A 72089-nucleotide genomic window follows, 5' to 3' on the forward strand; every position below is an offset into this window, starting at 1 on the left:
AATCGGGTCGGGTCGAACCTGGATTTTCCGGGTCGGGTTTTCGTGTCGTGTCAAATATTGACACCCCTAATACTTATCATATAATTTTAAATATTTTCTTTTTTATTTATAATAAAATTTATATCAAATATGATTTTATTCTTATAAATTAACTTCTCTACATCAATCAAAATAAGAGGGGTAATATGGTTCCTTATGGAGAGACACCGTATTATTGTTCAAGTGACATGGAAGGTATTAGCTGGCATACTATCTTCAATAATTAGAGATATTGGAGTGCACGCATTTAGTTGACACAATAGGCCTCTGACGTGGCTGATAAGACGACGTGTCATTTACAAAATTAATTTGATTAATTAAAAGATAACGATGGATTAGACTATTAAAATGTCCAAAATTTTATGGCTGTGAGAGATAGAGATGCCGTTGCAAGTTGTTCTCCTTCACCAAATTTTTTTTTTCTATTATTAGAAGTGACACTAATTAATAATCTTTTTTAATGTTTTAAAATTTTAATCATCTAAATTTTAAAAACTAAGGCCAATAATTGACGAGTGGTGATTTGCCAATTTTTTTTATTTTCCATATAAATTTATACTAAGAAAAGAAGTATGCCAGCTATATATCATAGATGTGATCAAAATTAAAGATATATTTGAGATATTTTTTGTGTAGCTTTGATTTTCAAGCAGAACAATAATTTCATTTAGGCTTAGACTTTATTTGGGACGACTTTCTTATAAATTTTAAAGCAATTTTCTAGTATAAATATTAAAATATTTGTGCTAAAAGACTGTTTTAAGAAGCAATAAGAAAGAAATCTCAAACGAAGCCTTAGTTTGGAACGTCTTTCTTATTGCTTCTTATAGCAGCTTTCTAGTACAAAAATTTTAAATTTTTGCTAGAAAGCTGCTTTAAGAAGTAGTAAGAAAGCCGTCACAAATGAAGCTTTATCCACTACTTTTTCATTGTTAAAAAAATGTGGTAAAAAACTATTTTTTGCAATCATAGTAGCAAAGTTGTTTTCATCAAAATAGTTTTACAATCAGCTTTATAAATTTCATCAGCCATATCAAATAAATCGTAAATTTAATATTGATAAGATTTAGATTATTTTTAAGGCAATTGATGTTTTTTGTAAAGAAGAATGGGAAGGTTTTATAGAAAAAATAGTTTTTTTGAAAATTGATGTAAGTATCATAAATGTATTCTTTTAAAAAAATTGGACAAAAGTATTTGTATAGATTTCATATATTTGCATTTCTCATTGCTAAAAGAAATCTTCTAACATAATTTTTTTAAAAAAAAAAGTAACGAGAAAGTAATAAAAAAATACTGGTCAAATAGAAAGTTGTCCCAGTTGGATTCTAAAAATTTCGAGTAGAACGAGTTATGATATGATCTCCAATAAAATTTTTAAATTAGATCAAAATTTTTATATTTGACAAAAAAAGATGGGGAGGATATGAAGAGCTATCTTTGATTATGAGTCAATACTTCATATATAAGTAAAATATGTTATATTCAAGTTAGAAATTTTATATTTCAAATTGAAATTTATGTTTAAATAAGTTAAATTATATCTAATAAAAATATATTTCTTTAAAAAAAGAGTTTCTCATGTTCTTTTTATAAAATTAATTAATTATGATTTTTTTATTTTATTTTAATATAAATTTATAAGAGGAGCGTACGATTTCTCAATTTTTTCAGTAGGATTTAGCGAGGCCAAAGAATCTCTGCCATCCATCAACTATATATACTATATGTGAAACAAAGCCCTACATGGGGTCCTAGTTGGGTACGCATTGAGATCCATGCTTTACTCGAATGGGCTTCACCCACGCACGTCCACCCATGGTGACTTTCGGGATACTTACTCACCTATACCCACCCATTTTTCATGCTTTTTGAATACAGTCTACCACAAACTAATGGCTTTGAGGCTTGTTGTCATTTGCTCTGATTGCAAGCTTTCAAGCTGCATATCAGAATTTATCGTAATCGCAGCGTGGTTAAGTGTTGCACACTACGTAGAGATGATTGCAATAATATAAGATATATAGTGATTGACAATGTAAATCAATTTATACCCTGATGTTGAGTACCCACCCATACCTACCCATAAGATCATGGGCATACCCATAGGTGGATGTGGGAACGAATACCCAATGCAGGGCTCCCATGTGAAATGGTATTTTGTCCTATATCTCTTATTTCTTTGGCTGAAGTCCTAATGAGGATTTTTTTTTTTTCATTTCTCAGTATCTGTTAGTTTTTGTTAATAAAAATCTTAGAAATTATTATCAATATCTTAAATTAAATTTCAAAAAATTTCTATGACTGACAGATCAGTATGATCCTTCTATGTTCTTTGCTTAGGAAAAGTAGAGGAGAGAGAGAGAGAAATCATTAGAATATTATATTTTTAAATTATACTCTTTTTATAATTTAATTTTAAAAATATAGAAATAAAATTCATTAATAAATTTAAACCTTTTAAATTATTGACTTAATATATTCGCCTCTTTTTAAATTTTTAAATCACTAAAATAAAAGAAAATGTAATTTTAAAATATAGCTAAGGAATAGTGGTCATTTTATGTGTGCTGAAAACAATATTTTTTGGACATCAATTTCAAAGAGTGATAGTAAAATTCGAAGAAATTATTAATGTCGTAAAATTTTCAAGCTAATTTATGCTCTCTTAAGTTGTTAATTTATATGGCTTTTGATCAAAAAATTATTTAATAAATTTATCTAATTTGTAATTATTTTTTTTATTTTTTTCTCAATGGCTCTTCAATTTGCAAGAAAAAAATTCAGAGTCAAATGAATGCAATATAAAAGAAAATTTGGATGTTTGATTGGCTAAAAAATGAATGCAGTATAAAATTTTAATGAATTTATTTTTCACTCCATAATTAGTTTTTAATGTATTGTAAACTTGTCAATTTTTACCGAATTTCTTTTTCGCCGCAAGCTGGCCTCATTTTTTCCTTATGTCATCCACCACCATTAGCTGTCCTTCTCCACTCGTTGGTGACTGATTTTGCCACCATCGCCCCCACCTTACCATAATTGTTGTTGACCACCATCATCGTTGCCCACTACTGCCCACAATCAGCCACCATCATCACTATCACAACTGCACATCGCCACCAACCATTGCCGCCAACCACCATTCTTCTTACTTCAAAAAAAAAATTGCACTCATTTAAATAGCTTCAAGCTTTGTATTTTTTTTTCAACAAACTAAACTGTCTTTTAATAAAACATAATATTCATATATTATTAGTTGTATATGAATAAAATGTATAATTGTTGATCACATTAATATCAAGAGTAACTTTAATGTTCAATTAAAGTGACTTTATAAAATAATCAACTGTGTGATGAAATTTCTTTCTTTCTTTTTTTGTACTAAACCCTAAACTAGCAAGTCAGCTGCTGCCTTTATGTTTTAATTTATAAATATTTATATGGTGTACGCTTTTTAGTGTAACTATAAGCTTATGAAAAAAAAATCATAAAAATTGTCATTGGTACTTTTCTTTCAATTTTTTTATGACAAATATAATAAATAAATAAACTCATGACAACGAAATTATTAATTATTAAATTTCGTGGAATCTTAACTTTGCTTCAAATCTGATTGGAATCTAGCCCAGTTTAAATATTGTATAGAAGCAGATGTGAACTTTTTTTTTTTTTTGGGACATTTAGGCCATTTAAGGCAAACTCATACACACAACGCATACACAGAGACTCGAACCTTAGACCTCTTAGTTGGAAGCCTTAGATCTCAACCAATAGGCCAAGGAGAGTTGTGTGCAGATGTGAACCTTTGAAGCTTTGCTTGTGAATCGGGAAGGTACATCATGGTAAACAAATAAGGTAAATACCTGCTCTATAGATTAGTAAAGACCTCGAAGTAGTGACTTAGACATGCAGACTCTTATTTGGGATTAATTATTTTATGCGGACGTCATTAGGAGGCAAATTAAAGCACACTATGTCATCTCCTTGATGTGTACCCACTATGTACCAAGTGACGTGGCGCGCTCTGATTTGCCTCCGAACAGAGCTACGTCTACTGTCCGCACAGAATATATATAAACGGTCACGCCATCAATTTATAACTTTGGTACATTTATTTTCTGATATGTTTACAAAAATTTTATTTGATCTCATTAAATTTTAATATATTATTTTATATTAAAATTTATAAAAATTAAAATTAGGACATTTGAATTAGTATGTTAGCAAATTTATAGTCATAATGTCTTGAAAAGACAAACCCAAATACATCTAAGGTAGTCATATTTGAGCCCAAATGAATCTAATTCAATCACTTGAAGTACATTTGAAAACTTTAAAATATGAATTGAATGTCTGATTGCCAAATCTTGTATGCTAATTGTTAAATTGAGTGGTTCAATGAGACAAATCCATTGGGTCAAATGTCATTTGATTTTAAGTTATCTAAGGCACTTAAATGTCAAATAAATAATCAATGATTAAAAAGTTCAATATAAGTTGTTTGATGGAGTGTTACATAAATTGGTTGAATTCCTAATGTGCTTCCAAAATATTATAAAAAGACTTATATTTTTCATATGAATGGGTCCAAAGTTTAGATTGAAAAGCTTTTATAGGTTTGGAGAACTATAGAGCTCTACTTGATCCCACTAGCCACCATTGTCATATGATTAGTGTCATCGGACCACCTCCGCTCCAATGTCGTCATCTAATTATCAATGTGCGGATGCTATAGTTTATTTCCTATCATCTAGCAACCATTGTCTGATTGCTGTCAACTGACCACCATCGTGTGATCGCCATCATCCCTCCATTGTCGTCCGACCACCATTACTCGATTGACATTGTATGACTGTCATCACCATCAATCCATTATTTTTTTTCATAATCTTTTCTACAACTAAAAGAGACTAAGCAAGTTCTCCCAATAAATATTCCATCATAATAATATGTTGTGATATCCCAAATTCAAAGAGGGAGGTCCCAAGAGGATTAAGAATGGTCATTGTGGTTGAGTCCCAAACAAGGAGTATCTCTTAGGTGGCTCCTTGAATAGTAGAATTAAAAGAAGAAATGGAGATGAGAATGGAATTAAATCTCACGTTAAAAGAGGGAGAAATTTTAGTAGATTATATAAATAAGAAATTAGGGCAAATATATGAGGTGCCTTTGATGCAATAGGTGGAGTTCTAATGTTAACATCACAATTAAGACTGCTTATGATGAAGCATACCTTGGGAGGATGATCTCTTGAAAAGTTATATCAAGAAAAATAAGTACTTGAGGTTTAGTATGGTATAAAATAAGTTAGGTCAAAATGGATAATATTTCACAATGTTGTTGGGATATGTTGTTAAAGTTTGTATCATACATGTATCTCCTATAACACTATGTGTGATTCAAGGACAAAACAATTATGCCATCCTGTTAGAATATTTTTGGGAGGAAGATGAGCTTCTTGCAAGAGAGAGGGCAGTAGCTAACAGGAAATATAATTTTCTTTATTCAATGGGCTTACTAGAGGTGCAACTTTGCATTTGCCTATACATCTTACTTATAAAAATTTATATAGATATGATGTCCTGTGGATCAACTTAAACTAAATCCTGGACCAACACCAAAACATCTCAATCCAAAAAGAGTTGTCTAAAATGGATAGTGAGTGACTAGTGAGGCTAAGGCTGAAATAAATAGTTGGTTCTAGCAGACTAGCAAGCTTTCAGGATGTCATACTATTAAGAGAAAAGGAAGGGAAGGAATGAACCAAATTCTAAATTGAACGTGGAGAAAACATTATTGGAGAATATATATAATTATACTAAATATGTGAGGCAATTTTTTTGTAGAATATGTAGAATTTTAGTAAAAGAGTTTATAGTTAAGCATATTATGATAAAGTATTTTTGGGAAGGGTACTTTCCTAAAAATGTGTGTAGAAGTGCACTTGCACGCATGCAACTTTATTGATTATAAACTAGGATTAAGTCCAAGGAGGAGAATGAGATATTATGTCTTCAAGCAAATTCAAATCCCCTGGCAAGCAGTGAAAGACTTAAGTGTTGGCTCATGTAAATTAGTGTGGGTAGCATGTTAGCCTATTAGGTCGACCGGGGTTTACACTGGCCTAAGGACAGTGCTTCCACGTCACAAAAAAAAAAACTTCCTTTTTATTGATTAGGGGTTAAAAAAATAATTGATTGGCCCTTTAGAGAGACAACCATGCATCAAATGAGGAGTATACTAATTTAAAAGAGAGAAACAGTGAATTTTTTTGTGGTTAGTGATCAAGTTAAAAAATTATAAAATAATCTCATAACATGTCCCATTCATAATTTGCATAAATTGGCATTTCTTCCGAAGAATAATGACCCCTATGTGTTGGTATTTATCAATTTCAATAATATAGAATGTACTATACAAAGAATTATTAAAAAAAAATTGTCTTAGATTATGAAGCTTTTTTCTAATTTACCTTGGTTCAAATTTATAAATAGAGCCATGGGGGTTGCTGTTGAGAGAAGAGAGGAAGAGAGAGCTCATTATAATTTCCTGTTATTCTCCAATTTAGTGAAATCATCATCATCTTCCCATGTACGTACGCATCTTCGTCGAACCACGTAAATCACCCTTTGTTGTGTAATTTTAATTCCGCTATGATTGTTTACACAACACTTACTCCGTTGATGAGTACTCTAGAGAGGTAGTGGAGATTTTTAACAAACACAATCCAATCAAGAATATGACTTGTAGGTCCCTTAGGTGAATTCAATTTCAAAGTATCGTGGTTTGAGGTACGATCAAGATTTATCTATTTGGTTAAATTTATTATTTTCAAATTTTGACAACTAAGGGGAAGTAGGCAACTAAAGGCCTCGGGTTCAAACTTGTATGATGATCCAGTTGACTTGAATCAAATGAATACGAGAATACATGTTTATTATTATTATTAAAGATTGTCTTTAATTACACTAATATTAGTAAAGATAATTAAATTTTATTAGTTTGTTTCCCCATTTTTTAATTTATTTCAATAATTTTATTTTGAACAAGCTCATATTGACAAGGGTATTAACTAAGAAAAAGTTGGCACTAATCATAACTCAAATTAACATTTTTTTTTAATATTATCATATTACCATTTTTCTTACCAATCATTTTCTTTAAATATATTCATCACATTCATTCTTGAATTCCTAATCATAGCATAAATATTCTAATTAAATTTATCCTTAAGTTAATATACTATTAGCTTTTACTTTAGCCATTTATATTAGATGGTGAGTCAAAGATACTAAAATTGCACCACATACATCAATGTCAAATCCATTGTTGATCCAAAAGCATAGGTGTACATTTGAGGGCTAAACACTCAGTACTTTGACGCCAACATTTTTTTATTCATTCAATGTGGAAGTAAACTTATCATTTTATTTGCCTTAGAAGTCTCTTTGATCTGAGAGTTCTCCTCATCGCTCACCATTCCCTCTCAAATGAAAGCTTTATCAACCCTCATGCACTAAGAGCCCAATCAAACATGTCAAGACAATGTTCGAGTCACCGTCTCTTAAATTTTGTTCAACGGTGGCGGAAAGGTGATCAAGATTTAAGGGAGGCATAAGCCACATGATTCATCAAATTTCAGTCAAGCCATTGATTCTGATACTATTAAATAGGAAGTGAATTAAAAGAGAAAAAAAGTTGAGCTATATGCCTCGATCGATAATCATCTAAGTTTTCACATGCTTTCACAATTTAAGCTTTACATTTGCTCAGATGGAACACAAACATATCTTAGGCTTCGTTTTTGGGACAGCTTTCATAATGCTTCCTAAAACAACTTTCTGGTATACAATTTTCTAATTCAAGAAATTTTTGTACTAGAAAGCTATTTTAGAAAGCAACAAAAAAACTGTCACAGACGAAGCCTTAATTAAAAACAATATAAATTTTGTCTTCTATGCCTCTATCATTATTTGTTGAATTAATAGGTGATCATTAACTTTGGAGGACAAGTTAAACCCAACCTCTTCATAGTTTTGAGCTTCTCCTATTATCTCTTCTTAAAGATAAGTTTATCATATTTTCTTGTAAATAAATTATATATATATAACAATACTTGCAAGTCCCATGACCTAATAAAGTAGAAAAAAATCATTTTTTATGTATTTTAATGAGATTCGGCATCATCAAGAAGAAAACAAATCTTTAATTAAAACACCTAAATGTCAATTGTTGATATATATAATATATAAAGGAAGACTAATTGAATTATCACAAGAAGATAAAAAAAGAGGTTAACGTTTAAGGAGATAAACATCTAAAGGCTCATCATTTGATGGCTTATAAAATAGGAAATATAAGATAAAAAAATATTTGATTTTTAATTTATTTTTAACGATAAGAAAATTATCACATGGAGTTTTTATAAATATTGTGAAATTAAAAATAAAAAATATTATCTAATTACATTCATCTAAATAAATATATTTTATCATTTCCCTAAAGACGCCCAACAGCTACCAACACCTGGATAGCGACAGCAATGCCACAATGCATGCACTACAGGTGATTTGGATGATTAGTACTGTAATCTACTAAGTGAAGGAACCATGACAAGGACTGAATAAGAAGTCAAATTCTTAGTTCATTACAGTAGGGATGCAGATGTCCTTGATGATTCAATTATGTTTGCTTGCAGGTAGGAGCTATATTTTAAGAAATAATAAATTTTACATATATATTTCCTTATTTAGCTGGATATATATAATTTGTAAATTCCATGCATGTTCTATATCCAAAATTTCTCAGATATAATTATTTTTATATGCAAAAAGTGAAAATAAAAATATCATTCTTTTAGAAAATAATTTTTATCTACAAATAACAAAGAAACACTAAAAATAGAGTTGGCATTAATCATTTTAAGAGATAAATTGTAAAAAAAAAATTAAGAGATAAATTGTGAGTGTTCTACTATTGTTGGGGGCCTTCTGCTTCGTTGTTGGTCGGTGATGGTGACTTTTGAGGATGTGGCTGGCTTACGTTTGGTTGGAATGTGATGTTGGGCTTTGCAGTTGTATCGTTCTTTTGTGGGCAATGATGTAGTGTCTTTTTGTTCACCACATGGACAACCGTGACTTATTGACAACCATTGGTGGCGCTTTAGCTTGTCTTTCTTCTTTTGTGGATTGTTGCTTGTTTCCTCCTCCGGAAGGTACGAGTCTGGCGTCTGGGTAGTGGCAGGGAGCTTTTGGCAATTTCTAAGCCCCGCTAGCTAGCTTCTTCGCCTTCATTACTGTTTGCTTTCTCTTTATTTCTAACTTTGATCGTGTAATCCTACTTTGTTTTTGTTTTGCTTGGTTGTATCATTCTTTATTTGATTAAATAAAATTTGTATATTATGTTAAAAAAAATTAAGAGATAAATTGTTCGCTTTGACAATAAGAATTTGAACTATATTTCGCCAAAAAAATAATGTACGTTATAATCCGATTTTGTGCACCTTTAAAAGAGAAGTTGGTTTCGCCCGCCCCAAGCCATCCTAAAATTTATATTATATAACTGTTGAAGTAACTTTTACTTGGGATGGCCTTCTATTTTGAAAGGAAATATATATATATCAAGTGGTGCTTAAAAAGTCCCTTATAATGTGAAACGTTGACGATCATAGCTTTATTTAAGTGATGTAAATGTTTGGCATATATGAAGCAATGATAGCATACACTAAACATTGTATATATTTTCATTACATCATTTTATATTAAACAATAAACTTATTGCTGTGTTTAGTGGACCAAAAAAAAAACCAAAAGATTTCAGTCTCTTTCAGCAGGCATAAGGCTTGTAATTATATATTAGTTACTGGCGTAGTTATCTACTGCAGCGCAGTTCGAAACTAATTAATTCATTTGGTGTCGTTTGCTAACAACTAACAAGTTTATTATTCATCAGTTGATGGAGTTTTCTACTATTGAATTTGCTTTTGATATTAAGTGATGCAAATCAAATTTTTTTAGTCACTTTCGTCAGGCATCAAACATGATAATATATTAGTTACCAAGCAGAATTCTATGGCAGTGCAGTTCTTAATTAGATTATTTGGTGTAAGTTATTGTAGGAATCTTTCCTTATATAATGTGGCAGAGATTAGGAAAGGTTTTTGGCTACTTATTGTATTGATTAGGAGCCCTGATTACTGTCAAAATTGGGAAATTTAGGCTTCGTTTGAGACTGTTTTATTTCTGCTTCTTAAAGTAGCTTTCTAGTACAAAAATTAAAAATTTGTTTAAAAATTCACTTTAAGAAGCAGTAAGAAAGCTGTTCCAAAATGAAGCCTTCATTTTGGATGGCTTTTTTATTGTTTATTAAATCGGCTTTTTAGTACAAAACATTTAATTTTTTAACTAAAAAATCACTTTAAGAAGTAGTAAGAAAGTTGACCTAAACGAAGTCTTATATTGCATTGATTGGGAGATCTAATTGGCAATTGACATGTTCTTTTTTTTTTAATCTATAATTGGAGACTTACGGGCTTAACCTAAATTACAAATAAGTGCAGTATTCATTAGTTGATGAAATTGATGTGGCCTTTAAAATTTTCTTCATACCATCGTTGTATAATTCTTCATGCTGCTGGGTAGTTTCATTTTGCAGTAGTTAACTAATTATCTCCACTTTTTTTCCCTTTTAGTGAAATGGCCATTTTTGTAATTTTTCAACCGTACGCGCTAGCAAGTTTAATAAGTGGTTTTTGTTTTAAGAAAGATTTTCAGCCATATTGTTTGCTCCACATTATTGATAGAATATGTATTGTTAAATAAATATGGATTACTTGTTCAAAATTTTAGATTTCATTCAATAATATCGTGTTGTATTATTTTTGGTAAAGAATTATACAGTCGATATATGGGTGTCAAAATCGGATTTCAGGTCAGGTTTGGGTCGAATTCGAAACTGACATGGGTTCAAACAGTTTGACCATAATCCGACACGATTATATAAATGGATCGGAAGTTCATACCATAACCTAACCCGTCGGGTTACCGGGTTGACGCGACTCGACACGGCTGGATGGCGACGGCAGGTGGTGGACGGTGGAAGGCGGGACTCGCATCGACGGTGGGAAGGCCGGACAGTCAACGCAACGTCGGACGGCGAGGCCAGTGGGCATTTTACGAAACCCGCATGCAGCTCAGACTCAACGTGTGGGCAGAGTCTGACGTGATGTGCGGGTAGACGCTAGGTTAACCAAACAGCTCGTTTCAAATGAGTTTCCGAGTCAATTCTTCAGGTTTCTGTGTCAACTCGAGCCCGATCCATTTTTTCAATCGTGTCAGATCTAGAAACCCAAACCTGGCCTGTTTTCGAAACGGGTTGACCTTAACTCGAAATTTCGGGTCAAGTTTTTGGTTCATGTCAAATATTGACATCCCTAAGTCGACATAAGTTAGAGTAATTTGACATATTGTATATTGTAAGCACACTATGTCATTTTTCCTAGTCTCATTAAAACTACACTACTTCGAAGGTAAATGGCAGACCTCTTAAGATAATGCTTTCATCTTCCCTGATTATATTTGACTCGCTACATAAATATTGAACATTTTCGACAACTATTCCATCAAAAATTTGTAGATCTTTGAAAGCGTCCAAGAAATTTGACGAAAAAAGCTTCAAATCAGTGGATTTGAGGCTTTTTTTTAGGGTGGACAAAATAGAATTGCAAAATACATAATTTTATGTATGAAATAGGAAAAAAATCTTAAACTTTGGACAATTGTGTTTATTAAAACTGAACAAAATAGTTAAAATATTTATTCTTAAAAAAAAATTAAGTTGAGCATCGTGAGTTCTTCTTGGTTCCACCCCTGCAATAAATTAGGGGCGGAAGAAAAAACATTCAATTTTGGCGTGAGTGGAAGAAGAGAAAAATGCCGCTATGATATATAGATATTTCGCGTTTATCAGCGGATATGTCTATTGGATATAAATAAAAATTTCGGTTGACAAATTTGCCGGCAAAACCTCTATCAAAAGAACTTTTATTTGGTCCGGTGAACGTACGTAGAGCTACGTTCGGCCGGCACTAAGATCGCAGGCACAAAACGAGAAAATACCGAGCAAATACCGAGCAATACCAACAATAACGAGAAATACCATTATGTGAAGACAAAATACCGAGTCGGTATTTTTTTGGGATTACTCGGTATTGCTCGGTATTTCTCTATATTGATCTTCACAGAGTGATATTTCTCGTTATTACCAAAGAATACCTAGCAATACCGTCCAAATACCGAGCAAAAACCGAGTAACAATCCTCTGACAGAACGTAGAGCTACGTCCGATTAGAGGACGTAATAAAAGTTCCTATCAAAAATGGTGTTAATTCCGTCAAATTAAGTTGCCGACTATTTTGATTTCGTCAAAAAAACTATTTTTTTCTTGTAGTTGCTTCATGATTAGCTATAATTTTTCTCTTCAGGGATAAGCCTGAACTCTCTTTTTTTTTTTAATCAAGCCGTTATATGGTCACCTACTGACATTATTAAGCAGTCTTTCTCTTAAGTTTGAAGACTAATATTTATGTGATATGTATTTAAGAAAATCACTGTTTACCGAAGAGCTGTTGAATCAATTTACAGAAAAAAAAATATAGTGAAGAAGCAGAGGATAACTGAAAGCAAAATGTGAGAGTAATACTAAGGGCATCTCCAACCAAAATCTCATTTTTCACTCTAAATGTCGTGAAACTAAAAAAATGCCATGATTCATCTCCAATGGAACGTCAGTTTACCTAACTGTCGTTCGCGCGTTTTTTCGGCAAGTTCGGTAGAGACAAAAAAATGGCGGAGATGCAGTGCAACACCAATATTCGCAGCATTCGCGTTGCACTGTTCATCCGCGATGAAATGGCGTAAGAATTGCCGCTTGGTTGGAGCGACGGAAGAACGGCAAACTGTTATTTGCCATTCCATTGGAGATGCTCTAAGGATATATAATTTCACATTCTCATGGAATTCTCTCCAGTACACTAAACATGTATTTATATAACTAAATGCTAAAGCCATAATTTATGACTCATTCCAGGAGAGTAAGGATCTCCCTGGTGATAAAACTTCCATGCACAATGAATATGTAATAAAGGTTTCGTTTGGGACGGTTTTTTTACTGTTTATTGAAGCGAAGTGGCTTTCTAGTACAAAAAAATTAAATTTTGTGTGAAAAATCTTTTCAAGAAACAGTAAAAAAACTGTCCCAAACGAAACCAAAATCGCAAACTAAAATTGATTTAAGAAATGAAAGTGAGAAAAATATGTAGAACTCTTCTCTAATTTATTACAGAAAAAGCAACCACTAAAAGCCAAGTCAAATAAAATTTGACTTTCTCTCATTTTAAATAGCACACCTGACCTAAAAGGCTACTTCCATTCAAATTTAAATATAATTTTACACCTCCATGATCAAATATGACCAAGCCCAAATGTTCCACCAGTAAAATTATAGCCCAAATTCAAATCTTAGTGGATGCTCTCCTGACCTAAAAGGCTACTTCCATTCAAATTTAAATACAATTATCCCAGCATAATCATGCTTGTCTGTGAAGCCACCAAGTCCAAAGCTTGCAACCATCAAAGTGCTTGATTCGAAGTAGTCACATCATGAGTTGACAATCACTTAGGGGTGTAAATAAGTTGAGTCGAAGAGTGGCATTATCGAGCTGAGCTTTTTTAGCTCATACTGAGCTCGACTCATTTATAAGTTTTTGAGCTCGAGCTTGTTTAAGAAGCTCGAGCTTGGATCGAATATGGAGCTGGATTTTCTAATTTTAAAATTTAAATTTTGTGTTGGATATGACACCATTGGCAATGATTGAAATCCTGTTATGGAGATTTATGAGAATGATATTATTAGGCATTAATTTTCAGCGCTATTTTAACTATGCATTTATTTTCAGCGCTTACAAACTATAACAAACATGTGGATCATAAGATATTTCAGCCCCCCTTGTGGGCCCATCAAACTAATTATTCTATAGGTTAGGAGGATTATGAAAATTAAGATTAATGAATGGAATTTGAATTCAAAATAGGAAGGGAATTAATTAAGGCAAGAGAGACCTTTTAAGGCTAAATTTGGCGGAACTATGCGGGCCAGGTGGTTCGGGTTCGGGCCAGCGTCGGGCAAAGCGGACCATGGGCGGGCCCAGGCGAGCTGCAGAGCGGGCTGGCAGTGCACGAAGCCAGGCGGATCGTGGTGCGGGCCAGCGGGCCACTCGCGCGGTTCTGCGTCCACCAACGTCGGCGATGGCGGCCGGTCGGTCGGTTCGACTGCCTACGCGATTCCTGGTCCAATTTTCTTTCCGTAAAGGCCAAATCGTACGTTTTGGGGGTCCTCGGGACTGTTTTTCGATGTCCCGAACTCAATTTTGGCCCTTTTTAAAACCATTTGAGGCTCATACATTCAAGATCAGATTTCAAATCAATTGAAAAATTCACCAAAGTTTGTAACACATATTTTCGAAATCCTGGAGCTTCGACGTCCAAAAATAAGTGAGCAACTGATATATTATAAAAAAAATCATCTTGATCGGGCACGAATCTCGATGCAAAATCATGCCAGAAACTTTAAAAATTAAATCCATAATCACATGAACTCTGATTTTAGCGAACTTATAGTCAAATCAAGTGTCTCGAAAATATGAACCTAACAACACCAAATTCGACTCAATCCGAGCCCAAGTGTGTCCAAATCAAACACCCGAAGCGCTATTGAGAATTTTGAACCACAATTTGAGTCACGAAACGGTTTCTAAATATGACATGCTTATATTCGAATTGAGTGGCTGAATGGGACAAATCCAACAAGCCCAAGATCGTTGAATTCCAACATCATTAAGATCTTCAAATGTATAACAAATGGTACATGATCAAGGGATTCAATATCGACCATCCATCTGAATCACTCCACCTTTTCCCTTGATCCTCCTCCTATTTATAGGACATGCCATCCTCAAAAAACTATAAATAACCTATCATTTCTCTTGAGAGGGAATCCAAGCAAGAATAAGAGACGGATTTTTGCCCGACGCCCCAATGACGTCGAAATTCTACGGAAGTGACGCCGGAATTCTGCCTGACGTTCAAGTAATGCCGTAAGTCGGCTCAATTTCCAAGTAACGTCGGAATTCTAAGTGACTCTAAATTTAGCTTGAATAAACAACTTGTTTGTAATTGGATTTCAATCCGGAAGTGAAGCATTGTAATTTGATCGTCCTAAATTTTAAGGACGAGTCAGTTTCTTGTACCTCAAGCAAACACTAGTGGAATTATTTCAACTGGGTGTGGCTCCGTGGTTTTTCCATTTTCTAGGTTTTCCACGTAAAAATCATAGTGTTCTTTCATCTTCTGTTTGTGTGTTGAATATCCGTGTAACGCTGAGACGAAAATTTTATATCTCTATCGCCGCGTATATTCTAGCCTGCAACATTTATATATATATAATATTTGACAATAAAAAATTGAATGAATTAGCATAGATTATTTTTTTTAATACTTAAAAAATTTAATAAAATAAAGAAATTATTGCATAATGAGCTTAAAATGCGAATTAAAAACAATCAGTTATTACTACACATTTCTCAATATTAAAATCCCCGATTCCAATTTCACACGGCTTGACTCGATACAGCTATTTGCTGTCGCTGGTTCCTTCCAGTTTACTGGTGGTAACAATATGGGCGGTGATGGGATCTTCTGAAACCCCATTTAGGGTTTAACAAACTCGGGAACTTTGGGGCGGAGAGGGATATGAGCGGGCCTTGGGCGCCGGACTTTTTCTGGAGGGAGGCGCAGCGCCTAGGCTACGTTGCGAGATCGGCATTTAAGGTTTTTCTTGTTTTAATTGCTGTTATTTTTTAATGATTTGATGAGCTCCTTAGATTGTCAGCATCAATGTTATTGCTGTACAGCTTCTTCAGATGCAGAAGCAGTTCAAGTTAATAGGCGCCGGGGCTTCTGTTCTTGATCTTGGATGTGCTCCTGGAGCTTGGCTTCAGGTAACTTTAGGGGATGTTTGGCTGTAAGTAGGATTTATAAAATCCCGTAAATCTGGATTCTGAGACCAGTTAAATGTTGGAAAATTATTTGCCTACTTATTAGACAATTTATATAATTGTGAGATTGACAACTAAAACATCAACTAAGAAATCTTCTCCTTACACTGCAAACAACATTACTGCCGCTCATCAAGGATACATAATAAAATTATGTTCTAACATAAAATGCATTTTAACATGATGAATACATAAATCAAAGCTTTCTATAAGAAGATGGCATATAAAAATTTCACTAAATAAGTTTCTAGGGAATGCAAGGTGCATCATGTGATAAAAAGCTTCCAAGTTTTGAAAGTTCTGCAACTTCTGAAATCCATATAAGGATGGAATTTCTAGGATAACGCAATGCAGATACCCAACTCTTCTAGTAATCAAATATGGAAACTAGGGATTTGGGCTATTCACCATTTTAATAAATTTATTTTATGCAACGCAGTATTATACAATTCTTATTACAACATGCATGCAAGCTAAGGGAACTTTGATCCATCAAAGAAGATAATAGTTTGATATAAGTATGCGAATGAAGATAACCATCAGAGCCCTACACATGGTCCTGGTCGAGTACCCATTGGGTATCCACGCTCTATGCGGGTTGGCTTCACCCACCCACCCCCACTCATAATATTTTTCAAGATGACGTACCCATCCATACCCATGCATTGCTCGACCTTAGACGTAAAAGAAATCCTGCAGAGAATTGAAAGGTAGAAGACAATAACAGAATAAAAGTATTTTCTAATTCCCCAAATGCTTGTAATACAAAATACATGATTTTATATAATAGTGAAGGGGACAAGTTGTTAGAGAGCAGCACAATATGTTATATGAAGCTTGCATTGCATTGGACTAAAGTGTTAACAAGCCACACAAGTCAACATTCGATCGGTAGAACAATAGATCGTTCACGTGAGCGGGCTTTAGATTGCTGCGCTTCTTAGTCAGTGTGTTGCTGACGTCTGAAAAGTTGTTCTCAGACATGGCGCTGGAGGCCATAATGCACAGAATTGAGCGTGTGAGAGTGCCATGATCGAGAATGTCTTGACGCCCACGAGCCCCACCACCTCAGGACGTCAAACTCCTCGTCCTTGTCGCTGCACATCTTCTGTTCTTGCGGGTTGACCCTATGCGCCATGTAGGCCGTGAACTCTAGGCTGGCTCTGACTTTCAAGCTTCTAGGGGCAATGGTGGCGGCCATCTCATGCTCGTCATCATCTCCAGGCAAGTCATCATAAATTGAGTAGGAGGCGGTGGTGTCTATCCGTGCCTTCTTAGCCGGCAGTGGCCTTATGCCATCGTCATCTTCATCGATGACAGAGTTAAAGCCATGGATGTACTTGATCATATATGCCTTCAACTTCTCCTTGGCCATGTCAATCTGTTCAGCATTGATACACCACCCACACAAACATGTCTTCATGATCGGGTCAAGCATTGTCGCAACAACATGGATGGGCTGGAGCACGAACTTCTCCTCGAAGATGGGCTGGATGATCTCCTTGAGGGAGATGATTGGATCAGATCTTTCTTCGTCTTGACTCTGTGTGGATCGTTCGGGTCCATGATGTCGGCACGAACCAGCTTCATATGTAAGCTGTAGACGATGGCGCCAAAACACGGCCTTGTGCAACGTTGGGCGCTTGAACACCTCCAGCGCCAGCGTCACATGTAGGAACATCTCAGGGAATACAATGAACTCGTTCAAAAGATCTTGTTGGATGGCGCCCAGCTTGTGAATCACATTCTTCTCTTGTAGAACGATTACGATCTCATCCAACATGTCAAGGATGCTATGTAGGCACCGTACCAGCAAGTTCCAACTGGTGACATTCTCCTGTTTGAGTGTTTTGGTCAGCTTGCTTTGCAGGTTCGAGCCCTTGAAGTACTCGACGAGTTTCTTGCACGAATCTATCATCTCGAACAAGTCGGCCATGTATGGACTGTGATGGTATTGATAGAATGGTTTGCTTTGAACGCCGTGCATCATCGTGGTTGTCTTGTTGATGAAGGTTGTTAGCACGCTTGCGAGCTTGTGGTTTAGACAGGGCAACCAGGAGAACTCGGACGGTATGCCATTCTGCTCGATAATGTTTGAGCCACTATCGGAGCCAACAGTGATCTGATTGAAGTAATTGTCAAGCAACTCAAACATTCCCAGGCCTTCCTTGAACTCGTTCAACAACATGATCATCGTGTGGCTGGCCTCACGCAACGGCTTCACGTGCATCGTGCCGCATTCAGGATGAAGATATTGTCAATGTAATGGATTATAATTATGAGACCTTGATCGTGTCTGTTCACATGTCGATTGTACACACAACACCAACACCTGATTCAAAGTGCTCCTTGAGAACAACGGTGAGCCTCTCGTGACCTGACTGGGCACGGCTTGTGACATGGCGACGGACCGTGACCGAATGGGCAAGCAGATCCTCGACGAGAATGTGGTCGGAGCTAGCAATGCCAATATCTAGCACTTTTTGGATCATTTCCTTGAAGCCAAACCCGGACAAAGGCTTCGAATGGCGCATGTCCTTCGTTTAGAAGCTGGTCACAACCACCATCATCTTGTATTTCTCCTTCATCGTGGGCACGTGCTTCTTAAAGAACTGCTTGGCGGCTCCGACCTCAGATCGTTGCACGACGCATTTGTGCAAACCCATCGTTTTGGTTCCGATGGTCTTCTTGCAGGCCTTGCATGCATCTAGCTCGAGTAAGATGGAAGTGGTATCGCTGTGGTGGCAAACGATGCCAAATCTGGTCCAGACATCCGACGTCCCTGTGACATTATCAGTGATAGAAAATTTGACATTGTTTTTGTTGCTCTTAAGCTCGCGCTCGATCGCCTCTTGAGTAGGCAATGCCATCTTCAATTCTTCATTCTTCCTGCACTCTTGGTTGCGTGAAATTATTACTAAAGTATTAAGATACGAAAGTACATAACTCTTTTTTAAGATACAAAAGTACATATCTCACACTAATCGAGAATGTATCATCATATCTTCACATGCAAGGCTATTAATTCTTTTAGAATAGTCTGTATGCATTTTTCACTTTTAAACTAATCTTTATGCATTTTTCAATCTTCACTCTTTTTGAATGCAGTAAGTTTATCCTCCATATTGAGTACCCACCCATACCCACCCATAAGTCTATGAGTATACTCATACCCACCCATATCCATTGGGTATAGGTTGGTACGTGGGTGGGTGTGGGTATGGGTGCCAAATGCAGGGCTCCGATAACCACCCCTTTTGAGAAAAATACAATCAATGTCGGAGCAATGATTTTTTTTTTCCTTGTGGGGGCACAAATTATTAGTTTGAAAACTACCCTCAACTTTTTTTAGCTAGGCTTGGGACCGACATTTACAGTTTTAAAAATAACTTTTATGTTAGAATTGTTATTACAAAAGATAAATTATGTAATAAAAAAACTTACATTCAATGTTATATGCCATTCATATTCTTCTTATATTTGACATCTATAGTTTCTCCGTTCGAGTCTTTATATTTTGAAATCGTTGTATAATCACTCATTTTCAATGCTATTAATAATATCTTTTCATTATAAGTAATCAATCAATAATTCATCCAAGTATCTCACGATTGCACAAACCATTCTTTATAATCTTCATAGAGGAGAATGCTCGTTTGATCGTTGTTGTAGTAATTGACAATGTTAGAACAAGCTTTATAAGTAAGAACACCAAATGATAAGCATAATTTTTCTTAGTATTTATCATTTTTTGTGCAAGTTCTCCAGTTCCTCTTAAATTGTTTAATGTATCATTAGATCTCATATCAATGATAAAAGTCTCAAGTTAGCTATCTAATATAACAAGATCTATATTTAAAAAATCCGATAGATAAAATTTAGCCATATATATCAATCTTTGTTTATCAAATGCTGAATATGAATTGCATGGATTGAATCATGGCACACACATAAACAACTAAGTTTTTATCTCATCAAATGTATTGTTGAACTCTTGAAATTGTATATCTATGACTGAATAAAATAACTCAATTTTGTAATGATGTTCATTTGTGAGTGCTTGAGAATGACGCATCAACCTTCCTCACATTACAAAATTATCAGTTATATTTGGAACGATTTAATTATTCTTCTCACAAAATACACTGACTTTCGCTTACAAAGTATTCCATCCATCTTCCCTCATATTTTGTAGCTTTTGCTTCAAAACTTTTACCAAAGTCATGACATTTAAGATATCTTGAGCCTTTCTTTATAAAACCTGAGATAACTCATTCAATAATTTATTTGATTTTGATTAGAAGGATTTGTAATCGCAAATCTAATGTTTTGCTCTTGATTCATTAGATCTTCACATTTTCTCCACGCAATATTATGAACACTATTTACATATCCAATATGAACTTTAAATCTTTTTTTTTTTCAATTTCAAATCCTCTTCGTGTCAAAGCTATCACCACCTGCTTGCTCTCCAACATCTGGCTTATAAAGATAATAAAATAAGTAATAAGAAACTTCTTTAGTTATACTGTACTCTAACAATGCCTTGTAGTTATTAAACCACGTAGGATTAAACCTACACAATTTATTTTCAATTCGTGTGAGCGGGAATTTATGGTCGTGAGGCTGACGAGGTCCTCTTAGTAAGTTCTTTTCATTGTATCCTTATCATTTGGATGATAATGAGAGATTTTTTTTCTTAATCCAAGGTCAACAGGTAAATCATCCAAATTTGTTTCTACACAAAGATGTTTGAATTGTGCATTAGTATCATCAGAATTTGGGTCATGTTCAACCACTTCAACTTTTTTTTGAACTCTCGCTCCATAACTATAAAATAAATAAAAAAAAATTATAACTATATATAACTAATTAAAAAGAAAGGCTTGGAGATTTATATAAAATAATAATATATTTAAAAAATAAATTAAAATCAAATTACTAATATTTTAACTTACTTGAATCAAAGATTGCGATCCACCACTCGGTAACGTACAAAATTGTAGTTTATTGGATTCCCGTTCTTAAAATTCCTGTCAAACATTCCATTTCTCTTCTTTCAACAACTATTATCTGCTAGTTTCTTAACTATGAAAAAAAAAAATCCAGATTACATCTTGTTTCACTTGCTTCACATGTTTGTCAAGTCTTTTTCCTTATATATTGTGTTTATCAAGTTGTTATCAGAGTACTAAATGTGGAAGAATCCTAATGTATAATGTTTGAAATTTTTTTTTTATACCTGTATAATACTACGTTATTCAGAATAAAACTTTTTTTATTTAAAAAAAAAAGAAAAAAATTGCTTTTTAACTTTTAAAAATATGTACACATTGTACATATTATACTCTATATCAAAAAAATTTTAATACCTCATTTTTTGCATATCAATAGAATATAATTATTAAACAGTAATTTGTTAAATTATTATTCTCTTTACTAAGAAATATACAATGAAGTAGAGAATTAGAAAGAGATACATGAGGGGAGAGAGAGAGAGTAGGATAAAGAGAGAACTCACGCAGATGCAGTAGATGACAGGCTCGATGAGGGAGAATAGTGAGAGAGGGAGAGAGAGGGCATACGGGGAGGAGAGAGGATTTATGCCATAGATGAGGTAGAACAACGAGAGACGAGGTTTGTATGTATCATGTTAGGATTATATATATAATGATGAGATATTAAAAAAAATTTCTTACAGAGAGCATTGGGGGCACGGACCCCCATTGAGCCTCTGCCGGTGCATACAACTTTTGAGGCAAGATTTTAAAAGTCTGATTCCATTAGCATAGATTGAATCCTATTGACGGTCAACCTATGTCTACATTTATTCAAAGATAAAAGGATATGATTTATCAATTAATTAATTAATTATAAAAAAATAAAATATCGTTGCACCCATTTTCTTTATTTATTACGAAAAATGTGAGATAATTGATCAAGTTAAGCGATACCATGTCTCATTGCATGAGATGGTAGTACTACATTATTGCAAGCCATATTAAGAATAAAATTACTATTGATTAAGTAATAAAGTTAAAATCTTACACACGTATCCCACATGCATGTTGCAATTTCATGTCATAGAACCTCTCTTTGAATTCTCGCCTCAACTTGGGTCTTAATTATTGTCTTCTATTTCACCCAACTCACATTCATGTCGCATCTTAGATTTGAGTCATGTTGAAAACTTGTAATGTAAATAACTATGTTCTCAACCAATAAATGTGTAGTACTGTACAAATAAATATGCTTTTTTGTCTGAATAGTTTGAAGAACTTGTCACGTGTAAATTGACTCTTGAAATATTTTTTTTTTCAAATATCTAAGGTCCTCTACAATATTTTGAATTTTTGGGCATTCTGTGATTTAGCAATTCTTATGCTTCTATGTATTTGCAAGATTTATCTCCATGATTCACACGTGTGATATTGAAATCCTTAAAAGGATGGAATAAGCTCATTGGTGTTTGAATAGCTAGAGTCCACCAAGTTATGGTCTTGGTGTTTCTCTTGGCCCTTCTTCAACTTCACATCTAAGCACCTTCAATTCTGCTGCAATACCTTGCAATCTAGAAGCTAAATATACGAATTGAAGATTGATGAGAACATGACCATTACATTTTGAAAAATGAATTGCTTTCTGTTATAATGTCTATTTTTGCTTTTATTTACCAACCAAGACATGGACATTTGTAGTTTGTACCTCCTATGACTTTGATAACTTCTTTAAAAATGGATGGAATTGAGGGTTGTTCTGTATGCAAAGATGACATGCAACTTCATTTGGTGGCAACACGATGAATTCATTTGTTAAAAACACAATCCCATGTAATTCATGATTAAAGTATTGGCACAACATTCCTAAGGAATATTCGAAAAAAATTTATGCAATTGTCGATAACAATGTTCTTGAGCAACTCCCTGAAAAATCCCCAAGTATTATGTTACAAGCATACTTTTGGTGTCATTATCAAACTGTGACTAACTAGCATGCCTCAAAGTATTACAAATTCTTTTGATAGTATTATCAAACTGTGAATAACTAGCATACCTCACAGCTTCACTGTTTCTCTACATTGCGGCATTTGATTGGGATGGTAGATCGTTAGTTTTTCTTTTTTCTTTTTAATGAATTAAGGATGTATTCATTGAATCTTTTTTCTTTTTAAATTTTCTTTGGCTTGGTGTGTAGGAAAAGGTTAAGAAGTTTTTTTTTTTGGAAAATGCATATGGTGACAACGTTGGCATTGGCTGTATTCAGGTGGCTTGTCGAAGCTTGGGTCCTTTGGAGAAGGGTGGGGCAGTTGTGGGGATTGACCTGAAGGTGAGCTCTATTTATATTTGTGTGGTATATGAGGCTGGTGAGAAGAGGCAATAGAAATTAACGAAATATTAATTGGTGGTAAGATGATTAAGTTTACCAGTGATTTCGTTTTCTATTTTATGTGGTTCAGTGATATTAAATGCAGTGCAGAAGGTGCATATTCCATCTCATCATTGTGATTCAAGAGTAAAAACCATTTGTGCTGATGTTATGAATCTGCGGAAGGATCAAGCAAGGGCTTTTTCTCCCCAGGTTTGATTTTTGTCCTGTACAACAACAACATCAAGCCTTTATCCCACTACGTGGGGTCGGCAAATTGAATTTTGTGTTTGTAATTTTTATTCCCAATAACATTATGAGTATTTCAGATCGTATTGAATTTTGAAATTTGTTTTCTATAAACATTTTTTATTTTATTAAAAACAAAACAAAATATAAATTTTTATTGTCAATTAGTCTAACCTTTTAAAGTTTGCTCAAGAAGTTATTTACCCAATTATCAGTTGTGGATGTCCAAAATTTTCTCATTTTTCTTTACTGATGATGTTTATCATTGTTTTCTCAATTCCTTTCTTTGCATAACATATTGTGGATTGGTGACGTTTATCACTGTTTTCTCAATTCCTTGTCATAACATAGTGTGGATTCTTCATTGAAATTATATGCATGAGCTCTAAATTCTTTTGAGGCTCACAAGCGTGGAATAAGAGTTCTTGTCAGGGCTCATAATTTAATAGGTTTGTTGAATTTTGGTAACTTGATATTAATGTTTCTCAAAATTAGCTTGGATTCATGTCGGGTAGGTCTACTATGAAAGTTATACATTCGTTGAGAGGTTTGATGGAGAAGTATAGAGAGAGTACGGAGGATCCACATATGATATTTATTGATTTGGAGAAAGCATATGATAAAGTTCTAAAGAAGTGCTATGGAGAGATCTAGAAAAGTAAGGAGTTAATAATGCTTATATTCAAGTCATTAAGGATATGTATATAGGAGCTATTATTTTCGTTCAAACACAAGGTTGTTTGACCAAGTATTTTCTTATTTTAGTTGGATTTCATCCAGGATCAACTTTAAGCCCATATTTTTTTGCCTTAGTCATGGATGTTCTTACTAGACATTTATAAGAGGATGTATGCCCTGATGTATGCTTTTCGTTGGTGATATTTTTCTTGTTGAAAAGGCTATAGAGGAAGTTGAAGTAAACTTAAATTATGGAGATCAACCTTAGAGTCTAAAGGTTTTCATTTGGGTAGATCTAAAATCAAATATCTAGCAGAGGTTTTGTAGACTCAAATACATGGAGTACATGTTTTTGTTATCTTGGGTCTATTGTTCAAAATGATATTTAAATAGAAGGGCATATTATTAGTTGAATTCAAGTTGGATGGTTGATTTGGAGGAATGCACCAGGCTTGTTGTGTGATAGAAAAGTACCCGTCAAATTTAAGAGAAAATTTTATAAGATGGTGATGAGACCTGCAATGCTTTATGACGCATAATGTTTGTCATTAAAAAAAAGCATAAAATTATGTTAAGTATTGCTCAGGTGGATGAATGGCTTTTCACTTAGGGACAAAATGCAAAACGAGTATATTCGTGAAAAGGTTGGAGTAGCTCCTGTGGCAGATAAGGATAAAAAGAGTTGCCTTAGATGTTTTGGTCACATAGAATGTCGGTCTTCCGATGACCCAGTTAGAAGTGTAAATGCATTAGATTTGACCTATGTTAAGAAAGGTTGAGTTAGACTTACAAAGACTTGGTTAGGAAGTGTTAGAAATGATATTTTTAATTAGATTTAAATGAGGATTTGACTCTTAATGAGACACCATAGAGAAAAAAAGATTCATATAGTTGGGATAAGGGCTTGGTGTTATTGTTGTTGTTGAAGATCCCTACTTTGCCTTTTATTGGGCAATTCCAAACTAATGGCTCACCTCCATACTTACCACTTCAATAATGCAGATTTATCTCTCCATTTGGATTAAATGGGACTTATGCTTCATTTTCACTTAATTCTTATACAACCAAAGTTTATGCATGGCTTGATTGACTTCTCAGACTCCAAAAAATTTCTACTCATTCTTGTTTATGTTGCCCATGCTTCTCATGGAAAGTTGATTCTTTGCGATTCTCTTGTGAGCATCTCTAGCTATGTTGATTTGACCTGGATTGTTATGGGAGAATTCAACTATGTTAGTTCTGCCGAGGATAAGTTAGGAGGGAATGCTCTTCCAAACGACATGATGGATTTCAATGATTTATCTTCCAAGTTGTACTTCTAGATCCCTTTTCCAGTTCCTCTCGTACTCTTGGTTTAATAACCAACTTAATTTCCCATATTAGAGAAAAGATTGATAAAGCCTTTCAATGACAGGCTCTTGGTTCACTTCTCTAAATCTTACTACATTATGTCTCTTCTTTTTCCTTTGATCATTCTGATCATACTATCCACAAAGGGTCTTTTTCATCTTTTAAACATAAATTTATTTCAAGATTTTTTTATTTTTTCTAATGATTTTAAGGATATTATCATGAATGCCTGGGGGGATTTTTCTTATGTTAATCCCAATCTTGTTACGCGAAAAAAGCTTTTAAGGTTACCCTTAAACTCATACCTTGAAATGATGCTAACCAGCTTTCTAATTCTTCTACATTCTATAGAGACATGTTATTTTCACTGGAAGATAAACTCCTTGATCCCTAAGCTAAAATGATCCAAGAAACTCATGCTATTAGATGTGAAAGCAAATTAATTTCTCAATGTGCTAAGGCTGCCGAGCAGTCCATGGGTAAGTAAGGATGAGTAGGCCCTTATTTATCCGAGAATTAAAGGCAAATTCAACTATAACCTCATTAAGAAAAGTTTGATCCTTTTGGCGCTTTTTATTTCCCCCAGAACATCACGACTGAAGCCATTCAACCCTTTTCAACTATTTTTAATCATATTTTTATGCATTCTTCATCATTTTTTCGACTTGAATTGTATTGTTGGTTCTACTTTATCTAGAGCAAACAAGTATATTGCCACTGCTCTCTTTTCTGAGTTGGACATGAAGGAAACTTTGTCAGCACTGGGAAGGATACATTCCCGGGACTTGATGACCATACCTCTAAAGTCATGTTTACCTGGGGCATTTTAGGCCATCAATTGATCCTTGCAGTGAGATTCTAATACGCCTTGGAGTCAAATTCAGCAAGCAGCAACAGAAAAAAAAAAAAAAACAGTAGATTTAGGAAGAACAATTGGCTGATTTTGATTAATAACTCAGCAAAAAACAAAAGATGCAAGTGATCTATAATTAGAGAGGTAGATTCTCTCTCCCAATCAATCTAGACGCCGCTAGGAAGCCCTTATAGAAAACTGCCGCAGAAAAACTCAATCAAAATGTAACCCTAATACAAAATAATAATCCCTATATAAGCCCCTACTCTTCCCTCCAAAACAGCCCTAAAAGATCACTTTTGCCTGAATTAATTCTCTCCCTACTTTGAATTTGAATTCCCTTCATTAATTCCTTCCTTATTCCTCCTCTAGCATATGGAATAATTGTTTTACTGGACCCCACAAAGGGGCCCGAAATCCCTGTTGATCCCCTTGTAGCTAGTCCGGCCCTTTGTTGCTGGGCTGGCTGCAGGACTGGTCCTGCTGGATTGGCCGTAACAGATTCTTCTTTGAAACCTATATGCTCACTAACATGATTAAAGGACCACGTTATTGTTCTATTACCCAAACATTTTCATGCTAATTTCCTTTTTAACTTCAGACTTATCTCACTTTGCTACACCTTTAATAAAGTGATTGTTAAGCTACTTGCAAATAGAATTAAACTGGTTCTTTCACACCTCAGTCATTCGGCTAAAGCAGCTTTTATAAGAAACAGGGACATTTTTTATAATATCATTCAAGTTTTTGAAGTTCTTTGGGTTTTCAGTGTCTATTCCACCCTTAATCATTTTTGTTTTAACATTGATCTTTAATTAACTTTTTGTTGCGTTAACTAAGACCCCTAGCAACCAAATTTGTTTTACAAAGGCATAGCACATATTTTGCTAAATAGATTGAGGTGTACATTACATTTGTTCGGGGGTAGCTCTATGGTTATTTTCAATTTTTAATGGTCTGAGATAAGTGTGCCTCTGATGCTCATTCCTCTTCTATTTTGTCACGGACTCTTTTTGTTGCCTTATTGAAATTCTTATGTCAAGAGAGAATTTCAATTGATCACTGTGGACAAACTTATATTAGTTATATTATGTATGCTGAAAACTTGTTAGTCTTTGGCTGTGCTGATCATTGTTAATGCTCTCTAGGAATATTTAGCTTCATTTGTTAAGAATTTTTGCTTCTATCTGCAAACACAGGTAATCTTAGATTTGGTTTTTGGCTGAGGCTCTTTGCTTTGATAATATTAAAGCTATTCCCATTTATCCTGATAGGAATAATATCGTTTGGAATGCGAAAGGGTTTTCCTTGCTTTATGCCAATAAAGCAATAAGTTTTCATTCTCTTGATATTCACTGGACTAAATTTATGTTGCATAAATATAATTCTCTTTTAGATATTCTATTTACATGTGGATGGTTTGTCTAATGGTTTTAAAATTGTAGATATTCTCCTTGGTAAAAGGCTTTAAATTAATAGTACGTGTCCTTTGTCGTGTGAACTGTAAGACGCATTCTCACCTCTTTTTTTGTCCTTACTCTATGTTGCTCATTAAAGGTATACTCTCTTGCGGTTTTTTCTTAAATTCTTTGGAGGCATCTTTGATGATGTTATTTTATTTTTAGTTCATTTGACTACGTGCATGATATCACCAAAAAAATTATATCTTAATTTCTCTTTTGCTTTCTCTCTCTCTCTTAAGAGGTAAGGATCAAAGTGATCCCCTAACTCTTTAGGGAGAATTAAAATAATCTATGAGATTATGACTATTTAAAAGTCTCATTAAAAAGAAATTTGTGCTAGAGTTTTCAAGTGTTCCTTTCTTAGTTGCCTATATGTATCTTGTAGAAATACGTCGTTATTATACTTTTAATATATTGAGAATCTTTTCATTTCATTGACCCAAAAAAAAAAAAAAAGCTTATAGAATTTGTGCTATTTTACAGGGAATGGGGTTTTCTGTTATACTCTCAGATATGTGTCCCATTGTTTCTGGAATCACAACAAAAGATGCCGCTCTGTCGTGTGAACTCGGTAAAAGAGCACTCTCTTTGGCTATCGGCAACTCATCTTGCAAAAATACTTCAGAGTTCCTCGACAGTTTTGAAGATGATACAAGTGAGAATGGTGTTCTTCGACGCGGTGGTAATGTTGTAATTAAGCTTCTGGAGAGTAAAGACACAGAAGGTAATTAATGTGGTTTATCCGTTATGAAGAAATGCGAAATGTTATAGGTGCTTCATAATATCTTATTAATAGAAGAATATAACATCAATTTCAAATTAATATATATCCTCGTTCACCATTAACCTTGTCCAAAGGGCTTTCTTTGTTGCTCATACAATTTGTCAAAACAATTCAAACACACTTTAGATTATTCCTTCCAATAATTACAGATGTATTTGAATTCAGTTTTAGAATTGTTGTGAGAAAATAGAATTTTGAAGGTGGTTGTGAGTTTTATAAATTTTTTTCATTTGAAGAAATTGAATATCAAAGTTTTTGTAGTCACATACTAATAGATTTTGTTATTAAAGTTTTTTTTTGTTATAGAAATTTCTAAAAACTGATAAGAAAGCCAAATATAAAATATTACTAGGCAATTGCAGAAAAACAAAATTGTGAAAATGTTGCCCAAAGAACTCTTGGTATTCTGTTTCCTGAACTGCATTCCTTTGGAGAAAGGAAAAAAAAACAAAGAAATTTTCCCGAACTTATCTACCTCTTTGGGAAAAATTATTGTGTCCGGACAGCTACCAAGCGGTACCGACCGGTGCCAGTACCGTTATCCGTACCGACTAGTACCGGTACCATTATCGGTGCCGAGCTCGGTACTGAGTGCTGTACCGAGCTCGGTACCGAGCTCCTAGTGATGTGGCACATTTTTATTGGTCTCTCGACACGTTCGGTGTCCGGACACAATAATCTCCCCCTATTTGGAAATAGAAGAAAACATCTACTATTAGTCATTAATAAGTAAATGTCAGGGAAGGTCTTACACATCAATCAAATTGCTTTGTAGATAAACCTTCTTGTTTTTGGTTGATGATGTGATTGCAGCATTTGCGAAATTTTGCAAGCAAAGATTCAGAAATGTATCATGGTTAAGGCCCAAGGCTACAAGATCTTCCTCAAAGGAGATTTATCTGATTTGCCAGGGCTTGCGGTAGCATGGACTTCCACTTCAGAAATTAGCAGAGTTTAATCCTTTGTCCCCACTATAAAATGCTGCTGCGTGGCTGATTTTTCCTCTACAGATTTTAGTTGCTGCAAGTTCAGTCAAGGTAAACAAAAATATTGGCTTTTCAACAAGTGCATTCATTCGACCAACTTTCATTTGACCATATAAAACATATTGTACATATGCTGCCTTTTAAGCAAATTTTCTTCATTTTGTTTGCATGTATTGTCTGTTTGTCCTTTAACTCAATAACTTTGTTAAGTTAAGTACACATTTCAAAATAGATGATTGTAGATATAGATCAACTTATACTCCTACAAATATCATAAAATTATAAAGGTTCGTTTGAGAATATCTTTATTTTGTTAAAATAAATATTTGCTTAGGGCCTTTTAAGATTACTTTTTTTTTTTTCAATTGTTTTATTTATTTTTTTTATTAAAGTAAAAATATGTTTAGTAGCTTAAATAAGTATTAGTTTTTATTTTTATTTAATATTGTATGATCTGTTAGTAGCCGTTGTGGATTATGTGTGGACATCAAATGCCGCCTGGAGATCAACTAGAATTCGCCACGTCAGTCCTTCACCTGGTACCGCGGCTCGGTATCGTTGACGTGGCGCATTCTTGTTGATGTCCGGACGGCGTTCGGCCTCCGCACAAAATAATTCTCCAGTTGTTGGTTGTGGTGAACAGTTGGTGTGTGGTGGCTAGTATGCTTTTTATTTAAAAAAAAATTGAAGTATTAGAAAAGTATTTAAAAGTTTTGTTGAGTATTTTCAAATATAGTTTGATTTGTTTTAAAAAACTGTAAATCAAATATACATTTTTAACGAAAAATTTGATTTTATTTTTTCAACAATATTTGAAATTAGAGAATTATGCTTCTCGTTCTATTTTTTAGGGAAACATGCATAAAAATTTTATTCATATTAAAATATTATGAGAGAAGACATTCATCTTTTTCCGCTTCAGCTTTCTTCATTCATCGTCATTGTCATTGTACATTCATTTGAGTTTCTTTGCACAGGAGACAGCATGTGGTGAAGCTGGAGATTTTTTTCATTAATTGGTGACTTGATCATAGGTAAGTTTTCATCTTGTAGTTCGTATTAGCTTATTTTGTTGGAGATGTAATACAAAGCTAGGTAATTATCAAAGTGTGTATTTTGATATGTTAAAATGTATTCGCCAACTATGTTTTACTCTTGTTCAATTGAATATAGTTCATGTTATCAAAGATTAAGGTTCATTAACCGGGATTGCTATGTTCGCGTATTGCTAGATATTACTTGGTATTGCTAGGTATTGGTCAATTTTGCTCTGCAATAACGTGAAATATCATTATGTGAAGACCAATACTAAGCAATACCGAACAATACCCAGAGCGATATTTTTCATTATTGCCAAGTAATACCGAGCAATACCTAGCAATACTCCGGTCCAGGTCAAGTCGTCGGGCCGCGCAGTAAAGAGTAAGAGCACGTGGCGACATGTTATTGGTGTCTGAACGTAGAGTTACGTCAGGACACCTGACCTAATAATTGTTCGTGAATAAGGTACAATTGTACGATCAATATTTGAGCATGTTCAAATATGATTTGATTAGTTTCTCTATCTATGTTTGAAGAATAATAAAGTTGTATAGTGATGAATTATTTTTATAGGTAAATCAAACATAAATATCCTTATATTGTATGGAGTAGAATGGAAAGAAGATATGTAAGCTGGTTGGATATGCATAAAAAAATAAATCAAAGCATTGAGCTAAAGAGAAATATTTTCTTTAATGTGTTTTATTTATCTTATATATAAAATGGTAGATTTTGATATAAAATAATTCAGTCTAAAATTGAAGGTAACGTACTATTTTGGTGAAGCACCATTAATTCCTCAAACTGTGCTGCTTATAGAGGATGATATTTATTTTTTATTAGATGAGATTTCATTATTCATTAAACACGAGACTACTATATGTGAATTATATGTGTTTAGCAACTATTTGTGAGTAAAGATGAATTGAAGTAGACGTTACATATAAAAAAAGAGCTTCAAATTTAAGATGAAAAAAAAAATCAGATAAAAAACTATGATGCATTTGTTGCTATTTAGAGACATGCTCATGGAGCTTATGAGCAAGAAGTGACAAATTTAAGTACCTTCAAGATAACAAGTCTTACTTTAGAAACACTCGTATGTTGGATGTATGTTCTTAAGATCATTCATAAGCTCAATCATGACTCATTGGATATATGATCAAAGATAAGATCGTAGCCTCTAATTATAACATGAAGCTAAAGTTGATCATATTATGCACGAGGATAGATCGCGACATTGTTTTATGTTATAAGAAGACGTATATGTGTCGTGCAAGTTATTGTTAGCAAACGTTACACGTCAGATATGTTGCGTCCATCTTATTTACACCTTTGCATAGTATTCTTCTATTTATACTTGTTTTTGTTTCTTCTCTTGAACAATATAGAATATACATTTCTCTTCTTCTTCCTCCTGTGTCTTATCCAGCTGCACACCTTTCATGATATAAAGAGCCAATCATGAGAGATCAAGAATCAGCCGCCTCCCTCCCTCCCTCTTCTTCTACTCTATTCGAATCTACCTCCAACCTCTCCATACCAGCATCTCTCAAATTCTTCGTCTCAAAATAAAAAATCTTGTACCTAAACCCCCCACCTCCAAAAGCTACGCGATTTGGCGCATCCAACTCCTTCAACACTTCTCGGCAAATGGATTTGCCGGGCACCTTACAGGTGCTACTCCCATGCCCGCCAACATTGCAATGCTTGAATACATATGTGAGAGGGTTCCCGAAGCTTCTTTTTAGAAGCTACCATCTTAGTAGTAATCATAACGAGTATAATGACGTGGCTTGCTGCTATTGCATCACCAAAAAAAAAAAAAAAAAAAAAAAAAAAAAAAAAAAAAAAAAAAAAACTGTGGAGTTTTGAAGAGGGAGGAACACCATTCTAAAAGCAAGTACAATGAAGATAAATTAAAATTGTTATATTTTGGTTTCAATTTGTTCATATTATATGAACCTCAAAATGAATTATTTTTTTACTTAAGAATAATGTGCTATTGGCATATTTTTTATATAAATTATAGTGTTCTGCAAGATAGATTAAAATTGTTATATTTTGGTTTCAATTTGTTCATATTATATGAACCTCAAAATGAATTATTTTTTTACTTAAGAATAATGTGCTATTGGCATATTTTTTTATATAAATTATAGTGTTGTGCAAGATAGATAGTTTTGGCACTGAAGTAGAGTGTTCTTGATGATAACATTATTAAATATTAAGAGTTTAGCATTCTTTGAAATAATCTTGTCTCTTTGGGTACTTCTAATGAGGCCGAGTGTTCTTTCTTAATTAGGAGATGCTAAAGCCTTTAAAATTCATAATAGTGCATTGGTTGTCATGAAGGGGAACATAATGTATGGATTTACGACGGAGAACTTTGTGCGTTTAGGTTTTGTTTGAGACAATTAACCAATTAGGAGTGAGCTTCGCATAGAACTTCATGCACTTCATAGATAAGATAAACAATTCTGTTTGCGAATAATCTATTGGTGACATTCCGCATTCTTACAGCTATTTTATATTAAGTCAAGGTCTACATCAACATTCCCTTGGAGGGTCTTCTGGTAATCAGGGAATGCTTTTTGCTGCTAGGGAATTTGCGGTTTATTTGGGACACTATGATGGTTACTGTCCTTTTGCCTTGCGGCAACCGGTGTTCCTTCAGGATGCTAGAGATCCTGTGGCTGTTGGAGGATTTTCTTCTTTCTCCCAGATTTGGATATGGTGTATTTTGGTGTAGACCTTATTTTCCCGAGTCCTATCTTTTTTAATACTTCCTTTTTGTTCTTGGGGGTATAGGGGTTTTACTTGTATTTACTTTCACTGGTTTTGTGATTTGTATTTTTACTTGATTCAATATATGGGCTTTGCCCCAATTTTTCTCCCAAAAAAAAAAAAATGATATTATTTTATACATAATTTAATACTACAACCTGAGATATACCTTAATAAAATACTCGCATAATGCTTGGTTGGCTTTTAAGAGAGAAGCAGGGAGCAAATAATTGTGCCGATCAAAATCATCGTAGTCTATACTCTGTAATGCACTTACTTTTAGAATATTTTCTCATTAAAAGTGACAAAATTATAAGAACCAAGAATATAAACTATTAATATTAGTTTACTGCTCTAGAAGATTCATAGGTTTACTTGTAATTAATCCATCTTATGTTTTCACTGTGCTCTATATAAAGAGCTGCAGACTTACTGTAAAGGCAGGATAATGAAATACAATTCTCTTGTTTTACATTCTTCTCTAAGAAATGCATTACATAATGCATCGCTCAAAAACAACTCAATGACGATATACCTGTCTGAGATCAAAGCTATCGTCGATCAAATATCGGCGGCAAAGTCTACAGTCGACCCCGAAGACGTTATTCATCATATCCTAAATGGGTTACCGCCAATGTATCAATTGTTCAAAACAACGATCCGTGCCACAAGCTCACCATTGACTCTAGATCAAATATACCCTCTCTTGCTGAGCGAAGAAATCAACCTCACGGCGGATGCTACTCGGTTTGCCTCCAATCCTGATAACACCATGGCTCTGTTTAATAACAGAGGAAAAGGCCTTCGCCCAAGAGGCAAGAATTCCTACGTTCCCTCGTCGTCCTCAAGAACTCAACAAAACGATCAAAACAATACCTCGTTTGCACCAAGAACCAGTCAGAACTCACAAATCTACTGCCAAATTTGCTACAAAAAGGGCCATTCCGCTCAAACATGCTGGCACCGTCTCAATGCTCAGTATGTTCCGCCCAGCAAACCGGGCAATACGGCTCTAGTAGTAAATCGGATACACAGGACACCACATGGTTCTTGGACTCGGATGCATCTTCGCATCTTACAAATTCTATGGACAATATGTCTATAGCAAATCCTTACCCTGGAACGGACAACGTCACTGTTGGGGACGGCAATTCTGTGCCCATAGCTCATACAGGGTCTGGAATTCTACCGACCCCCAAACGTAAGCTGCATTTGTCACAAATATTTCATACTCCCTCTCTCAAGTTTAACTTACTTTCTATCTCTCAATTAACAAGAGATAACAATATATCTATTACTTTTAATCCCTCCGGTTTTATGTTGAAGGACTTAGCGACGCAACAAATTTTGCTTCAAGGACCATGTAAAAATGGTCAAGTATAAATTTTTAAATTTTTAATTGTTTAATAAATGTAAATTATACTTTTTTATAACAACAAAAAACTTTTATCACACTTTATAGAGTCAGCGATATGATTTTTTTTTCCTATAATGTCCTATTTAGAATTAAATTTTCTTTTAAATTTAATAAAATTTATTTTTAATACTTTCTAATCAAATCTTTTTAGTTCTATCTCAATCTCTTTTAAAATATTAATTTTTTTTTAGGTCTATCTCTATCTTTTTAAATATAGGTTGAATCTACTACATCTATTCTCCTAACATGATTATTAGAAGGCTGATGTTTAATAAAATTTGCTTTGTTATTGAATAAAAATATTTATGCAATTTTATTTTAAATAATTTAATCTGGGTCACTAACTATGGCCTTGAAACTAGACCAGCTACATTAGGGACATTTACAATAATCTCTCATATGGGATGTGGATCCCAAAACTTTGACTTCATATTATTCTTTTGAATCATCCATTCTAGGCCTAGATTAGTTTTACCCGTTAGAAAATTTGAATCGGTAAAATAAGTGTTTTACATCTTAGCATTGTCCAAAAATTTAGCATGCACAGGCAATAGTAGTAAGATAAAAAAAATTTATATGAAAAACCTGAAAAGGAAAAAAAATCACATAATCATCCATTCTAGGATCTGAAGTTCAATTCGATTGTATTAAGTGATACATAAATTCTCCTTTCCTTATTGTTGAAGAAGAGCATAATTAAACAAACATATGATTTTTTATGAGGAAGATTATATAAATCAAATATCTATAGAGTGATAGTTAACACCGAACAACGAGACTTGGTTTTCACAATAGAGATTATAGAAAGTATGTGTCCATTGACAAATTACTATACTCAACAACAAGGTTAAAACTTATCAATATTATGGAGATGATATCGGTTTATGATGCTAATCGTTAGTGGCAATAATAGATATCAACAATACTAGCTGGTGATAGTCGTTGGCTGGAAAATACAATAAAGCCCTTTCTAATTCTCTTTCTTATTTCTCCTCCTCTCATGTGAAGAGTGGAGCTCTATTTATAGGTTTTTTGAGATTAGCATTTTTGTAATTTGAACCACGACTTAAAACAGTCAAGCGTACGACCAATATTATTTTTTTTTTATTTTTTTTTTTCAAAACATAATACTATATTAAAACGAACAACGGTTACAAAAGCTAAAAGAAGGGAAGAAAAACTCAAAAAGAAAAAACCTCTCAAAATAAAAGAAAAGCCCCTGAAACAAAATGGGGGCTCAGTAGAAGACCGAGGCAACCATCAACCTCGAAACCGCACAAGGACCATCCAGTAGAGGTTGCCACAAGGAGGCGACAAGGAGAGGAGCCCCGGTCGGATCATTGCCCTGCAAACCAACAATCGAAACGAAAAGCAATCCAATCAACAGAAAAAATCGAATCATCTTCTTCTACCACCTCTACTCCAAAATTTTGCACGCGAAATGCCAGGCATAGGTCTAACACGAACCAGACTAAATTCATTTCCCGGATCATAGTAAGAATCAGAATCAGAATCGCACTCCGACGAATTATTTAGCCAATCCTCATGTAATCTAACATCAACACTAGCCGAACCGCCCAGTGTTAGAAAATTTGAATTGGTAAAATATGTGTTTTACATCTCAGCATTGTTAAAAAATTAAGCATGTACAGAGAATAGTAGAAAGATAAAAAATTTATATGAAAAGCCCGAAAAGGAAACAAAATCAAAGAATCATCCATTCTAGGATCTGAAGTTCAATTCGACTATGTATTAAGTGATACAAAAATTCTACTTTCATTACTGTTGAAGAAGAGCATAATTATGATTTTTTATGAGGAAGATTATATAAATCAAATATCTACAGAGGGATAGTTAACACCGAACAACAAGACTTGATTTTCACAATAGAGATTATAGGAAGCATGTGTCCATAGACAAATATATATACTCAACAACAAGGTTAAAACTTATCAATATTATGGAGATGTATCGATTTATGATGCAAATCGTTAGTGGCAATAATAGATGTCAACAGTACTAGCAGGTGATAGTCGTTGGCGGTAATGGCTGGAAAATACAATAAAGCCTTTTCTAATTCTCTGTTATTTCTCCTCCCCTCATGTGAAGAATGAAGCTATATTTATAGGCTTATTGAGATGAGCATTTTTGTAATTTGAACCACAACTTAAAACAGTCAGCGTACGACCAATATTGATTCCCTTGATCATGAAATGTTTATTCAACATCTAAGTGTCTTGATGCTGTCATAATTGAGTAATCTTGAGCTCATTGGATTCGTCTCGTCAAGTTGCTCGATCCAACTATAAGCATGTCTAATTTGAAGATTATTTTGTTATCCAATTAATATTTGAAAGTTTATAATCATACTGCAAGTGTTTAATTTATTGATTTGGGCTCATATTGGGCCACCTCTAGTAGAGTTTGATTCGTTTTTCTAATACGTCGAGTTGATTATGAACTTGCTGAAATTGGAGTCCATGTGATTTTGAATTTAATTTCAAAAGTTCTCAATTCTAATTTTCGTCTTGAGATTCGTGTTAAATTGTGTGGATTTTAGAAAGAATTTATTGCCGAATATTGAGATGATATGCAAACTTTTTTTTTTTAGATGATATGCAAATTTAAGTGTTAGATTTGACTAAATATTGAAAATAGAAATAGTGAGATTAGAAAGTAAATATAATTAATAAAAGTTAAGCTAGTAGTTTATATAACTCAGCTTCTTTCAACATAAGGAACTTACAAGATTATATAAACTTGGGCCTTGTCTATCTAAAAAATATGAGTGTAAAATTGAGACTTGTAGCAACCACAGTCAAATAAGAACAAAAATGAATAGACTTGAAAATATTAAAGGATATAATCATTTATCTCAATAATCAATTGAGTCCTTTTAGATAGTTTCATAACTTTTATGCAAGCATTGTGTCCTCTTCCTTGCACATAGGGGTGTCAATTTTTGACACGACTCGAATCCGACCCAAAAAAATCCGGGTTAGGATAAATCCGGACCCAAAATGGGTCGGGTTCAACAAATCAACACGTTTTAAAAATCGGGTCGGGTTCGGGTTGACCCAGCAACCTGAAAATGACCCGAAATTGACTCGAAATTGACACAAAAACTCCTATTTGACCTGAAAACCTGAGATTGACCCGATTTTATCCAAAAAACTAGCAATTTTAGGTCAACTTCGAATCATTCGTGTCAGGTCGGGTTGACACGGACCCGAATCGGGTTGGGTTCGGGTCTGAAAACCTGACCCGTTTTTAAAAACGGGTCGAGTTCGGGTTGACCCGAACAGTGTCGGGTCAGTTTCGGGTTCGACTCGAACCCGACCCGTTGACCCGAATTGTCACCCCTACTTGCACATTTGCGTTGTTTGCATAATTCACATATGAACAAGAACTATTTAAATAAATAGATAACACATTAAGAACAAATCAATAATCAATTATTTAAAAATGATGATAAACCCAATTCTACCACTGACAGAGGTGTGATCATTACCAAATACAAAATAAAATGTCATATTGAGTTCAAGGATGCTCGGATTGTTCATATTGGTACTTAAAAATGTCCGAATAAGCCCATTTGTGTTACAGAGTCCTAAATTTGAACATTTAAATCAATCTTATTAATTTTGAGAGTTTTACGTGGGTAACTTTCACCAAAAACATCCACGTACACCTCCCGTTCTCATGATTCTTTTCATCAATAAGTATTAATGACTTAGTGTATTACATTGAAAAACTTTCATTTTTATTATGGTGCTTTCTTATGTAGTTCACTACACAAATCTAAATCTTTTTTAAATTATTATGCCTTATAAAGTCCACTTTTAGTCAAGTTGTTCATGGCTAAAGGCTACTGTCAAAGAGAGAAATACTTTCATATAAATTTTGTTGATATTTACACCCATTTTTTTTATCCTCATTGATATTTTTTTGGAGAGATTTCCATCAAATCATAGGACCAACATCATCAATACGCTTAGGATATCATAGCTAAAAACACACTTTTTTAGATGGTTGATTAAAGATATTTATGATGACAAAAAATATCTACATCATTGTTGACACTTATTTAGACTTGCACTTATTTAAGAAGGAAAAAGTGAAAATATCTACCATCATTGTTGACACTTATTTAGACTTGTACTTATTTAAGAAGGAAAAAGTGACTCAAGTAAGGCTTATCTAAGCCAAATCAATATATACACAATGTCGGGCGCTTAGGTACACGCCGCTAGGGTGGTGTACGGAAATCAATTTTATGTGTGCAAAGCACACGAGCTAAAGCTGGGGGAGGTCCTCCACACACCTCCAACGAGCACAATAAATTGGCTTGAGGTCTAAGGTAATTAATAATATGCCTTATTGATCAACACAATTAGATTCCACACAAAACTAACACTTCACACAACACAAATCTTCTGATACATTTCATGCAAACACCTGTTCCCCCTTTAAATTCTCTTCTTCATGCAATATTGACCCTATGATTCCTTCCACACTTGTTATACAGCTTGTTGTACCCTTGATTCCAAATTCCCCCTTGATTTGTATGATGATGTGCTCGCCTGAGTTTCTCCTTGAGTTCTTTAGAAGGCTCAAAAGAGATATAGAGTTTCTGAGAACAACTCAAAAGATTTGATTAGCATTGAATCGAAATTCAAATAGAGGTTTGATTTTAAATTTAAATTCAAATATGGTTTAAAATAATTTAAAATGATTTATATTTCGCTTGGTATAATTTTTTTTACTGCTTTCTAAAGTCATTTTCTAGCACATAATTTTTTAGTTCAAAAATTATTTTGTATTAAAAATTTATTTTAGAAAACCATTAAAAAACTGTCCCAAAGAAAAAGCTAATCGAAGAATAATAAAAAATTCAACATACCTCTCTCATGTGGTGCATTTTTAGGTTTATATATAAAGCTAAAATTTCTTTTTGGAACTAAAATAAAATTTGGTAGAAAGTTTAAGAAGTTTTGAATTTATTTTTAGATCATCGTTGAAAAATCAAGAAATTATTATCATATTAATTTTTAATTAACCTAAATTTTTTTAAATAAACTTAAAAATTTTGATATTTCTTTTAATAGAAAATTAATTGTGATATTTTTATATATTTTAAAATATTTAGTGCTCTAAATCATTGTCATGTACCTTAGCACCAAATTTCGAGTCAGAATTTGGATGCTTTCGCTTCTTCTATTCGTGGATTTTTTCATTTTTTTGGGGGCAATGATGATCGATTGCATTATCTACCCCTGGATGGCGGTCTCATAGAACTTAATCTTCTTTTGACGGTAGTTCTCGCAATCGAAGATTTGTGTGCTGCTCGATTTATACAATTCTGATTTTCTGAATCATTTAGTTGACCTGTTGATCTTCAATCTTCTTTCTTCTCCATTTTGACACGTGTAATTTTGGTGCAGTATGTTGTTTTTTCTTTTTGGGACCCTGGGGTTTTTACTCCTCATTTTTTTCTCTGATGCCTTTTTTTACCCATATAAGTATATAACTAGCTTTTTATCTCAATGAATTTCTGGCTTGGCCCTTAATTAAAAAAAAAAAAAAGTATAATTTGGTACAGCGAAACGATTCAAAATTCAATGTCCGTACGCTGCGAAACAAAATTGCCTTCTAACGGGTCCCACGGCCGCAAGAGAATCCAAGGCGAAACAGTAGGCCTTTTGGTCAGGTGAACGCACGTGCCATTCGGTTCAGTAGCCAATCGACTCGTTCTGATCCCACCTTCTTTTGATAAAGACTAGTTCGGCCCTCTTCCGACCGTACACGTGGCTTCAGTCCAACCAAACATTCCCCCGCCGACATAGAATAGTTTAGCATATTCCAGAGAGGTCCATTATCTACATTCTTGCCCAAAATACCCCTCAGAAATTACATGAATTACTTTCCAAATTTTCCCGCGCTCAATCACGCGGTTCCCGCCTATTTCCAGATTTGAAAAGAAGTACACGCGTCACACGGTAACAATTTTTCTTTTCCACGTGTGAAGAATTCGCTCGTGGCAACTCAAAAAGGTAATTGATTACCGCACGATTCTAGCGGGTGGCTTCCTTAGCAAGTCATATCCAACCGTCCATCAGATACGAAGCCGATCCCGCTATAAGACCCCCAGTCTTCTCAACCCTTCCCTCCAGTACACACTGGTTCAAATTTTGGACGAAATGGAGGCCGCCGATAGAAGAGAACAGGGATGGGAGACGCCGAAACGAGGGGAGTGTAGGATACCTGCTGAGTTACCGTGTCCGCCACCACCGAGGAAGAGGTCACCGACGATGGTGAAGACGCAGGAGCCTCCTATAGGTGGCTATTTCCAACCGCCGGATTTGGAGGTACTATTTGCGCTTGTGCCGAGAAGGGAGGTTTGCGTTTGAGTGATAAGGTGGTTTAACGATGGATGTAGATATGGTATCTTGCTATATAAAAATGTCTATTTTGCTTTTCCATTTCTCTGCTAGTCTCCAATTTTCTCTGTTTACTTCGTGTTTTTGATTCCCTTTTGGAGATTTGTAATAGTCCTAGTGATGCAGATGTTGAATGGGTTATCGATTTAGGTCTTCTATGCTGGTATAGTCTGTATTTTTTGAGTAAACATGTGTGCAGTGCTGCAGAAAAATATTTGTTTTTTCTAATTGATGCTTTTTTTTTATTATTATCTTCTGGAGTTAAGTGCTGGGAAGCAATTAAGTTGGATGTGTAATTTAAGGAAGTGTATTATAACTGGAAATGGAAAATTTTCTTCATGCTTCTGTTGATTTCGGTAGCTCTCCTTTTATTTTTAAATTTGTGGGACTATGATCTTTGTTATAATGAATTATTTGCTGGCATGATGTGCTTACTGGTTAATTTGGTCACGGTGAGCTTGAAAAAGAGACGAATTGTATAAATTTGGGTTTTATTTGTTGAGGAGTTATCAGGTTGAGCATCATTGAATTCAAAATTGCACATATTTACTATATAAGTTTGATTAAGTTCAAACCCAAGCTCAAAGTTTGATAAATTTGACTCACAAATAAGTTAATAAGTCAAATTTGAGTTAGTTAGTGAGCTTGTTTGATTGACATCCCAATTGTGGTTGATAGATTGGGTGGAGGTATTTGCTACCTGATCTTTGAAGGTAGTGTTATTCATGGCAATTATATTTGATTGATATATTTTTTGATAAAATGGTAATGTATTTTATTTGTATTTGGTTTGTGTGAAATATAATTTTATGTCTCGTGCATTGATTGGAGTTCTAGTACAATAGAAGAGCAGAATTGGATACTAAACTCTTTTACGTGCTGCTTAAGCCAGATGATGTTAGTTGCAATTTTGGTTAAGTTTTGATATCAAGGTTTTACTTAGGAATGTATATTACATTGTGGTTGATTTATGATTTGAGGGATTCCTTGCCCATTCAAAGAATATAAGACTTAGGGGCTGTTTGGCAACAATTGGGATTTAACTTTAGTGGGATTTAGTAAATCTATAAATCTGGATTTAGTAAATTCGAATTGTGTTAAATCTTAAAAACTGTTTGGTATGCCAAATGTTAAATCTAGAGAAATTGTTTGGTAACATATTTCATGATTTATAACAGTTAGGGATTTAAATGTGAAGAAGATAATTATAGCTTAAAAATAAAATTATAATTAAAAATAAAAAAATATAATGTGTTATAAATTTAATAATATGTTAAATTCAAATTATTCATTAATTATTATTTACACAATTAATTATATATTTAATAATAGATAATTAAGTTATACTAATTAATCTAATTAGATTAATATTTAATTACTAATTATACAATTAAGTTAAGTTAGATAATTAATTTATGCACTACTTATAATATTAATTATTTAATTAATTTACATAATTATTAATATTTTAAATTATATTAATTAAGTTAATCAATAATAACTTTCAGAGGCTTCTATGGTTTTCCTTTCATCTTCTCTTTTCTTAAAAAAAAAGAATAGTAAATGAGATTTAAAAGCTTTTTTTTTTTGTAGGACTTTAGTTTTTCATTTTATTGCTTTCGTCAAAGCTTAGGAGAAGTTGGGAATTAATTTTGCTTTTTTTGTTTTAATTTTTTAAATATGTTTGATTTATCTTTAACTATTTTTATTTTTCTTTGCTTAAAAAAAAAAGGAAACTATGTTGTTCCCCCTCCAAAAAAAAAAAACTATGAATTTTTAATATGTTTTCACTTTTCTTTATATTGAACACTATTCTAGCCATGCACTCGCAAACATCATCGTCCTCTATTATCAACATAATTGTCACCCACGACAGTTACCGACGACTACAACCACTTATCGATCATCGGCTTATGGTAGTCGTTAGCTATCATTAGAACAGTTATTGTCATTAGTCATCATTTCCATCACCATTGGCTACTGTCATCACCAGCCCTCATGGATGTTGCCTCCATTGTCACTGTCTTCCATTACTGCCACCTTTGATTACCATCAAATACATTTGCCAATACCATCAACACCACCGATTGCTCCAAACATCACCAGTACATCACCGCCATCTTGGCACATAAATTAATTTATGCTATATTCACTAAATAAAAGTCTAAATTTAAAATATCATATATATATATTCAAATAAAACATCTATTGACCCCCTAAGTTAAATTCTCATTTAAATCTTAACTGAAACTTCCACCAAATAGCTAGCGCCCATATTTCCCTTTCATTTATAAAGAGTTGAGTACAGCCCTGCTCATAGGAGAGTCATGATTAATGGGTTAGAACTTGGCCATAATAGAGGTGGTGGATAGCCTTTAGGTTGATTGACTTCGCGTCTCAAAGATTCATTTGTGGGCAACGGGAGTATTGATGCGTTTGTTAGTGATCGCCGTTGCCACCACCTTTCTTCATAAATTTGCTTCGCGCAGTACTTTAATGTGCTAGTTCTTCTTTATTGAAGAGGTAGAATGATGGCTATGTTTCTTTGCTTGAAAGCAAAGAGAGTGAAAGGCCCACAAGTACTGATCACTGTGCAAGTTTAATTTTGAATAACCGGAAGGATTTCAACAACTTCGACTGACAATGGACGCTCAATCTTCTGCTACAGAGATATTCTTAGAGTTTTTCATGGGAGATGAGTGAGCCTCTCTAAATAAAAATTGTTCTCTTTAATATGAACATAATAAGTAGTAATTTAGAGAGCTTGAACCAAAAACCAGCTTCTTGTAATACTGTAGTGGATAAATAGCCATTTTAAGAAACTAGTGGGAAAGGACAACCAATAAGAAAGAATAATCCTCTCAGAATAGTAGATCAAAGGATTTCAATCGAGATTTTTTTTTGGTGACGAGGAATTGTCCGCTGTCATGTCTGATTTTGCCGACCGGCCCACGCCACTGTACCCGCAGCCGGCACTTTGGGGTCCTCACTTGAGGGGCGACTACCGCTCGAGGGAATCGAACTCGGGATGGGGGGTTCCCAACCGAGCACGCCCACCAACCAAGCTAAACATTAGTGCATTTTCCCTAGAAATTGAACATTTGAAAAATAAGTGATTCTATGTCTTCTAATGATTGGAGCAAAGAGAATGTCATGTAATAACATAATGCTTTGTTAACAAAATCATTTAATGCATGCAGTCGTTGATAATTTTCTAGGAAAACGAGATATATTTAATACCAAAATCGTTGAATTTTTTTTTATCGGATAAAATCCACGGAGGAGCCTACGCGTTAATTAAAATAGAAAATCACATATCCTTAATTAAGACACCAACAACTCTCTAAGAAAATATAATGTTTGAAATAAAACTTAAGAGCCACCAGTTCTATCTATTACAAATAAGCAATCAACCCTAAAAGCAAAGCCATTCAAGGGGGCAGTAACCAGTAATCATCAGAGGATGGCCGGCGACTGAGAGAGAGAGAGAGAGAGAGTTCATAGCCTAATCGGACCTCATTGTCAGATTTATATTTTAATAGTTCATTAGTCACAAAGAATTATAATAATTAATGGAAAATTTATCAATCTTTTGAAAAAAATATTCGTCTGTACTTGCTAAATTTTCATGTGGTGACAAGAGCGAAGTTACTCTCGTTAGAAATGAAAGGAGAAAAGTTTGAGACATAGATCGATAGTCTTTGGGGGATAATTTAGGATTTCCATTGCTATTAGCGCCGTTGCTAAGTTGTCGCACATTTCATGCAATTTTGACAACGTTGTCGCCTAATTTTAGTATGGACTGAAACGCATGTGTTGCTAACGAACAATTATTACGTCCTCCGACCGGATGTAGAGGAACGTCCGGTCGGAGGCAAATTCCCGTCAAATACCGAGTTGTACCGAGTAAACACCGAGCAATATCAAATAATAACGAGGAATAACATGATGTGAAGACCCAATACCGAGTTATTTCGAGCTATCTTGAGCAATACCGAGTTATACAAAAGTTGTACCGAGTTTTTCCTAGAAAAAACTCGGTACAACTCGGTATTTCTCGATATAGCTCGGTATAACTCGGTATTGGTCTTCAAAAAGCGGTATTCATCATTATTATCAAATAATACCTAGTTGTACCGAGAAAATACCGAGTTTTTTGGCGAAAATTTAACTCTGACCAGACGTTCCTCTACGTCCTTGCACCGAATGTAATAAAAGTTCGTTGCTAACAATGTCACAATTTTGTAAATAAGTGACTAGGAAAAGAGAGAACAACATAACTTCACTACAGATTTTGTGACATAATAAATCACATCACAAAGCCTTGAGATTTTAGGGACGGAAAGCCGCATGCGTCCAATACGTCCCAAATTTACGTTGGACTAAATTTCGTTTAAAAAAAAAAACTAAAATATAGCAATGCGATTATGTGTTCTCATTAAAAGAACTCACAATGGATACTCATCTTCAATGCAGAACTTGTTTGAAGTTCTCAACCACTCATAGAATAATAAGTTTAATTTGATTGTTATTCAACTAGCTACAATGAATTCCTTCTATACATTCTCTATATAATTATACTATATTTAACTATTTATGTAACATTGACTTTGATCCTCATCTATAAATAGTGAATTATTAGTCAACTGTGAATACAGAAAAATTAAATGAAATATCACTATAATTTCTCATGAAATCTCTTTCTCTATGAATTTTTTCTTCATAGTTGCTCACTTTTACTCAGCCTTTTATTTTCAAAGATGCGTGAGTGTGCCCTTATAAATCATCAATGATTTAAGAAATTTATCGCAATCTAACCTCTCTCACTTAGGCTTGGTTTGTGACAACTTTTTTATTGTTTTATAACATAACTTTTTAGTATAAAATTTTTTTGAACTAGAAATTTTTGTACTAAAAATTTGTTTTAGAAAGCAATAAAAAACTGTTAGAATATTCTTGCATGATGAAGAAGATCTTCTTGAGCCTTCTTGGAAAGAGAGAGAGAGAGAGAGAGGGAGTGGGAGGAGAGAGAGAAAGAGCACATATACAAGAAATTTCTTGAGCTTCTTGGCCTTAATGGCTTATTACAAGGGGGCCTTCTAATACATCAACCTATAACCTATTTATAGGGATATATACATGGCATGGTATCTTGCAAGAATAGGCTAATCTAAAATCGGAGTTTGATTTTACGATCAAAGAGCCACTTATGTGCTTTCTGTGATCTAACTAGCTCGCTATACTATAACTCCACGAGCAAACCCGCCAAGCTGAGTTCAATCCCGCTTGCGCTAGACCTCCACTGTGCGTTCCTATCACCGACTTCAGCTTTTTTTCCTATGCATTCTAAACCAAGAGCGCTTACGACCCTTGTTGTTCTTCTCGTGACCACCATTCTCGTGCCTTGTGCATTTCTAGTCTTCCCCAGACACCCGTGCATGATCCAAACTATGAATTCGTAAGACGCATGCCCGATTCCGAGTTCACAACCAACCTACCGCCTCAAGGTTCTTGATCTTGCCGGTTTTGATCCAGTACTCCGACACACAACAACCACTTTTTCTTCTTGGATTCCACTTGAAGTCTAGCCCATGCACAATGCGCCAAACCCACGCTCCACGCAGCATCCCATGCCCCATTTGGGCTCTTGCGCCCCCCACGACCTCACCATGCCCACGAGGCAGCGTGACCGTGCGACTTGCTATGTTCGGTCACCCCATGCTCCGCATGACGACCCATGCTACTCTTCTTCACATTCTGCGCGAGACCGTACTCGTACGCCATCATCCGCGCAGCATGCTCCAGTACGCTTGCTCCGACCTTAGTTTGTGATACAAGCCCACTCAGGCTTCCGCTTCTCTCAGCGAATGATCTCGAGCCTGAGTACGCCACATACGAATCTTTCACGCTCAATTTTGAGAGTCGTCCTCCACTTCCTTCCTCCTTCCACGATGCTCTGATATCACTTGTTAGAACATTCTTGCATTAGGAAGATGCTTTTCTTGAGCCTTCTTGAAAGAAAGAGAGAGGGAGAGAGAGATAGGAGCAAAGATACAAGAAATTTCTTGAGCTTCTTGACCTTAATGACTTATTACAAATGGGTCATTCAATACATCAACCTATAACTTATTTATAGAGTTATATACATAACGTGGTATTTTGTAAGAGCAACTTAATCTAAAACCGAACGAATATATCATAGCTAAAACTGTCACAAACGAAATCTTATTCTTGCTTCAATTACTTGATAATTTTTACTTACGAATAACTTTAAATCCACATCACATGGTACTTTTATAAGTAAAAATTCTATTTGATTAACAAAGAAAAACTTTAATATATATCAACAGTGAAGCATTTACTAATCTCATAAATGTCTGAAAGTGAGGTTAAACAGTCACTTAGCATGCAACGATGCATCTAAAATTGGCATAATCAAAAGACTGTTCTTTTCAAATTAAAAAAAAAAAAAAACTGAAGAAAGGGTAAAAGGACAAGTGAGATGTTGTCTTAATGATACATGAAAAAGTTCCTACAAAATCGAATTGATTATGGTGGATACATTGAAAGCTATATATTGCTATTTATTGCTAAATTTATGGTAATACCTAAATATTATGGAGGTCCAATATAAACTTAAATTAGAATAAAAAAAGGTGAAAAAGTTGGTCTGCACACGTGGTTTGAAAGTTGGTCGCTAGTCATAAATGAACCTATCCATTACAGATTTGGGACTCAAATTAAAATCTTGATATCTTTATGGAGAAATTATTGACATTGGATCTTATTCCGGAGGCGAATTAGAACGTTCCACATCACCTAGTAAATGAGTGATAATTAAGGTACGTTCTGATTCGTCTTTGGACGATCCGATATCCGCACATAATAATTCCACATCTTTTGAATATTGAATTAGTCTGCACGTTGTATGTTTATGCACAAATTTAAAAGGATAAGGAAAATTTAGCAGAAGTATCTAATCAAAGAGATCGAACATTCTTGTCTTCAAAAGATTATTAATTCACTGTGTTAGGTTTTTATCAGTGTAGGTGGATGAAAGCTGCTTGATTGCTTGCCAAGCAATTAACAACTATGTTTTATTTAAGATAATTTTTTTGCTTTTTAAATCATTTTTTTTGTTGCTTTTTAAAATAAATTTTTTATAAAAATATTTAGTTCAAAAAATTTTATATAAAAAAAATGTTTTTGAAAGTATAGAAAAAACTGTATCAAACGAAACCTAAAACTTGATTTTTTAGCCGCCTGAGAAGTTTTACTATCATCAAGTAAAGGATCAAATATTTTGAAATATTATCCATAAAAAATTAAAATTATTGATATATAATGAAAGATTTCGTTTTGACTTATATTACAAAAAATATTTGTTAGAATTGTTATTATTAAAAAAAAAAAAAAACACATGATGTTCATAGTCTTCTTACATATCAACTATAATTTTTTTTAATAGAATTTTTGTATTTTGAAATCGTTGTACAATAATTTCATTATCATTATCATTATCATTATCTTGAAATATATATATTACCCGAAGCTTCTCAAAGAAGGAAATGCATGTTGGCATTGGTGAGAATTTTCACAAGACATCTAATGAAAATTGGGAGCCTAAGGTGAACCAAAAAACTTTGTTGGGAAAAAAAGATGCAACAACAACAACAATAAAGATATTTAAATTAGGATTAGTCAAATACTTCAATCAAAGTATAACACAATATTAATATTCATTTGTTTTTTATAAAATTTATAATTGTTTAAGTAACACTTAATTAATAACAAATAAGTAAAAAAAAATTTATATGCTCTATTTAAAATTTCTGCATAACACTATAAATCCTCCTCCTGAGAATTGAGCTATTTATGAGGAGAATTAGTAGAGCATAGATAAAAAAAGAGAAAAAAATAGTTTAAATTATAAGTTATCTATCTTTTATAGCTACTCTAAATTACCTGCATTTTTATTTCTCAAAAACTTTTTAAAGGGTCATTGGAGGCCTGTGTCCACCCATGCACCGTGGTGATTGGGATTGCTAAATATTTGAGTCTTAGACTTTATTTGGTATAATTTTTTTATTACTTTATAAAATAACTTTTTAGACAAAAAATTCTAATTAAGAAATTTTTTACTAAAAAATTACTTTAAAAAATATTAATAAAGCTGTCCCAAACGAAGCCTTAAGCTTAAGGGTATAGGAGATTCAAAGTAGTTGGAGGGTTCATTAGTTAGGAGAGATTCTTTTAGAAGGGATTTATCTTTAGCTATAATAAAACTCAAGTCTTATGGTAGGTATAAGGACATGATTGACTTCTATCAATAATAATAATAATAATAAAGGGCAACAAAATATACATCAAAATATCATCCGAGCAGAAGTCAACTCATTTCACTGAACAACATGCGTCGAGTTTAACGCTAATTCGATAGATAAGTAAGTTCAATAAATGAAAGTCACTAGAAAGCATGATAAACTTACCGTTAAGTTTAAATTATCTAAACCCGCCTAATTGATCATACTATACTGAAATACTACATAAAATTACTCAAATTACCATAATTACTCTGCCCAACATGCATAATGAATTCGACCCAACCGTCGGCGAACACAAGTGAAAGCTAACATTTGAATTCCATGAACTTGTTTAGTCATCCTTTACTTTTAAATCAGCATACACTTTGTGAGATCAAGGAAGGAAAAGAAAACAACATAAATATACACCAGGATTTAACGTAAGAAAATTGGAAACAAAAAAAAAAAACATAGAGTCCAACCACACCAAGAAATTCAGTATTAAAATGGGGAGAAGTTGCATAGTTCCCCTTCTTACACTTTCTCTCTATCTCTCTTCGCTTCACATACTATTGTGTCCTTAAAATAGATAAGAAATGCACTTAAACACATTCAAAGGACGCAACCCTTTAAGTGAAATAAGAAGAAGATGACAGAAAAATTGCTTAGCCCTACTTGTAATGCTAAAGCACTAGGGCTAGACTGCCATAGTGCTCTACTCTCCTTCTCTAACCTAGGCATGAAGTGCGCGCTACAACGCTGCAACATACAGTGTAGCGACTTTGTACAACTATACTTGTTGTGTCATGGAGTATTCGCGGCAGTAGAGAAATAAATAGTTTAACGTCTTAGCATTATATGAAGATCCAGCACACAAGCATATTAGAAAAAGTGTAGAATTTATAAGGGACACCAGGTTTTTACGCGGAAACCTCTGAAAAAGGGGGAAAAACCACAGGGCATGTCCAAGTTTGAATGAATCCACTAGTATTTATAGTCGATTAGAAATGAGGCCCTTCCTTGGGAGATGACCTTGGCTTGAAGTCACAAATGTACATCATATAGAGCGCATTAAATGGTGGTAGTTATAATAATCAACATATACATGTTTGCTTGGTCGGCATGACCATAGTTGATAGGATAGATGTAAGAAAGACTGTATCAGGTAGGATACTAAGGTCAAAAAGACCATTGTCCGACAGTGTAGGTCGGAAGGACCAGAGTATGCAGGAGACCTAGGTGAGAAAGATCGTTGTCTGACGATGTAGGCCGGAAGGACCGTAGTAGGCGACAGAGGTTGGAAGGACCATAGTGGGCAAGAGACAGGGGTCCAAAAGACCGTAGTTGGCCTGAGATTGGGGTTAGAAAGACCGTTGTAGCAGGGCGGTATTCTGGTAGAACTCTAAGCATCAGATGATGGCCCAACAGAAGTTCGAGCCTCAGGTGGTGGTCCGGCAGAATCTAGGCATCAAGTGGTGGTCCGGCACAAGTTCTAGCCTGAAATGGTGGTCCGGTGGAGGTGAGGACATGAAGTGGTGGTCCGATAGAGCAATGACATCAGGCAGTGGTCCGGCGAAAGCCTAAGCCTCAGATGGTGGTCCGGTAGAAGTTCGAGTGTCAGGTGGTAGTCCGGCAGAAGTCTCGGCATCAAGTAGTGGTCTGGTGGAGGAGAGGGCCTCAAGTGGTGGCCCAAAGGAGCAACGACATCAGGCTTTGGTCCAGCGGAAGTCCCGACCTCAGGTGGTGGTCTGGTAGAAGTTTGGGCGTCAAGTGGTAGTCCGGCAGAAGTCCAGGCCTTAAGTGGTGGTCCGGTGGAGATGAGGGTCTCAAGTGGTGGTCGGGCGGAGCAACAACGTTAGGTGGTGGTCCGGTAGAAGTTCGAGCCTCAGGTGATGGTCTGGCAGAAGTCCGAGCCGCAAGTAGTGGTCTGGCGGAGGTGAGGGCCTCAAGTGGTGGACCGGCGGACCAACGACATTAGGTGGTGGTTCGACGGAAGTCTAGGCCTCATGTGGTGGCTGGTAGAAGTCTGTGCCTCAAGTGGTGGTCCGGCGGAGCAATGACGTCAGGCGGTGGTCAGGTAGAAGTCCGGGCCTCAGGTGGTGGTCCGGCAGAAGTCTGGGCCTCAAGTGGTGGTTAGGCGGGGGTGAGGCCCTCAAGTGGTGGTCCAGCAGAGCAACGATGTAAGACGGTCGTTCGGCGGAACTTCGGCGGAGGCGAGGAGGAGTGAGGAGGAAAGACCGATCTCCGATCTCTCTCTTGCTCTCTTGCTTGGAGCCCCCTTTCAAAAGAAATGAGGGGTCTATTTATAGATTTATGGAGTGACATGGCTTGTAAATATGTGAGAGATCAAGGGTAAATGGGGAGTGGTCGGATAGACGGCCGATATTGAATCCCTTGATTATAGACTATTTTATAAACATTTGAATGTCTTAGTGATGTCGGAATTTTGTTATCTTGGGCTTGTTGGATTCGTCTCGTTGAGCCGCTCGATTCAATTATAAGCACATTATGTTTGGAAACCGTTTGGTAATCTAAATTGTGGTTTGAACCTTTCAACAACGCTTAGCTTCTAACTCTTAATTTGGACTCGTTTGGGCTCAGATCGGGTTGGATTTGGTGTCGTTGGGTTTGTATTATTGAGACGCTTAGTTCGACTATAAGTTTGCTAAAATCAGAGTTCGTATGGTATCAATTTTGATTTAGGAAGTTTCAAACTTGATTTTGCATCGAGATTCATGCCCGATCAAGATATTTTTTTATGACATATCAATACTTACAGAAAATATTCTTTTCGAGGGTTTGAAATTGGGGTTTCAGTCAACAGTACAACCTTATTGATCGACACAATCAAAATCTACACAAAACTAACACACTTGTTAAAACCTACTATGTAATATAATTTATATTATATATAATCATTTTTTATGTAGCGTTTTTCATCAATCCAAGCTTATAAATGAAGGGTCATAGGGTAAGCCTAATGCATTGAATCATTTACATCAATATTAAACTTTCTATCAATATAGTACAATTATAGAGCTCCTCACTCAAATTTTCCTTTTCCTCTCATATTTTCTTATTATTTTTATCTAATCATGTTAGAAAGGTACTAGTGTCATCCACATATAAATTTATAACCTCTTCCATGTTGATGCTTTGGATATTGCATTTCCTTGGTTCAAAAGAAAGAATATCTAGCCATAATTGATGTGATAGCTCATCAGTATAAAACTTAAATATTTAATATATTGTAAGAAAGAAAAATTAGCGAACCAAATGTCTCCAAATTATCATATAAGTTGAGTTCTATTGATTTAAGAATAATTGACCAACTCTCTTTTTTTGGTTCTAGTGCTTTAAAATTCAAGATGCATGAAGATATGAGTACAAAATTAATAAAGATTCAATTATACTTTGAAGGAAGACCTAAGTTCTTAAGAGAGGTTACTATCCTCAAAAGTTTTTAGAATTATATTAGTTATCATGAAAATAAAAGATCATTTCTACACTCTATATTTTGCTAAGTTTAGAAAATAAAAGATGAGAAAATGAAGGGGAAAGAAAGAATAAAAGATTTTCAATTATTGTAGAATATCATCTTCATATGATGCAAGTGTTATAGCTTTAAAATAACACAATTTCATAGACATCAGAAGTTGACCACCACTATATCACAATCCAAGAAAAAAATGTTTTTAAAGAAATATTTTAGTTGTCAGTCATCGTATTAACCTGTACGTTGTTCATGATCGGATCATCGGACAACCAATTTGATTTTGCAAGAAACTCCTGCTTTCACTTGTAGTTTTTTTGGCAGATAAGAGATTTTTTTTGTCTAAGAAATGGTTCAGTTGAAGTCATGGCGGCGCCAAGTCAAGTTCTTTGCAGTCATATAGGTCATTCTCATGAGAGCAACACATGCATCCTTCAGAAGCACTAATAATCATTTTATTAAAAATTTTAATCTTTTTACTACAGGAAAATCTGTCATTACCGGTGGCTTTTTCTGGTGGAACTGGGCGAACCACGTAGGAAACTAAAACCGGCCGTTTATTTCTAGCGCCAAATATTTCTGGCGGTTTTCTCCGCCTAATATTAAAATAACGAAGCCGCCCCCGCTAGCCCCGCACACTTTGGAATTCGAAGTGACTATGCTTCAAAGCTCCAATCAATTTGTTGGAAGGGCAAAAGTGTTAAAAGTGTCACATTTTATTATTTAATATGTGATAAGAAAAAGACGCCGGAAATGCCGCCGAGCTGAAAAATTTGCAAACAAATAATATTCGGGCTTATTTCGTTGTAAACCGTCAGAATGTCACTTGAAAATAGGCCGCCGGAAACCAGCCGGTAATGTGCAATTTTCTGTAGTGTTCGTAATCAAATCTATTTGTTAGAAGACGGGATTGCTTCATTAGATTAATGCATACAACTGTCAATTTGTTGCTATGTTAGGCGATAGTTCTCTGAGTTGGTAAAAAAGACAACAAAGTTCTGTCTGTGGGTCCGATTTAAAAGCCACGTACTGAGAAGTCAAACTACTCTCACTTGGAAATGTGTTGAAGTTGGTAACTTTCAGTGGGCAGTCTTTATATTTTGTTGCTTGGCTTTGCATTCAAGCAGAAGCCTCAACAATGCATTCTATACATTCTCAACTGATTTCTATGGTATTACTTTTCTTTTCCTCACTGATGTTCTTCTCCCTTCCTTCCCTATATTGGCTATATAACCTTTTTGATAGCTGATGTGGATTTCTGAATCACTCTCTATAACAGTGGAACCCAGTAAATTAGGTTCAATATGGCTTTAGTTTGGCAATAAAATCATGAAGATCTCTGCAAATTAATAAGGTAGAACTTCATTTCATCACCTAATTAAGCAAACACAACTTCTATATAATTTCACTTTCCAAACTCACATGAATTAAACAGAAAACTAGTTAAGACATTGAGAGATCAGGAACACCAAGTAATAGAAGATGAGTCCCACTTTCATTTCATTTCTCCTCGTCATTTCTGCCATGATTGCACTCCCTGAGCTTGCCGCCGGCGCAACGAGGCACTACAAATTTGATGTATGTTCAGTATTTTATAGAGCTATAAAGATTTGATAAATATTGTTGCATGTATAATCCTTGTGTTGCAGATTAAACTGAAGAATGTGACGAGGTTGTGCAAAACCAAGAGCATATTGACCGTCAATGGAGAGTTTCCCGGGCCGAGGCTGGTTGCTCGGGAGGGCGATCAGGTGGTGGTCAAAGTTGTTAATCATGTGAAGAACAATGTGTCTATCCACTGGTATTTTTTTTTTTTTGAAAAATTCTTTCTTTGAAATGTTCTTTTTTAGTTTTTTGTTCTATGGTTCCTTAGCTTATGAGGGTTTCTGGAGGTAACAGGCATGGAGTTAAGCAAATACGGAGTGGATGGGCTGATGGGCCTTCATACATCACGCAATGCCCGATACAAACGGGTCAGAGTTATGTGTACAATTTTACGATTGTGGGACAAAGGGGAACGCTGTTTTGGCACGCCCATATTTCCTGGCTTCGGGTCAGCATTTATGGACCCATTATAATTCTACCCAAGCCCGGTGTTCCCTACCCATTTGAGAAGCCATACAAGGAGGTCACCCTTTTACTTGGTATAATTAGCTAATTCCATTATTACTCTTAGAAAATTTAATCTTTAGCATTTAAACATTTTCAAATTTTAATTTGGATATCTTGAATTACACGTAAGTTCATGTGTGTTTTTTTAAATGTATTTTAAAAATATTAATTATCAGTAAAAAATATATAATTTAATCACTATTAATCACTATATATATATATATAAATTTTTTAATTGCACTCATCTTAAAAGTAAATTTAATAATTTTGAGACTCATTCTTATTAGAATTTGAACATATATTCTGACATAATTTTTCTTTTCTAAATATCAAAATTAAGAAAAGCACATTATAAAAAAGATTATAAGAATATTGCAAGTTAGAATAGAAAAAAAAAATAATCATTCGAAGCAAAATATTTTTTTCTAATTAAAAAAAAAAATGACAGGGGAGTGGTTCAATGGGGACCCTGAGGCGATTATATCTCAAGCTCTTCAAACTGGAGCCGCCCCCAACATCTCCGATGCATTCACGATCAATGGACTTCCTGGTCCCTTCTACAACTGCTCGTCCATAAGTAATTCTTAAAACCCAAGCTTTTTTTATCTTTTAAGTATTGTAAACAAAAGATATTACATTTATGGTAGCAGGCGACGCATACCAGCTCAACGTACAGCCCGGAAAAACATACCTCCTCCGCCTCATCAACGCCGCCCTCAACGACGACCTCTTCTTCAGCATCGCCAACCACACTGTCACCGTCGTCGAATCCGACGCCACCTATGTCAAACCGTTCCACACCAACATCATCCTCATCACACCCGGCCAAACCACCAATCTCCTCCTCCGCACCAAAACCTCTCCTTACCCCAACTCCACCTTCCTCATCGCCATCCGCCCCTACAACACTGGCCTCGGAACCTTCGACAACACCACCGCCTCCGCCATCCTCCATTACTCCACCACCGTTCAACCACTCGGTCGTCGCCTCCCCTTCCTCATCATTCCGCCGCCCCTCCCCTCCTTCAACGACACCGCATTCGTCGCCAATTACACATCCAAACTCCGCAGCCTCGCAACCAACCAATACCCCGCCAACGTACCACTCTATATTGACCGACGCTTCTACTTCACCGTCGGCCTCGGGACCAGCCCTTGCCCAAACAACGGTTCTTGCCAAGGTCCCAACGGCACCAAATTCGCCGCTTCGGTCAACAACGTGTCCTTCGAGCTGCCTTCCACGGCTTTGCTTCAGGCCTATTTTTTCCGGCGGTCGGAGGGGGTCTACACGACGGATTTTCCGGTGAATCCGCCATTCGCTTTTAACTACACGGGGACGCCGCCGAACGATACGTTTGTGGTTAATGCTACGAAAGTTGTGGTTTTGAAGTATAATACGTCGGTGGAATTGGTGCTGCAGGATACGAGTATACAGGGGATTGAGAGCCATCCGTTGCATCTTCATGGCTTTAATTTCTTTGTTGTTGGGCAGGGGACGGGGAATTACGATCCGGTGAAGGATCCGGTTAAGTTTAATCTTAGGGATCCGGTGGAGCGAAACACGTTCGGAGTGCCTTCCGGTGGATGGGTGGCGGTGCGCTTCCTTGCAGATAACCCAGGTGATATTTACGATTTGTGTTCTTCTTTTGTGTTTTTTTATTTATTGTTTGTAGGGTGTCAATATTTGACAACATGAAAATTCGACTAAAAACCGATCAGAAAATTTCGGGTTTGGGTCAATCCAGACCTGAAATGATCCGGTTCCGGTTGACCTAGTAACCCAAAATTGATCATTTGACATGGAAACCTGAAATTGACCCGTTTTGAACCGAAACATGTTTTTGACCCAAAAATCCAAGATTGACCTATTTTTACCTGCTTTTGACTTGAAAATAAAAGATTGACCCATTTGTTGACTCCAAAACTAACAATTTTTTATCAGTCCTAGGTCATTTGAGTTGTGTCGGATTGATCCAGACACGAAGCAGGTCGGGTTTGGGTCCAAAAAACTGTCCCGTTTGCCAAAACGGGTTGAGTTCGGGTTATCCCGAATAGTGCGGATCAGTTTCGGGTTCGACCTGAACCCGACCGGTGACCCAAAATTGACACCCCTAATTGTTTGAAAAATTGAAATGATATTCTTCTTAAAATTTAATTAGAATGAGTTTTGCGTTGAGTGTAATTATAGGTGTGTGGTTCATGCATTGCCACATCGAAGTGCACATGAGCTGGGGACTAAGGATGGCGTGGATTGTTCTGGACGGGGATTTGCCAAATCAAAAACTTCCACCACCGCCATTAGATCTACCAAAGTGCTGATCATAAAAAATCACTTATATTCTCGTGAAGTCTAACGAAAAAGCCTTGCTAGCTCTGACGATATGATTGAACTTGCACGTCATGAATGTTGCATCGATTGCTATTTTGTTTGCTTTTTTTTTCTTTTTCTTTTTTTGTTCGAGGATTTTGTACTTAAGGAGTGAATTTTTCAGCGTGTTGCCTATCCTGTTTGGAAGATTTAATTTGTTAAAGATCAATAGATTTGGACTAATTTTACAATATATTTTACTTGTAAATGGCTAAAAATAGAGATCTGGCAAGAAAATTTACATGGGTCTTTTCTGGTCGTAAGACTTGCACAGTAAGTAACTGTAGATTAGATATATATGCCACCAAAAGTTGGAGGAGATGTAATAACGTTCGATTCAAATAACTCGTAAGGCAACAACGTTGTTAATGATTTTGACAAATTGAGTGCAGGTTAAGATGATGAGAATAGAAGCATCTAGCTAGCTATAGTACTGGCGGGACCTTGTGTTGGTTGATCGTCTTCGGTTTTGTCCGTGAGTGTCTGTTGGTGGTGAGGGTTAGAGATTTTAGGAATCTAGTCTGACGCCTACTTAATAAAGATTGAGTAAGGGGGAGAAGATTGAAAGTGAGAGGAAGGCTTATGGCTTGTATTCTTAATTTGGGATTTTTGTTTTAGTAGAATAAACACATTTAAAATCATAATCAAAAGACACACATGTTTATAAGATTAAGTAAGAAACACATATGTCTACAGCTATTTGGGGATCAAATATTCTATTAATCTTAAGGAAAATACATAAAGATATATTGCATTTCATATAAATAAATAAAAAACTACTTTGTTTGTGTTAAAAATTGAGAGGGTAGAGAATCACCTAGGGGTGTCAATATTTGACACGATACGAAAATCCGACCCGGAATTTTCGGGGTAGACCCGACCTGTTTCCAAAACGGGTATGGTTCGAGTTCTCGGATTTTACCCATTTGAAAAACGGGTCGAGTTCTGGTTGACCCGACGGGTTGCTGGGTCAACCAAGAGACATGTTTGAATCTCTGCCCGCAAACCTGCCCGCCCCCTGCCAGCACGCCCGCGCGGCTGCCCGCGACCCCTCCCGCGAACCCACCTAGTGCGACCCAGCTAGCCCCGCACGAACCCTGCACGCGCACCCGCCCTGCGAACCGTGCAGCCAGCTTTCCCGGGTCGGGTCGGGTCAACCCTTCGGGTCGGGCCCGGGTTTGCATTTTTGACCCGTTTACCTACCCGGGTCGGGTTAGGGTCGACCCGTTTGAACCCGGCTCAGTTCCGGGTTCAACCCGAACCCGACCCGTGACCCGAAATCGACACCCCTAGAATCACTTATTATAAAGATTGGGAATGAATGTGGAGAATAAAACGTTGATCTTCTCTTAATTATTAGCTTGTGATTATGAGATACTTCAACTCAATACAATCATCTCTTTTTAAAGGGCATGGATATGACATGTAACAAATTTGAATTTGATAGCCACTATCTTTGAAAATCAAATTGTGAATGAATTAAGCTTGAGTTAGTTTAGCCACCCTTTAAAAAAATTAAATATAAATCGAGTTATGTAGCCACCATCCTAAAATTAAAGCGTGAATTGAATTATATAGCTAACATCTTAGAAAAACTAAGGTGAATAAATATTAAGTTTAAAATATTTAATAAAATTATGCTTCACACTTAATGATCTCTGAGTCAGAGTTTTTCATGTACTATCTTAATGAACATGTTTATACACATCTATGTGCGACAATTTCATATCATTATTGAAGGAGATTAATTGAAGCTTTACAAAGCCTTAGGTTTTCAGCCGGTTCCATTTTTATGAGCATATCAACGTGATGAGCTTTTATGCTAGCTTCTTCTTTAATCATATTGTGTAGTAATGGTGCCTGAGTTTTATTGGGAATAAAATACAACATTCATTATGTGATTAGGATATTTTAACAAAATAGAGTGACATCATCTTGAGATTGATTTAATTTTTCTAGAAAATCCTTTTGCAAAATCTTCTTCTTGCTGCCTTTAGTCATTGCTACATATTCAAATTATGATGTTAATAATACATGTCTTTTCTTTTGAAACAATAAAACCCAATTGATAGTAGTACCACCCAAGAAGTAGAAATTTCTATAGTGGTACTTTTATTAGTATATCGATTTGATCCTAGCTCCAAATCAACATGGCTTTATAATTTTAAATTAATTTTGTTAAAACTTAGAAAATTTTCAATATTATCTCTTAGAAAATGCATGCAATATCTTCTTCACAATTTCTCAATATTTTTTTTCTTGAATTAGACATGTATCGATCTGCTGAGTGCTATAATAGCATGTGTAGCATTTTGTTATGTCTAGACCCATTACATACATAAGAGATCCTATGGTTGACTTGATGCATAAGGCACTTTGATGTTTTTGTAGGTACGAATGAATGTAGCTTTACACTTTTAAATTAGTTTCTTTAAATTTTAGAGAAATATCAATTGTATATTTTAAATAAAGCTTTAAAAAAAATTTTGAGCTTGTTCAATTATGCAAATATATGAACATAAGCAAGCTTTATATGAATGAATGAGCTAGTATCGAGTTACTCATAGAGGTCATTTGTTCGCTTACAACTTTGCAAATAAAATTTAACCCTTATTGTTTGCCTAGTATATTGATTTGAGATAACTTGTTATCTAATTTGATAGCCCCATGCATTTTGCCTTCCTCAATTAAAAAATTCTTAGATGAGAGGCCTCACTTGTAATACATTGATATTTATTAAATAACTCATTGTTCATGTGGGAAATGTTTCTTTTTCATTGTTAAACCCTAGGAATGTATTATTAAAATTTTGATATGGAGAAAGACTTCATTTAGGTCTTTTAAATTAGTTCTTTACAATAGAGAATTTCTTCATGAGGAACTGCAAGCGGTCATTATATTATGATATATTTAATGAATGTTCAATTGCTCTAGTTTGGCTAGGTTTCTATCACATTAGGTTCCTTTTTGGCTATATGATTTTTTTTATCCTAGTCATTTTATTCAACAAACACTTAGGGCAGCTCCTACACAGCTAGGGGTGTCAATTTTTGACACGACCCGAACCCGACCCAGAAAAATTCGGGTTCAGGTCAAACCGAACCCAAAACGGGTTGGGTTTGGGTTGACCCAGCAACCTGAAATTGACCCAAAAGTGACACAAAAACTCATATTTGACCCGAAAACCCGATATTGACCCGTTTTTTACTTGATTTTGACCCAAAAATTGAATATTGACCCGATTTTTGACCCGAAAATTAACAATTTTAGGTCAACTTTGCGTCATTCGTGTCGGGTCGGGTTGACCCGGACCCGAATCGGGTAGGGTTCGAGTCCGGAAACCTTACCCGTTTTTAAAAATGGGTTTAGGGTTCGGGTTGACCCGAACAGTGCCGGGTCAGTTCCGGGTTCGACCCGAACCCGACCCGCTGACCCAAATTGACACACCTATACATAGCCATCCATTACTAGAGTGTTTTGTAAAATAGTTGTTCCACATCACTTCATTTATTCTACATGAATAGATTCAAAAGAATGTTAACATAAAAAAAGGTAGTTGATACAATATCATTATTATGTACAAATTGTGATTTTCTTTGGGCAAGATATCTACTGATAAATGAGTTAAAAATTAAATTGAGGAAAACATAACAAATTATAATATTCATGTTATAGCAAATTCAAATTTTATCCCTCAACTACTCCCAACAAATATTGTGGTTTCATTATCGTCTTTACTAATTTCTCGTAATCAACCCCTACATAGAGAATCAATCTTCAAATCAGTAAGATTAAATGATCGAGCACTTAATTTTGATTAAGAGATGTCTAATAAAATGTAAATTCTAACTAGTGAGTTGTTCAACATCCTTATCCTAGTGGATTCAACTTTTTGCGAATTACTTTCTCGCTATAAATTGTTCTACTTACTCATTCACCATCTCCACCTAATCACCAAGACATTTTTGCTACTAGACTTATGGCTCCCCTTGTTATCTCTTAAGCATTTGGCGGATCTAATTTCTAGCAATAACAATAATTTATTTATGATAATACAAGTCCTATGATGGCAACTAAAATTTTATGAAGAAAAAAAGTAAAAAAATTACACATTGAAATATTTACATAAAAATCATTCTGTTAACATAAACTAAATTGCAAATGGAAAGTGAGTAGAAAAATGACAACTTTGGAATGCCATTCTCTCTTCTAAGAAAAAAAAAATACAAACATTCAAATGAATATAAGTATTTAGAATTTTTTTTTTTGACATTTGGGACAATTAAGGTAATTCACACACATATCACATATAAAAGTTTTGAATCCAAAACCTCTAGTTAATAGTCAAAAGTCTCAATCAATAGATCAACATTTGGTGCAAGATTTAGAAGTAATTACATACGTACATTTGAAGTGAATATTGCACTTACTAGTTTATTTCCTTCATAACTCTTATGCACAATTAAATCGAAATAATTCACTTGAATTTTACTTCTTTGAATTAGCCCCAAAGATTCAGCTCACCTTGATATGTTGGTTAGGAGTTTTGACTATCAACTAAGATATCTTAGACTCAAGTCTTACATATATGATAGATATATAAATGTGCCTTAATTAATCTAAATGTTCCAAAAAGAAAAAATGCCCCTAAGCTAAGCTAGATTTGAAACGGCAGCCGCGACAAAAAATAAACAATTCAGATAAAGTTTCCTAGAGATTCCAGCGGCGGACTACAACCAACTAGACTTTTTAAGTGTTCAATTACATCCGATCTCTGAATTAAAGATTCCAAACCGTACGAACAGAATCTGAACATAGTGTGGACAGCCAAGCCCCAAACTATTAGGGTCAGAGCGAGAAAAGAAAATTATTGTATCATGATAAGAAAATAGTTAAAGAGCAAAAGGAAAAGCTAAAAAAAAAAAAAAAACATAATTAGGACTAGTCGATATCTTAATAAAATTGGAAAAAATAATTTAATCTTCTTAGATATTTTACTTATTCTTTAATTTTAAATAGTCATATTTATATTCTAACAGGCAGTACATCATTTTTTAACAAGAAAAGCATTCAGCCATCGTCCTTGTTCCTATAAGGAGAGCTATATATAGTTATATCTAGCGGCAGACCAACTAGCTACTAGAACAGTTAACATCAGAGGGAATTTTCATTCACCTTCAGTGTAGAAGCTTTCCATGGAGTATGAGTTTCTTCTCGTCCGGAAGCCACTGATTTCTGATGCAGCATCATCAGGATTCCCGAAGCCATGGCACAATAGTAGCTCTCCCATTGATATTATCATAGAGAGAGAGAGAAAGAGAGAGGAAAAAGTGGAAAAGTTAATTTGCCTTGCTCGTGAATCTTGAAGATGCTGCACCTGAAAACAGTAGCTGATAAATAGTACTACTGAAGTCATGAATCTCCATGGAGTCTGAGTTTCTTCTCGTCCGGAAGCCACTGATTTCTGATGCAGCATCATCAGGATTCCCGAAGCCATGGCTCAATAGTAGTTCTCCCATTGATATTATCTAGAGAGAGAGAGAGAGAGAGAGGAAAAGCTAAAATTTGCCTTGCTCGTGAATCATGAAGATGCTGCACCTGAAAACAGTAGCCGATAAATAGTACTACTGAAGTCATAAACCTCCATTGTCATTGTTCAGTATTTGAAGATATGGGTGGTGGGGGAAGAGAGAGAGAGAGAGTGTGTGTGTGTGTAATGTATGAAGAGATTACGAGGAATGGGGGATTATAAATAGTGAGTAAGAGACCATAGTTGAGGTGGTGAGAAGAATAATTTGCGTGGTGCATGTGGCTTACCTCTATAACAGCAATTGTTACATATCGCAATCCATGGTTCTCAAAAATCCTCCAGTTCCTTAAATTACTCCTGACCAATGTATCTTTCCAGTTACCACTGGCGTTCGTAGTACTGAGAAATGTTAAAGAAGAGAGAGACCTAAAACTTTCCTAGTAAGGTAAAAGTTGTGCGAGAGTGATAGACCTAGGACAAGAGTAGAGAGGGAAAGTGGAAACTGTTTTCCCGGTCCTAGTACTGTGATCCTCTATAGACTCTATGCTTTGGTTATGTTTTTAATAGGGGAGGATTTATTGCGTCCAGCACAAGCTTTTGCTCTACTGTGGACTGTGGAGACTAGGAGTTGACAGGTTCGAATCGACAAAATCGTATGCCTGGACTGCAAGGACTTTCGTCGAACATCCTGAATGCGTTTTGAAGTGTTAGCTAATTGCGCCGTTTGTCTAACTTTATTAATGACTATATGCACCATTAAATTTACTCTTTTTACTCCATTAAAAATAGTCTCATTCAAGCACAAATTTATAGACATATTTGAATTAAAAAGTTCCAAAAATAAATTAGAAATCATATGAATTCCAATTTTAATATATTTATAGTCAAATTAAACATCCCCACTGGTTGAGCCCAACAATACTAAAAATGATTATATTGGAGTCCAATTGAGCCCAAATCAAATATCAGAAGCATAGTTATAAACATGAAATTGTTATTTTGATGATCAAATGATCTTCAAATATGACATATTTATAGTTGATTTGAGCATCTCGAAGAGACGGATCCAATGAAATAAAAATCACTTGATTTTGATGCCTTTTTGGCACCCTAATGCTGAAAAAAAGATCTATAATTAGAGGAATTATTGTATGCCATCCATTGGAGTGCTTCAGGTTTGGTCAAGATCTTCTTCATTTTTATAGGGCAAGAAACTCCCAAGAATCTATAAATAAGCCTCAACTCCTTCATAAAATAAAACTTGTGCTAAAGATTGGAGAGAGTATTGATGAATGAAAAATCCCAAAAATCCACCCGAGCACAACCACCAGTGAGCACTCTTCGGCTGATCTCCACCTTCGAACCTCCACCAACATACCATCATCGCCGTCTTCTCATTGATCAACCATAACTGGATCTTTACCTAGTCCTCGATTGCTGCTAAACCATCATCTTGACGTCATCATAGCCAGACTTCTACCTAATTACTACCAAGGAAGGCCAGCGTTGGAACTTCACCCGGTCGCTGCCACCTCCGCCTCCAATCATAAAAACCTGTAACATTTGCTGAATGCCTACATAGTTGCACTTGTTTCGACCCACTTAAGAACTGATTCAAACACACTAGAACAACCACAACACATGCAGAAGACATGATTATAACTAGAATTTTTTATTTGGAGTCTAGAATTTTTGCATTTGCATGAAAATCTAGAATTTTTTATTTGGAGTGCTGCAGCACTAGGCTTGTAATGACGCATCATTGGGCTCTCCTGCCAATTTCTGGAAAATGAACTAAAGTTGCGGTTCTAGGGTGGCGTTGCAGTGCTGTGCTATCAAGTAGAGAATGTTGTGACACAATAGAGTTGAGCGCTGCGGTGTTATGTAAATTTTTTATAAAAAATATATAAAATCATTTTCAATGTTATTTACTAATTAATCTAAAATCCTTATAAGAGAAAAGGGGGAGATATTAGAGAGATAAAATTGCATTTTGGCAACTTCTATCCGTTTTCTGTTGTCGTCCCAGCAAAGAAAATTTTTCGGATCAATGTAGGATAAATTTCACCTATCTTAGTATTAAAAAATAAAAAAAATTGATATTTTCTTTATTTACTTTATAAATTCATATTATAAAAATAAGAATAATTTTATAACTGCAAAACTTTCATCGTGTAACTTTTGTATATTGTAAAGCTAGTCATTCTAGACATTTAAGTATTTTCTAAATAATTTACATTAAACAATTTAAAAATGCTTTATTTTAATTAACTAAAGAATAATACTAGTTGATACATCTTCAAAAAATTATCTTGATCGGGCATGAATCTCGAGGCAAAATCAAGTTGGAAACTTTTGAAATTAAAATTGGGACCATCCAAACTCTGATTTCAACAAACTTGCAGTTGAACTGAGCGTCTCGAAATTACAAACCCAATGATACCAAAATCGACTCAATCCAAGTCAAAATGAATCCAAATCAAGGGTCCGAAGTGCTGTTGGCAAACCACAATTTGGATTACCAAATAGTTTCCAAACATGATGTGCTTATAGTCGAATCGAGAGGCTCAACGAGACGAATCCAATGAGCCCAAGATCACTGAATTCTAACATCACTAAGACATTTAATTGTCCATTAAACGGTCCATGATCAAGGGATTCAACATCGGCCTTCCATCCAGCCCACTCCCCATATGCTCTTGATCTCCCACCTATTTACGGGTTATCCTCCCTCTTGAATGGGGTTTCTAAGCTAGAGAGCAAGAGAGAGATCATAGAATGCTCTTGCCTCCTCACTCCTCCTGAGCCACCGCCTGATGTCGTCGCTCCGACGGACCACCATTTGAGGCTCTCACCTCTGTTGGACCGCCACCTAAGGGCCTGAGCTCCGTTGAACCACTACATGATGCTGGAGTTCCGCTTGACCACCACTTGAGGGCCTGAGCTCACCGAACCACCGCTTGATACCGGACTTCCGCCGGACCACCACCTAAGGCCCAGACTTCCGCTGGACCACCACCTAAGGCTCGGACTTCCACCGGACCACCACCTTAGACTTGAATTTTTGTCAGACCACCACTTAAGGCCCATACTTCCACTGGACCATCAGCTGAGTCTTAGACTTCCATCGGTCCACCACCTAAGGCTCGAACTTTTGCCAGACAACCACTTGAGGCCCAGACTTATGCAGGGCCATCACTTGAGGCCTGGACTTCTGCCGGGCCAACACCTGAGTCCCGGAGTACTTCCGCCAGACCACCACCTAAGGCCTGGAATTCTGCCGGACCACCATATAAGACCCGGACTTCTGTCGAACCACCACTTGAGGCCTGAACTTCCGCCTGAGACTCGGACTTCTGTCGGACCATCACATGAGGCTTAGACTTCTACCGAGAAACCACATGAGGCCCAAAATTTTGCGGGACCACCACCTGAGGCCCCAACTTCTGTCGGACCACCACTTGAGACCCAGACTTCCGTCAGACCACCACTTGAGGCCCGAACTTCTACAGGACCAGCATATGATGCTCGAACTTCGGCCGGACCACCACCTGAGGCTAAGAATTATGTCGAACCACCATATGAGGCACATACTTCTGTCGGACCACCACCTGAGGCCCAGATTTCTGCCAGACCAGCACTTGATGATGTCCGAACTTTTGTCGGACCACTACATGAGGCCTGGACTTCTGTCGAACCACCACCTCAGGCCTAAACTTCCGTCGGACAAAAACTTGATGCCCGGACTTCCGTCAGACCACCACCTGAGGGCCGGACTTTTGTCAAACCACTAACTAAGGCCCGAACTTCTACTAGACCACCATCTCAGGCCCATACTTCTACCAGACCATTACCTGAGGCCCGAACTTCTGTCGGGCCACCACCTGATGCCTATAGTTTTACCATTGTACCATCCTACTACAATGATCTTTCTGACCTTTATCTCCTGCATAATACGGTCCTTCCGACCTACATCAACAAACAATGATCTTTCTAACATCGGTCTAATGCCTACTACGATCTTTCCAACCTCTATCCTATCAATTATGATCTTGCCGACCAAACAAACATGTTTATGTTAATTATTGTAACTCCCACCATGTAATGCGCTTTATATGATGTACATTTGTGACATCAAGCCAAGACATTCTCCCTAAGAATGTCCTCATTTGTAATCGACTGCAAATACTAGTGGTTTCATTCAAATTGGGCCATGCCCCATAGTTTTTCCCCCTTTTCAGGGGTTTCCACATAAAAAATCTAGTATCTCTTATGATTGCTATGCTCTCTCTCTTATATGCTTGTGTGCTGGATCTTCGTATAATGCTAAGACGCTAAACTTTATATTTCTCTACCACAGTGAATACTCCAGGACGCAACACTAGTTAATACTGTATTAATATAATTAAAACTTTAAAATAATATTTTGAATTATCCATGGTAATTTGTTACTATTCTAAAACAATAAAATTCTGCTCAGTAGTTGAATTATTGCCATCTAATAAAGCCTTTTATGAAACTCTAAAATTGATTATTTATATTTATTTTACAACAATGCAATGAATTATATGCTTATCTCCTTGAAATGTGTGACATTAAGGAGATGGTGTATGGTGAAATTTCCATTTTCTTGTACTATATATTGTTTTGGTATTATATGCATATGGAGTCATAAGGGCTTGAAATCTTGAATATCTTATATATGCTAAGCATTGGGAGTCATAAGGATCTGCTTCTGATGGGAGGATTTAGAGCCTGAGAAAAATCTATTATATTTTTTTCTAATACAAAGTGCTTGTTTATTTATTTTTAGTGCATGTTTTTTTTTTAATTTTGGTTATACACATTTACTATTTTGCTCAGCGTAATAAATCTCTAATGACCTGCTTTTTAAATTCAACTAAATGCATGATAAGAAAAATATTTAAAAGTTCATATTGGTGTGTGTGACATACTGAGCTATTTTGGCTTACACCTACTTTGCTAATTTCTGTTTTAAGTCAGGGAAAAATGAAAGAGCTAGTTGAGTAGATGATTATTACTTCTATTATATTTAGGTATATAGAGATATTTTTTATTTTGTGCAGTCATTGCTAGTTATTTAATTACTTAATTTGTTTCAGTTGTAGCCATATATTACAATGTAAATATTGTCTATATATTTTTACGGTGAATGAAAAAAAATGGAACTTGTTGATAAGTTTATTTTGTGTTTATTAGAAGTTATTAGAAGCTTTATTATTTATGCGGTTTACTAGAGGAAGTCTAAAAAAGATTTCCATAAACTTAAAACTTAGGTTGGCAAATCTCAATTCAAGATAGTGTGACCCAATCATCTGTAAGTCATATCGGGTTTGATTTTGACAGTCCAACTTGCATGCCAACCACCTCAAGATCTTTGATTGTCTCCATCGGACCTTCACAAAGAAGTTGTCAGACCTCCATGATACTGGTCATCATCGGACTTTCGGCCAACCACTGACGAACCTCCGCCCAAACTCTGGACCACTGTTTGACAACATTGCTACCAAACCTTTGCTCGATTACCTGCTGATCGTTGTCGTTGGGCTTTCACTGATCGACCACTTATTGATAGATGTCATTGAACCTTTTATCAACTGAACACTGTCATCAAACTCGTGATATCCTGATGGAACTCTACCATTATTTCCACCCATTCCCCAAACTTTTTTAATATCGTCGTCTTTAAGACATTCCAAGACAGGGAATGAATCAATATTTATAGCTCACGTATACATAATGGAATCTCTTCAACTGAGTAAGACTCTATGATTTTTTCCTTTCCGATTTCCTATATAAGACATCTACGGTGTTTTCAAGCTCTCTCACTCATCTATTTGTGTGTCGGACATTCGTGCAACGCAAATAGTGTAACTTCTTATTGACAACAATTTTTTTGCATATAAATATTATTTTTTTTATTGAAACGACAAAAGCTTTCCTTGAATAATCAGCCATGAGATCATCTACACTCCCTCTCTCTCCTCACCCCATGGCTGTGTTATGGCTTTCATACAAATGCTGTTCTTTGCATGTGAAAAAAGCTAGTAATTTTTGCATGAAGAACTAGAAAACTGTAACCACATTTTGGCTTGTTTTTTACTACTGCAACGTTCTTTAAAGGTGATAGTAATTTTACTGTGTGAAAAATAAAATTTTAATTTTTTTTTGAGTATTATAAATATATTATTTAAAAAAATCAAATTGCTACTTTCTTAAAATTATCATATATTAACAACTCTGATTAAAAAAACAGCTTTCCATCACAAAAAGAAAAAAAAAATTATAATGCAATGCTAAAACAATTAAACCAAATAGATCCCTGTAACTTAATTAATCTTCATATGTAATAAAATTTGTTAATATATAATTATTAAATAATAAAACCCCAACGGTTTTATGTTATATTAATGTTTGAAACTTCAAACATGCCATATTTACAACACCTTAAAAAAATAAAAATTATGGTTATTTGAGAAATTATTCCGTGAGTTCGGATGGGAAAAATTGTTCGGCCTGTGAGTGTACACACTCTGTATAATTTTTATACACAGTTTGATTCAAATTGTGTACAAACTGTTCGTACATATTGTGTATACTCAAAATCCAGATGTCTTTTCTGTTAGGACTCTGCATGAAATAATTTCTCCATTTTATCACGCATAAATAGTACTTGTGAATATTTTGCATATTCACATGACTCTAATATACATTCAATGTAATTCAATTTCTCTACTTCTAATATTAGTACTTTGAGTGAAACTTTATTCATTTAAACTTTTAATATCATGAATAATATAAATATCAATAATCAGAATTTTTTTTTTCTAAGGGGTGGGGGAGTATTTAAGACATAAATCATGAATTAAATTAAATGCAAGCCACCGCGATAAAAGTCGAAACCTTGCACTATAGTATGCTGTTATTTGTTTATTTTAATACAATGACTTAGTCTTGAAATTTTAAATAATTGAAATACTAATCAAATTCGTCTTCATCCTCCCCCTTGTATGGAAAAGACTTTTGTTCAGTGGAATGAGGCGTACGCATCTTTGAGAATGAGTTTATTTTCTTAGGGCAACCTCTATGAATTAGTTACGTGCATGCTTATTCAATAAAGCATTGTTTGATATGCGTTGCAAACGAATCTTAATTTGGCGAATCATTTTGTTAATTTACCAGTCTAAATGTCTAATTACGCGTTATGTATTCTCCTTATTTAAATACATAACCAAATGTTTAAGATTAATTATTTCTAGTAGGGCTGTCAAAATGAGGTAACGGTTCGGATTTGGGTCAAATCTGAAACTAATCCGAATGGGACCTATTTTTTTCGAAGGGTCAGGTATTTCAATCCGAACCAAGACCCAACCCACGTGGGTTATCAGGTTGAGCTGATTCAAAAAAAAATGGGACTTGAGGCCAGAGGCAACGACGTAGGCGGGGCAAGGCATCAATTTCTCAATGGTAACAGCGTCGGCTACGACACGACATGGCACGACACAGTTCCAAGCATTGGAACCAAATGGCAAGCTAAGTCGCTGAGCTATCATAACTTCTGACTGGAGACAACAAGTCGGTGAACTTGACGCCAGTAGCAGCAATGTTGTTAGCGGTATGACAACACCACAACAGCACCATGTCAGCGTCGTTAGCTGCTCATCCTTGCATGATGCATTTTTAAGGCAATGAGAAGAGACGGGACTCAACTCTCGCACGTTTTTCAAAACTAGTTGAAGCAGGTAGTGTTCCGGTTTCCGGGTCATCGAATCTGAGAACTCGAATCCGATCGGTTTGCAAAACGAGTTGATCCGAACCCCCAATTTTTTTAGTAGGATTCGAGTCAAATTTTAGGATCGTACCAAATATTTACACCTCTAATTTCTACTTCCATTCGTTCATATATTTATATATCTCTTATGATCGTTCAAAACTTCAAATGAAAATTCTATCAATAAGTGAAAATTTTATTTTATTTTCTCTAATTCGAACAGGATGAGAGAGAGAGAGAAAGGATTAGTAGGAGTGGTAGACCGGTCAGTCTGATAAAGTGCTTTTGAGTGAGTTGATGGGGATCACAATCGACGGTACAAGGTTAAGTAGGATTTAATCTGTGATGGATGGACAGGCGAACGGACGGGGAGAGAGAAAGAGAATCTATTTCGATTGGCCAAAAATCATCAACGTGGGATCCATAATACACATGCCTTTGTTTTTTTCACTGATTTTCACTGCTAAAAAGTTTGATTAGATGGCCATCATGATGCGTCTAACGTCTACCATGTTGTCCCACTCTCATATATATATTTTATCATTATACCTTCAACCTCATGACTTTGAAAAATTATTGGGTCCGGATATCAGACGTCGCCAAGAGGCCAATGAAAATGTGCCACGTCACCCCCTATTTGATACTGAGCTCGATACTGAACATTACCCAACAGTACCAAACTCGGTACTGTGAAGTACCGAACTTAGTACTTCACAATACCGAGCCCAGTAATACAAAGCCCTACACAGGGTCCTGGTCGAGTACCCATTGGGTACCCACGCTCTGTGCGGATTGGCTTTGCCCACCCACCCCCCACTCATAATATTTTTCAGGATAACGTACCCACCCATACCCATGCATTGTTCGACCTTAGACGTAAAAGAAATCCTACAGAGAATTGAAATGTAGAAGACAATAACAGAAT

The 72089-nt window shown here is 35.2% G+C and overlaps 2 protein-coding genes across 2 annotated transcripts; both read left to right on the forward strand.

The window, feature by feature from the left end:
• Positions 1-15737: 15737 nt before the first annotated feature.
• Positions 15738-31068, forward strand: LOC110110220 (ribosomal RNA large subunit methyltransferase E). Its single transcript, XM_020841601.2, has 7 exons — positions 15738-15926; positions 16010-16096; positions 23417-23479; positions 23630-23731; positions 28595-28835; positions 29709-29932; positions 30859-31068. The coding sequence occupies exons 1-6, from the start codon at positions 15849-15851 to the stop codon at positions 29816-29818; spliced, it is 681 nt and encodes a 226-aa protein (XP_020697260.1). The 5' UTR covers positions 15738-15848; the 3' UTR covers positions 29819-29932; positions 30859-31068.
• A 23776-nt stretch (positions 31069-54844) lies between these two features.
• Positions 54845-57956, forward strand: LOC110110244 (laccase-17). Its single transcript, XM_020841622.2, has 6 exons — positions 54845-54940; positions 55012-55163; positions 55262-55506; positions 55923-56051; positions 56125-57093; positions 57663-57956. Exons 1-6 carry the CDS (start codon positions 54845-54847, stop codon positions 57791-57793), a joined length of 1722 nt encoding a protein of 573 aa, XP_020697281.2. The 3' UTR covers positions 57794-57956.
• Positions 57957-72089: the final 14133 nt, after the last annotated feature.

The sequence above is a fragment of the Dendrobium catenatum genome, unplaced genomic scaffold (genome assembly GCF_001605985.2).
Source record: "Dendrobium catenatum unplaced genomic scaffold, ASM160598v2 fragScaff_scaffold_740, whole genome shotgun sequence".
Classification (NCBI taxonomy): Eukaryota; Viridiplantae; Streptophyta; class Magnoliopsida; order Asparagales; family Orchidaceae; genus Dendrobium; species Dendrobium catenatum.

Coding starts and splice junctions, on each gene's coding strand:
- LOC110110244 (XM_020841622.2), top strand. CDS start 54,845: ATGAGTCCCACTTTCATTTCATTTCTCCTCGTCATTTCTGCCATGATT. Junction 55,164..55,261: donor AACAATGTGTCTATCCACTG/GTATTTTTTTTT, acceptor TGGAGGTAACAG/GCATGGAGTTAAGCAAATAC. Junction 55,507..55,922: donor GGAGGTCACCCTTTTACTTG/GTATAATTAGCT, acceptor AAAAAATGACAG/GGGAGTGGTTCAATGGGGAC.
- LOC110110220 (XM_020841601.2), top strand. CDS start 15,849: ATGAGCGGGCCTTGGGCGCCGGACTTTTTCTGGAGGGAGGCGCAGCGC. Junction 23,480..23,629: donor TTGTGGGGATTGACCTGAAG/GTGAGCTCTATT, acceptor AATGCAGTGCAG/AAGGTGCATATTCCATCTCA. Junction 23,732..28,594: donor CAAGGGCTTTTTCTCCCCAG/GTTTGATTTTTG, acceptor GCTATTTTACAG/GGAATGGGGTTTTCTGTTAT.